Below are 72,089 nucleotides of genomic sequence, written 5' to 3'. Positions count from 1 at the left end.
TTTACGTTTTTTTTCTTACTGTTCAACAATTGTCACCCTGTATAAAATAAAAACTAACGTAACTCAATATTTTTTTCACAATAAAGGATGGCAGCCAAAAACAGTTGCAGGATAGAATTTTTTTATTAAAATTCTTGACCAAGGTTTCGGTACATATAAATATACCTTCATCAGAAGTACATTTCCTTCATCCAGTTAGCAGATGAAATGGACCGAGACAACGACTGCTTCAGCAGCAGCAGCAGCAGCAGCAGCAGCAGCACGAAGCAGATTACTCCGAGTCACACCAAACTTGCGATGTTGTCATGAAGGATGGTTGTTATTATGCTAATACGATGTGATGTCTTAAGGTGCAGTGCAATCTTTGCTGCTCGGTGCACAACATGGCGTAGACTGACGTCGTTGATTTGTTTAAATTACGTCCAAAAATTATCTGAAGGTTCCAGCTACTCACCTGTAGTAGCTGGAACCTTCAGATAATTTTTGGACGTAATTTAAACAAATCAACGACGTCAGTCTACGCCATGTTGTGCACCGAGCAGCAAAGATTGCACTGCACCTTAAGACATCACATCGTATTCGCATAATAACAACCATCCTTCATGACAACATCGCAAGTTTGGTGTGACTCGGAGTAATCTGCTTCGTGCTGCTGCTGCTGCTGCTGCTGCTGAAGCAGTCGTTGTCTCGGTCCATTTCATCTGCTAACTGGATGAAGGAAATGTACTTCTGATGAAGGTATATTTATATGTACCGAAACCTTGGTCAAGAATTTTAATAAAAAAATTCTGTCCTGCAACTGTTTTTGGCTGCCATCCTTTATTGTGAAGAATTTTAACAGTTGCTGCTGCAGCCATGTTTAAAATCTTGTAACTCAATATGTAAGATAAAAATTATTTTCACTCCATTACAAATTACAAAGTATTGAAATTTTTATCACATAGAGGCCACAATGTACTAATTATTAGGTTCAAGTTTCATTTCGACGTCTATTAAAGTTTTTGTGTTGTTATATTTCAGAATACTAGTAAAACAGAATACAGACCATGACATTCAGGTCCCCTTAAATAACATGCGGTTAAAACGTCGCCTTGTTTCATCCATTTACTGATCGATAAACTCTCCGAGAGCAGTCCTCTAAGACTTTAATGTGGGTTTGGTATTGTGTAGGGTGAACCGCACCATCTTGTTGAGTTTTTCGTCGACTTCTAGCTCTCGTAGTATTCCAAAGTATGTATCCGCTCTCTGGGTCGTTTCTTGCTGTATTGGACTGTGGTCTTAATGTTTTGTATTTATTCAACACCGACTCTAGATTCTCTGAAATCTGCTTGATATTCCCGTAACTCACTGTCCAGCTGTCAGTATTCGGATACTATCTATTGACGGAAAATTTTATTTATCTGACAGCGAAAGGCAGATGTCGCAGGCGTTCATACGCGAAGCACAGCCTCGGGGACAATCAAGATAAATCCGAGCAGATAACGTGAAATATTATCTTTCAACTCTCTGTATAACCCACAGTAAACATAAACAACACCAATCATACCTCAAAAAGGACGTCAAAACTTGCGCCTAACACATGACCTCCGCGACACGTTGGTACAAGTAAGTAACCTACAAAATTTCTAAGCTTTGTTATGAGTTATAAATGTGAAATTTATCCTATATCCACATGTTCCCCAGGGCGATATTAGTAAAGAACGATAACACTCTTCAAACACTGGAAAAAACACTTAGCGACTATCTTTATCTTCGCTTAATTTCGTGATTGCTCTCTCTATTTATCGTCTCAGATTCCCATGAGACGACCGATCAAGTGCTAAACCGATACATATGATCAGTTCTGCGTCTCCCCCACTTTAAACACTGTATGATAATTATTCATTACACGAATATTCTTCGTATTTTCGCGAATCTCACAATAAAAAAGTCACGTTTAAGTTAAACAAGCACCAAGTGCAGAAATACTAGCAACGAATGCCAAGAAACACTCCATAGCTATGTTTGACCACAGTTAAATTAGGAAGCATCTAACTATACCCTCATTCCATCCTACATTCACTTTTCCTACTATTTGTTGTTGTATACAGGATGGTCCATTGATCGAGACCGGGCCAAATATCTCACGAGACAAGCGTCAAACGAAAAAACTACAAAGAACGAAACTGGTCTAGCTTGAAGGGGGAAACCAGATGGCACTATGGTTGGCCCGCTAGATGGCGCTGCCATAGGTCAAACGGATATCAACTGCGTTTTTTTAAATAGGATCCCCCATTTTTTATTACATATTCGTGTAGTACGTAAAGAAATATGAATGTTTTAGTTGGACCACTTTTTTCGCTTTGTGATACATGGCGCTGTAATAGTCACAAACATATGGCTCACAATTTTAGACGAACAGTTGGTAACAGGTAGTTTTTTTAAATTAAAATACAGGACGTAGGTACGTTGAACATTTTATTTTGGTTGTTCCAATGTGATACACGTACCTTTGTGAACTTATCATTTCTGAGAATCATGCTGTTACAGCGTGATTACCTGTAAATACCACATTAATGCAATAAAAGCTGAAAATGATGTCCGTCAACCTCAATGCATTTGGCAATACGTGTAACGACATTCCTCCCAACAACGAGTAGTTCACCTTCCGTAATGTTCGCACATGTTGTCAGGCGTTGTCGGAGGATCACGATAGCAAATATCCTTCAACTTTCCCCACAGAAAGAGATCTGGGGACGTCAAATCCGGTGAACAAGCGGGCCATGGTATGGTGCTTCGACGACCAATCCACCTGTCATGAAATATGCTATTCAACAGCGCTACAACCGCACGCGAGCTATGTGCCGGACATCCATCACGATGGAATTACATCGCCATTCTGTCGTGCAGTGAAACACCTTTTAGTAACATCGGTAGAACATTACGTAGGAAATCAGAATACATTGCACCATTTAGATTGCCATCGATAAAATGGGGGCCAATTATCCTTCCTCCCATAATGCCGCACCATACATTAACTCGTCAAGGTCGCTGATGGTGCACTTGTCACAGCCATCGTGGAGTTTCCTTTGCCCAACAGTGCATATTATGCCGGTTTACGTTACCGCTGTTGGTGAATGACGCTTCGTCGCTAAATAGAACGCGTGCAAAAAATCTGTCATCGTCCCGCAATTTCTCTTGTGCCCAGTGGCAGAGCTGTACACGACGTTCAAAGTCGTCGCCATGCAATTCCTGGTGCATAGAAATATGATACGGGTGCAATCGATGTTGATGTAGCATTCTCAACAGCGACGTTTTTGAGATTCCCGATTCTCGCGCAATTTGTCTGCTACTGTGCGGATTAGCCGCGACAGCAGCTAAAACACCTACCTGGGCATCATTATTTGTTGCAGGTCGTGGTTGACGTTTCACATGTGGCTGAACACTTCCTGTTTCCTCAAATAACGTAACTATCCGGCGAACGGTCCGGACACTTGGATGAGGTCGTCCAGGATACCGAGCAGCATACATAGCACACGCCCATTGGGCATTTTGTTCACAATATCCATACATCAACACGATATCGACCTTTTTCGCAATTGGTAAACGGTCCATTTTAACACGGGTAATGTATCACGGAGCAAATACCGTCCACACTAGCGGAATGTTACGTGATACCATGTACTTATACGTTTGTGACTATTACAGCGCAATCTATCACAAAGCGAAAAATGTGGTCCAACTAAAACATTCATATTTCTTTACATACTACACGAATATGGGGACTCCTATTTAAAAAAACGCAGCTCATATCCGTTTGACCTATGGCAGCGCCATCTAGCGGGCCAACCATAGCGCCATCTGGTTTCCCCCTTCAAGCTAGATGAGTTTCATTCTTTGTAGTTTTTTCGTTTGATGCTTATTTCTTGAGATATTTGGCCCGGTCACTATCAATGGATCACCCTGTATATGTGTCATCAGTGTAATCGTTTGATGAAAGAACCTATAGCTTTTTATGTTTTATTCAATCTTTTTCTTGGAACGTTAACAGCGTTTTATTATTTCTCTACGTAGACCAAATACAAGAAAAACCATACTCGAAAAAAAGTTTGTAATAAACATAGTAAAACACAATTTCCTCGTTATCATCTATGACACATTCCGTCTCTCTTCGTAGGACGAATACGAACACTTAGTGAACCATGATATCAATCGCCGAGAAACTAATTTTTGTGCATCATTCTATACACTGACGCAAAAAATCGCAATCACCAAAAAATTAATAATGTACATTAATTAGATTTCGGGAATGCATTTGTCTAGCTGACTTATTTAAGTGGTTATCATTGCGAAATCACAAGTTAATGTAAGCTCAAGATAAGCCATTGCAAACGTGAAATAATGCATTAATAATCTGTGTAGGCGTCCGAATGTTGAATGCAAGCATGCAAAAGTGCGTGCACTGTGTTGTACACGTGCCTGATTTAGGTTTGTGGGATGGAGTTCTATGCCTGTGGCACTTGGCCGGACTGTACAGGGACGGTTAATGTTGGTTGTGAATGACGCTGGAGTTGTCGTCCTATGACGTCCCATACGTGCTCGATTGGAGACGCATCTGGCGATCGAGCAAGCGAAGGCAAGATGCTGACACTCTGCAGTCAAATTGGGAAACAACAGCAGTATTTGGATGAGCGTTATCCTGTTGGAAAACATTACATGGAATGCTATTCATGAATGGCAACACAACATGTCGAATCACCAGTTTGATGTACGGTAGTCACGGTGCGTGGGATAACTGCGAGAGTGCTCCTGCAGTCATATGAAATCGCATCTCATACCATAACTCTAGGTGTAGGTCCAGTGTGGCTAGCACGCCGACAGGGTGGATGCAGGCCCTCACCTGTCCTCCTTAAAGCCATGTAGTTGGCTATTTGCTGGTCTTGCACTCACGTGGAGTCGTTACATTACACGGGTCAGAAATCTCAGTTGTATAACCCACTAGCATATTTGCCAAGGAACGTTCAAATATGTTTAACGTCCATCCCAGAGAAAATGACAGTAGTGTAGGTCGACATTATACTGATAAGAAAACAACAGGTTACACTGAATATGGCATCTATTACTCCCTGAAAAACGATATTTATCGGCTCTAGGGAGCTATGCTCATGTTTTCTCATATTTTTCCCAGTCATTTAGTTGGTGTGATGTATCTGTGAATTTACACTACTAGCCATTAAATGTGCTACACCACGAAGGTGACGTGCTACAGACGCGAAATTTAACCGACAGGATGAAGATGCTGTGATATGCAAATGATTAGCTTTTCAGAGCATTCACACAAGGTTGGCGCCGGTGGCGACACCTACAATGTGCTGACATAAGGAAAGTCTCCAACCGATTTATCATACACAAACAGCAGTTGACCGGCGTTGCCTGCTGAAACGTTGTTGTGATGCCTCGTGTAAGGAGGAGAAATGCGTACCATCACGTTTCCGACTTTGATAAAGGTCGGGTTTTAGCCTATTGCGATTGCGGTTTACCGTATCATGACATTGGTGCTCGCGTTGGTCGAGATCCAATGACTGTTAGCAGAATATGGAATCGGTGGGTTCAGGAGGGTAATACGGAACGCCGTGCTGGATCCCAACGGCCTCGAACCATTAGCAGTCGAGATCACAGGCATCTTACCCGCATGGCTGTAACGGATCGTGCAGCCACGTCCCGATCCCTGAGTCAACAGATGGGGACGTTTGCAAGAGACAACAACCATCTGCAAGAACAGTTCGACGTCGTTTGCAGCAGCATGGACTATCAGCTCGGAGACCATGGCTGCGGTTACCCTTGACGCTGCATCACAGACAGGAGCGCCTGCAATGGTGTACTCAACGACGAACCTGGGTGCACGAATGGCAAAACGTCATTTTTTCGGATGAATCCAGGTTCTGTTTACAGCATCATGACGGTCGCATCCGTGTTTGGCGACATCGCGGTGAACACACATTGGAAGCGTGTATTCGTCATCGCCATATTGGCGTATCACCCGGCGTGATGGTATGGGGTGCCATTGGTTACACGTCTCGGTCACCTCTTGTTCGCACTGACGGCACTTTGAACAGTGGACGCTACATTTCAGATGTGTTACGACCCGTGGCTCTACCCTTCATTCGATACCATTGGTATTTTTAGCAGTAAGCCTTAAAACCCTATTTACTGGCATGTCTGGCGTCTGATGCCTTCTGCTGTGTTTGTGGCTACTTACCCGCAATATTTTAATGTTTGTAAGTTTAAATTGCAGCGAGTTCTTAAACATTCTTAATTTATTGCCATTGTTGGCGTATAAGGCCTTCAGCCGTGATCACAGTGGCTTGTTTTTAAAACATTATCTGTTGTATCTGTATTTTATGTTGATTTGCTAAATTGTAACGCATTGAAAACACTATTATTTTACACAGTTTCTCATTACCTCATTAATATCGTGTGTTTTTATTTATTGTTGAGTCTGGAATTACTTGTTTAAAATAAATGTGTGTAACTGTAAAAGACAACCAATAGTAAGTGACTACAGCCCCGTTCACGAACTTTTCTGATTACGAGGTGTCTGGTTCAAAAATGGCTCTGAGCACTATGCGAACTTAACTTCTGAGGTCATCAGTCGCCTAGAACTAATTAAACCTAACTAACCTAGGGACACCACACACATCCATGCCCGAGGCCGGATTCGAACCTGCGACCGGAGCGGTCGCTCGGCTCCAGACTGTAGCGCCTAGAACCGCACGGCCACTCGGCCGGCTACGAGGTGTCTGATAAAAGGTAAATCATTTATGTTATTCTTGTTACCTCACTTAAACGGTTAACAATACTTTTTTTACGCTAGTAATGTCTGTACAACACCTGTCGTTATAAATGTACGGTAGTTCTTTGTTGTTTCTTCCGGTTTGATGGGCCACACTAGTCGTCAGAAAAACTCAGCAAGATTTTTTTCTTTCATATTTTACAAATAATATTAGAAATTTACTTCTAAATCCCTTCATACAAAAAGCTATCATTCGTCATTGTATCTCTTCGTAATGATTTTGAACTTAATAAAACTGAAAAAAGGTGTTCTAAGAAAAAAATTCATATGGAGAAGGCGATAAAAAGAACTATAGGGAGCTAATGGAGTATGTTCAACAAAGAACAAGAACAAGGAATCCCTCATTATGCTTAAGAAATGGAAAAACTATTTTATAGATTTACAGCGAACGATCTATGGAGATTGCCATTCAAACTGGAGGAATGGGAAAGTGAGTAATCTCGAGAAGTAGATAAAACACGATGTACTTCACAAGTCTTGAATGAGCATTTTCACTATAAACCGTTTTATAGTGACCACAGTGATATTAGATATCTTAGAATCTTTAGTCGATTTGTGTGTGTGTGTGTGTGTGTGTGTGTGTGTGTGTGTGTGTGTAACCTACATTCGAGCTTCAAGTGAAAAATAAACAAACATTATATAAATTTTCTCTCTTCTTTAAACTGGTAAAGAATCTTTAAAGTACGTGCAGACTACAAAGGAACCCGTGGGCTCGCACCTTTGCTCGAAGCAACGATTTCAAAAATATAAGTTTAACCATGGGATTTTTGAGCTATGAATGTATACTGATGGTGCATGGAAGCAACTTTAAATGCGAAAAATGTGCTATATGTGGGACCTTAACTTACCGCAAGCAGTGAAGATCGAAATCTAAGATCAACTGTACTTCACCTGAGGACAGACACACACTTTGTTAAATTAATAGACGGAAAAAGCGTACTTATTTATTTGTCAAACGATAGCTGTTAACGTCATGACACACATGCACATCACAAAATAAATTCTCGAGAACTGTATTTGTATCAGGTAGGCGGTAGCTAGTGAGTAGTCGGCATTACGTCGAGACAGTGACACGTCGCTACAGATCGCTTAGTACTCTTCGAGCTCCACTGGCATCGAAATGAGTGTGACGGATTCGTGAGGAGAGAACACCAACAGACCGGGATCCGCTGGCCCACTGCAAGAGAAGCAGAAGTACAGTTTAGGCAAATTTTTCTTTTACAGTCTCTCAAGCTCCTGAGGTACATGGGACTAGAGGTACCTAGGATGAACATGTAGCTCAGGTTTATGAGATAGATGTATCTCTTAGAAATAATGGTTTTTAGTGTATAGTCGTAATGTTTTATTTTGCCCACTGGCGACCAGTTTCCGTGCTCAGTATCATCATCAGGCAATAACATGCTAGGCATTCGTCACGCTCGCTACCCATGTAGGTGTCTCAAATGCTTGACACTTCCGATTGTAGACTAAAACTTACTACTCCTAAAGTGCATGGTCGCTGTTCCAGCCGACAATACCTGAAGAATATGATGTCTCTTCTCTCTATGATTTGCATAAACCTAGGATTTTAATAGCAATGAAACAATTCAATCGCGTACTTGCGCATGTTATATAACACGGTAAAAGATTCTTCATTTACTTAACTGTTATTCAAATTGTCTCTGACGTAACATTGTACAATACATCATAACCTAATCGGAAGCAAATAAATGAAAAAAATAACAAAATAAAACAACATTTAATTAGAAATTGTAGAATAAAAATACAATTAGAACGTTAATAACAACTGTAAATGCAGAGCTTACGAATTTACCTCATTCACCAGCTTACATATAACTGTAATGGAAGTGAAGTGCAAGCATGTAACCAATGAGCATAAAGCATGAAGAAATCTGGAAAGGGCCATCACACGGCAATGGGTGTCACATGAATAGTGGTAGTGATGATGATGACAAATCTTACTAATGGGCAAGGGAAGGCCTTTCCTTACTAGTAGGACGCACCTCAACATTTTCCTGGAATAAATAATAACCTTAATCAAGATAAATAATAACCTTAATCAAGGTGGTGGGATCGTGTAAATAAACAGGCAACATCTTTACACAATTACTATTTCCAGTTTTCAATGCATTTTGGGGATTCACTATAAAAGCTCATCTAAAACACTAATATATGAATAACATTGCCTACTATTTCATCGAAGTACATTCCTGCAAGACGGTTAAGTGAATCCATAATACACTCCTGGAAATTGAAATAAGAACACCGTGAATTCATTGTCCCAGGAAGGGAAAACTTTATTGACACATTCCTGGGGTCAGATACATCACATGATCACACTGACAGAACCACAGGCACATAGACACAGGCAACAGAGCATGCACAATGTCGGCACTAGTACAGTGTATATCCACCTTTCGCAGCAATGCAGGCTGCTATTCTCCCATGGAGACGATCGTAGAGATGCTGGATGTAGTCCTGTGGAACGGCTTGCCATGCCATTTCCACCTGGCGCCTCAGTTGGACCAGCGTTCGTGCTGGACGTGCAGACCGCGTGAGACGACGCTTCATCCAGTCCCAAACATGCTCAGTGGGGGACAGATCCGGAGATCTTGCTGGCCACGGTAGTTGACTTACACCTTCTAGAGCACGTTGGGTGGCACGGGATACATGCGGACGTGCATTGCCCTGTTGGAACAGCAAGTTCCCTTGCCGGTCTAGGAATGGTAGAACGATGGGTTCGATGACGGTTTGGATGTACCGTGCACTATTCAGTGTCCTCTCGACGATCACCAGTGGTGTACGACCAGTGTAGGAGATCGCTCCCCACACCATGATGCCGGGTGTTGGCCCTGTGTGCCTCGGTCGTATGCAGTCCTGATTGTGGCGCTCACCTGCACGGCGCCAAACACGCATACGACCATCATTGGCACCAAGGCAGAAGCGACTCTCATCGCTGAAGACGACACGTCTCCATTCGTCCCTCCATTCACGCCTGTCGCGACACCACTGGAGGCGGGCTGCACGATGTTGGGGCGTGAGCGGAAGACGGCCTAACGGTGTGCGGGACCGTAGCCCAGCTTCATGGAGACGGTTGCGAATGGTCCTCGCCGATACCCCAGGAGCAACAGTGTCCCTAATTTGCTGGGAAGTGGCGGTGCGGTCCCCTACGGCACTGCGTAGGATCCTACGGTCTTGGCGTGCATCCGTGCGTCGCTGCGGTCCGGTGCCAGGTCGACGGGCACGTGCACCTTCCGCCGACCACTGGCGACAACATCGATGTACTGTGGAGACCTCACGCCCCACGTGTTGAGCAATTCGGCGGTACGTCCACCCGGCCTCCCGCATGCCCACTATACACCCTCGCTCAAAGTCCGTCAACTGCACATACGGTTAACGTCCACGCTGTCGCGGCATGCTACCAGTGTTAAAGACTGCGATGGAGCTCCGTATGCCACGGCAAACTGGCTGACACTGACGGCGGCGGTGCACAAATGCTGCGCAGCTAGCGCCATTCGACGGCCAACACCGCGGTTCCTGGTGTGTCCGCTGTGCCGTGCGTGTGATCATTGCTTGTACAGCCCTCTCGCAGTGTCCGGAGCAAGTATGGTGGGTCTGACACACCGGTGTCAATGTGTTCTTTTTTCCATTTCCAGGAGTGTATTTCTTCGGGTAAGGGAAAAAACTTAAAGAGTTGAAAATCCGTGGTCTGTCGCTAACAGCCGTCAGTTTTGTATAGTTATAGTTGCTAAAACACATTTTGCTATTACAGAAGCAGCCTACGACTCCGTTACAGACAAAACCTGAATTCGAAAAGCTTGGACTTAACGCTGAGTAGGTACCGAAAACATAGAACGTTTCAGAAGTGGAATTTTTGCGAGATTTACACATTGTGATCACAAAATCGTATTAAGTGCCATCATATATGCACACATTGACCAGTTGTTTTCAATTTATTGCTCACAGACGTACGGTAATTCCAAATTCACATTTCGAGCTTTTTCCTGCAATTAAAATATATTGAGGTATGTCTAAACCAAACTGCATTTTTTCTCTAGTTGTGACTGAGACACTGTAACGTATGATGTATTCTGTTAAAGTGGATGTCTTCCTTAAATTATATTGATCAAAACGTTTTGTTATTGTCTGCAATCCTTTAACTAATCAAACATGTTGATATGGGACATTGTCTGATAATAACGACCCCAGACAACGCCTCACTAGGAAAGCCGTCCCAGATGCAACTGCATTTTCAGGAAGGACCTCTTTCCCATCTTTGGTCAGCTCAGATCAGCTAAAGTAGTGCATAACCCTGAACCCCTGCTCTGGCCAATATGGCGTAAATATTACGACTCAACAAGGAGTGGGCAGATGCTGAGAAAAATATCAATAAACTGTTACATTATCGGCAGGTGACTTTTTTTTAGCGTGAAAAAGAGGCCATTGCTCATAAGCAACGAAAACTACTAACACAGTCTTGTTGGCATGAATTAGAATCCCATCTGGCCAATCGAAAGTAAAGACTCGCCCAGGATGAATTTTGGAGGAACCCAGGTGACATAAGAAATTTCCAAGTACTTCAGCAGCGAGAGGCTTCTGCGCCTTATGTGACAGACTTCAATGCAGTTCTAGAAACATTATAACTATCTGCAACAGTAGTACTTGACACTCCGCCTTCCAAAATACTTAAAACAGCTCGCTTCATAGTCATCTCGGCAACTACTATCGACACCTCACCGGCTGGTATCGTCTTCAACCTTGGAAAAGTGCCCGAAAAACAGAAACAAAATTGAAACTTCCTGGCAGATTAAAACCGTGTGCTGTACCGAGACTTGAACTCAGGACCTTTGCCTTTCGCGGGCAAGTCTACCAGTTGGTAGAGCACTTGCCCGCGAAAGGCAAAGATCCTGAGTTCGAGTCTCGGTCCGGCACACAGTTTTAATCTGCCAGGAAGTTTCATATCAGCGTACACTCCGCTGCAGAGTGAAAATCTCATTCTAAAAACAAAATTATTTATGTGGCCCTCACCACCCGACAGTGTATGGCCCATACAACCCTACTGACGGTGCATATTGAATCACGGCTGAAACAGAAATCACCTTGAGTGAGCACTTTAATATAACGTACAGTCTACATTAAACTACTTGAATGTTTGTACTAACGTAATAATTTTACTTCTTACTTTGAAAGTATAAACCGATGCTGAAAACTACACCGTTTACAAGCTTCGACGCTCAAGACTAAATACGAGTAAAATTTTCTTGTAACGCAAACGCAACAGCTACATCGTTCGAGCTCTAGCTAATGGCTTGGTGATGTCTGCCCTTTATAGCAAACACTGCATGTGTCCGCTAATTCGGGGCAAATTCGAAAAACACCAACTGGCCCTTGCTACCTGCAGGTCTACACAAACCGCCATTCCCCTAAGTATGAAGATTAGATCACTTTAAAATCTTTTGCTTCATGGTATGCACAGAAAATCGTAAGAGAGCTCGGTCGTCAGATCCTATTGTAATTGTCAAATTATATAACATTTTTTGTATTTCTTTCTGTATTAGAATGAGATTAAAGTCAGGGTGACAGGATAACAGTGATAAGAATCGCTGATAACATTGATATTCTCAGTGAAAGTGAAGAAAAATTAAAGGACTTGTTAAATGTAGTTAAAAGTCTAATGTGTACAGAATATAGAGTGACAGTAAACTGTAGACAGACGAAAGTAATCAGAAGAAACAACGTGAGACTAGCGACAAAAAATGTTCAAATCTTATGGGACTTAACTGCTAAACTCATCAGTCCCTAAGCTTACACACTATTTACCCTAAATTATCCTAAGGACAAACACACACACACACACACTCATGCCCGAGGGAGGACTCGAACCTCCGCCGGGACCAGCCGCACAGTCCATCACTGTAGCGCCTTAGACCGCTCGGCTAATACCACGCGGCGACAAGCGATAACCTCAACATTTTAATTGTTGATCACTAACTAGTTGAACTGAAAAAATTGTGCTTACTTGGAAGGAAGTTAAGGCACGGGAGTCGAAGCAAGAAAGATACAGAGCACTCCTTGTGCATAAAACTCTACTAGTATCTGAGCCGCGCTGCGGTTCGCGTTGGTGCTGTTTGTGGGCTTCTGTCTTCTGTTGGAGGCCAATCTTATCGTTTAGTTGACATGGTTGCGGTTGTTTGTCTTCCTCTCGTGTTAACTGGCGCCACATAGTTTCACAAGCGTTGCCTGTCCGCTAGTGGCAGCAGCGGAGATTATCGATATGTAGTAACTGTGGCCCTATCTTTGGGGTGATGACGGTGGTTCTTCCGGGTCGTGTCAGTGTGCAGTTCGGTTGGGGACTCAGGAGGAGCCAGGTCCGCGCAGCGCGGGAACACGCCGGGACCACTGGAGGCGCACATGGACTGCCAGATCGAAGGCCTGTGGTCACGAGGGTGCACGACCTCGTCGTAAACCGGATCCTACAAGTTTTGAGTGCATTTGGATTCAAGTAGAGAAACATCGACTATTGTGAGATCTTGCAATTCTCCAGTGACTAGGGTTCGTGTTGCTGCTTGTAGTGTTGGCTCTGAGCACTATGGGACTTAACATCTGTGGTCATGAGTCCCCTAGAACTTAGAACTACTTAAACCTAACCAACCTAAGGACGTCACACACATCCATGCCCGAGGCAGGATTCGAACCTGCGACCGTAGCAGCCGCGCGGTTCCGGACTGAGCGCCTAGAACCGCTAGACTCGTAGTGTTACCAAGGCAAAGGCCAGAGAGTGGAGAGCTTGGGGAAGGCGGATCTGATTAGCTTTCCTGGACTTCTAATTACTATTTATTGCATTCAGTTTGTTACTATTTGTTAAGTTCAACCAGCGGTATTTTTCCTGCTTCGTGACCGCTAACGCCCCAGTTACCTGCCCTGGGGGTTAGTGTATGTAACAGCAGTGTACGTTTCCTTGCCTTGCAGTTGCTGTCCGGCGAGGCGTGTAGTTTTGACAGCTTTCTTGATTGTAGGTTGGTTGGCGATTCTTCTACTCTAGCGGTAGTGATTCCTTTCTCGTTCCGGACGATCTAAGCACAATATTCTGTGGGCTGATTCCAGACCGCCGGTTCCGGCTTTGGCGTATTTTTACATCTTCGCATTTGGTTTATTGGACGTCAGGTAGCCTCAGCAAGATTATTATTAGTCATTCGTTAGACTGCCACTAGTCTGAGCTACCATCTTGTGAAGTGAATGCAACTCTTGGCTGCCTATCTCACCGCTCGCGAAACTGTTTTTTGCCTGACCTACTCAGAGGTCGATTCCTGGTGCACCGTCTGTGACTGGCCCTTGTGTTTTATTATTGTATTTGCTGTTTCATTGTGTGTTACTAATTTTTTTATATAATTGCTATTCTTGGCGTTACAGCAGGTTTAAATGATTGTGCTACCAAGTTTGCCATCATTTTGTCTCACGTTTGGTGATCAGTTGCTTGTCTTTTAAATTGACCTTTGCTGTTGTATTTGCTTTTTTACTGTATGTTTTTCAATTTTTTTATGTAATTTCCTACTCTTGGCGTTACAGCAGGTTTAAATCGTTGTGCTACCAAGTTACCATCATTTTGTCTCACCCGTTTCATGATCAGTTGCCTGTCTTTTTAAATTAACCTTGCTATTGCATTGCTGTTTACAGTATGTTAAACTTTTTTTTTGTTGTAATTATCGTTCTTGACGTTAAAGGCCTTCAGCCGTGACTATGGTTCCTTGCCTTAAAATTCTAATTGGGATCACATTGACTTGTTTCTAAAACATTATTTGCTGTGTCCGTATTTTATGCTCATTTGGTGAATTATAAGACACTGAAGGCACTATTAATCACGCAGTTTTTTTATTCCTTCATTAATAACGTGTAGTATCTTTATTTATTGCTGAGTCTGGAATTAACGTTTTAAAATAAATGTGTGTAACTGCAAAAGGGAACCAACAGTAACTGATTACAGCCCCGTCCACAGTCATAGCCGAATCCTGCGGTCCTTGACTTCCAGGTTTCAGTATCAAACATTAGCTTTAATTTGAGGAAGAAATTCCTGAGAATTCCCTTTTGGAGCCCAATATTGTACGGTAAAGAACCATGCATGGACTGTCGGAAAGCCGGAAAAAGAGGAGAATTGACTTGTTTGAGACGTGTGATGATTTCATGGTTAGGTACGTAACATTTGTGCAATTTACATTGGAGTCTTAACATCAATATTATAATAATAATAAAAAAATAAAGGAACAAATAGACTGAATGTAGAGCTATTTTACACTGAAGGTTTGATGATGAAAGCTGTGTTGTTTTGCCATCAAACAAAGAAACAGGAAGTATTAAAGGCGTAACCAAACTTTCACCTTTCCTGAAATGACCCGTGGTGCTACAGCAGTATGCTGAAAATTACGTAGCGTAATAAGAATCGGAGTAGAAAAGAACAAGACAAGGAGAAGGGGCAGAATGGTAGGACATGGGTTAAGACATCAAGCAATAACTTCTATAGTATTAGAGTGAGTTGCAGTGAGTAGGTGGAGACAGAGGTTGGATAACAAAATCGAAGAAGTAGCCGAGGATGCAGGGTGTAAGTACCATTCTGAGATCAACGGGTTGTCACAGGAAAGGTAGTGGGCTGTGTCAAACCAGTCGGAAAACTGCAATAGAAAAAAGAAAAACAAATGAAAAGAAAAAAAGTGTTGAGAGGAACTGGTACGGCCGCAACTGGGAGGTTCGACTGAGGTTCTCCGCGGACGCGCTGCAGTCTCGACTCTGAAGAGGCAGTCTGTCGTCACGTAGAAGAGAACCCAACCAAGAATACTGGAACACTGCCCTTGCCGAGGGCTCTTGTAGAGCACGCAGGTGGGAGCTCATTGTCTCCAGCGTGTCCGTTCCGTGAAGATCTGGAAGTGATCCGACCCCCAACCTAATTTTGTATCGAAACGTAGGGCTGCGATGCATCAGTATCCCCGGATCCGTCCTAGTTTTGAAGGCGTCCCGGGACGGCCCTGAGGGTTTTATACACCTGTACCGGGAAACCCGGACTTTTTTGTGTCTGGAGATGTTCGATTGATTGGACATAATAGATTTTAATGAATCTTAGTTAAAATTCACTAAATGAAAAATGGCGCTTAGATAGTTTCCTTCGTTTTGTACTAGAAAACCAATGGCAATCCCGCTTAGACAGTTTTCTTTAGCCGGCCGGTGTGGCCGTGCGGTTCTAGGCGCTTCAGTCTGGAACCGCGTGACCGCTACGGTCGCAGGTTCGAATCCTGCCTCGGGCATGGATGTGTGTGATGTCCTTAGGTTGGTTAGGTTTAAGTAGTTCTAAGTTCTAAGGGACTAATGACCACAGATGTTAAGTCCCATAGTGCTCAAAGCCATTTGAACCATTTTTGATTTTTGAGTCTTCTTTACACGTATTTTCCGTCTTTCCTCAGAACAATGAGAAGCCGTTCCGTTGACAATCGATGATCGCATTCACCGCGCTACCCCCCTCCGCCATCGTTCAACTTATCGTTAACGGACACAAATATCTATGGTTTTCAAAGTCGGCAATTTAAAATGATGCAAGGCGTGAGCAAACGTTACGTTTCACTACATGGGTTCATGTCTCACGCCAATGGAGGCGCAAAATGTGCTTTATTCTTTGTCAGTGTACAATGTCATTAGAGAACGTGAACAACCATTTAGCACTTTACTCATTCTGAGCCGTGCGTCGCTCATGTTCGTGTCATATATTATGTAACATCTTGTGTTACCGTACGGCCACCCCGTAATTTTATATTTCAATTACTGGTGCCACTGAATTACTGTCTTGCCTGCCCGTGAGTGGCAGCAGCAACATGTATCGATATTTGCCCTGCTGTATTATCTTTGGTGGACGGCTGTTACTTCCCGGTCGTGATGTGTGGTGGGGAGGGATCGGACCTGGCACGGTTGGGGTTGGAACGCGGCAGAAGTTCAGTCGGGACGTAGCAGCAGTCGGGGACGGAGCTCTAGGGAGGCGCGGACAGCCAGTACTCGCCGACCGCTCGCGACACAGGATGAACTGTCCGACGGACGGAGATGGCAGTGGGATCGGCCGTTGGTCGGTCGTTCAGTTGGTCGCCTCTTTGGGCGACGTGTACTTGGTCTTTTGACCGTTTCTGGGCCTCGTCACTGGGTCATCTTGCTGGACGTGGCTCGGTTCCTTCTTGTGCTGAGACGTCGTGGCCAATGGGCAAGAGTTACCTCTGCATGATTGGGTCCGAGCCAGTGTGCCCAGATCGCCGGATCTCCCAGTTCCCGACGTACTGCGGAAGCACATGGTTTGAGTGCCCACAACCTTGACTGGTTGTTGGTCGGTCGTCTGGTCAGACGACGTTTGTTTCACCACCGACCGTCCTTCGGGTTTGTGTGTGTGTTCGCCAGTGATTTGTTCCAGTTGATAATCAGTGATTCGTTCTTGTTCGAGTTTCTAGTGGCATTGTTTCGTGCAACACTGTGTATCCTGTGTCAGTTCGACTAAGCAATGCTTTAAATGCTGTAATGCTGTATGCGTACTGCAGTTGGTCAGTTGCGACAGAACAGTTAGTGAGTGTTTCCTTACCGTGTTGATGCTGTCCGCCACGGCGTGTAGTTCCACAGCCGTTGCGATGTTCATGTATGTCAGTAGTTATTGTGCCGTGACTTATTAACAAACCAATATTTGAAGACGAGTGTTACTGGTCTCTTCGCCTCGCTGGCATTTAGGTTGTTGTGTTTTTGGTCGGGTGACCGAAGTCATGTAGTTGGTTGGTTCGTCGGCTGTCTATCGGTTGGGTTGCCTTCCGATTTAGAGATCGTTGGTCAGGCTGTCTGTCTCGCCTAAACGGGCGTTAGTGTTACAATTCCAGGCCGACCCTTCGAAACTTCTGAGCGCCGTTCCGTGTCTGTTACGTAGTAACTTCCCTGTTTGAGTTTTAGTTATTTGGTTGATGTGTGGCCTGCAGCCGAGTTTTTATATATCCTGAGTTTATTTTCCTCTCTTGTCCTTAAGACATTAGCTTGTTATTCTTTATATGGGGCTTTCAGCCGAATTTTACATCGGATCTTTTAAGGCCTTAAACCTTTAAATTATTGTGTTGATGTGTGGCCTTAAGCCGAGTATTAATATCTCTTAAATTAATGTCCTTGTCTTGCCCTTAAGGCATGAGATTGTTATTCTTTATTTATATGAAATGTTTTAAGATAAGGCCTTCTGCCTTTTGATTGAAACTCCTCTTACTCCTTAATATGCGATCTCCAGCCTAGGTCCATTAAAATTAAATTGCTAAGGCCTTCAGCCGATTAGATTGAAGATTTAGAAAATATTCTTGGGTGAAACCTCCAGAAGAATCTTGTATTTCAATTTTGTTTAGGCCTTGTGTCTTGGATTTTGAATGTGGCCTTCAGCTAATCTAAACGTAATCAAAGGAGATCGCTTAAAGTTGTGATATTGTGTGTTGATAAATAAAGTTTGTACGTTGAGTGCAACCGACAGGAATTCATTTTGGCCCCTTTCCACAACCTTATCCGCTCTGTCCTGCTAGCCCAGGCATTTCACATTCACTTCTCAAATTCACTGTAGTTAAAAATAATTTTTTGCAGCGCTAAACAGGTGTATGATCAGCAAGTGCACATAATTTGGCTTCCTATGTTGTATGTGTGCAATATTGTAATTTGTTCCATAAATCTGACTGCCGCCACTGTATTAATATTTTCCGGATGGGTAGCAAACACACGATTTTGATATTTTAAAAGCCACTTTATAAATCACAAGGAAGGACTAGCTTCAGAATCATATGTCTCGCCCATCTCGGGTTCCGACTTTGTATCAATGCCTTGGGTTGTACACCAAATCTCTCTGCGGAGCTTCATGCAGTAAGGTCATGTGTGAACCGTCCGTCAAATGGGGACGTTAAGCTTAGCGGTGCCCTTGTTGCTGTTATAGAGGCGTTGGAGCTGTACCTCGCCCGGTTCATCGGGCCCTTGTCTCATCATCATACAACGCAAATATGACACACTCCCACTGCAGTGATCTAAACTCAAGAGACACACTCAAGAGAACTCTCACGCAACTCGAGGAAAGATGCCATTGTAGGCAGAGAGAAAGAAAGGTCCAAAGGTACATGAACCTACTCCTCTGGGTATCCCCCCATTAGATTTTTTTTTTTTTCATTTCTGTTACGTGACAGACAGCAACGGCCCAAAGCATTGATATTTTTGAGATCAGTCCGTCGGATGGGTATATTAAGCTTACATCACAGAGGAGATTCACACCGTAATGAAATTTCAGAAGCAAAGAACATGTACAATTCTGTAATCCTAATCACTGCCTGCTCTCGCATACGTAATGCGCCATATTCCGTCCGTGACAGTCACGTGTATCCCTGTTGTGTGGCAGTTATCGTAATCATTAGTGTACCTTGTCTCTAACGTAACTGGTAATATTTTTAGTTTAAGCTCTTCCCAGCATGCGAGCAGTGAGGTGTTGGACTCACCCCGGCTGTCGAATGCTGGATACGCTGGCAGCGCTGATGACAAAGGACCTCTGAGACAGGCCGAGCATTTCGTAGAGGTCCACCACGTCCGGCCGGTCGCCCACGTTCACGGCGACCACCACCTCGGTGCCGTCATCTGCAGTCCTGCCAACAGTACACAAAAAATGGTTCAAATGGTTCTGAGCACTATGGGACTTAACATCTGTGGTCATCAGTCCCCTAGAACTTAGAACTACTTAAACCTAACTAACCTAAGGACATCACACACATCCATGCCCGAGGCAGGATTCGAACCTGCGACCGTAGCAGTCGCGCGATTCCTGACTGAGCGCCTAGAACCGCTAGACCACCGCGGCCGGCAACAGTACACGATCACGCCACTATCAAGTAGATGCTATTTTCTAAGAAATAGAGTGTTGACAATAATCGCATTGTACTGAATACTTATAGCAGAAAATAAAGGATTTTTTTGTAAAGGAACGAGTCATTGTGAATTTATCCGAAAATTGAGTTAATAAATAGAGGGTTGCAGACGAATCATTGACATATTCAATATAGTCATAACACTTTTACTTCTGAAATGAAAATTTTCAAATTTTTCACACATGTAGTGGTGTCCATGAAAATGTATTTCACTTCATCACGTGTACAACATGCGCTCCATTCCAACGGACAACTTCGTCTAGGCGACTACACATATTCCTTAGAACTTTGTGGTACAAGTCTTCATTTATCTCGTTGCACAACTGCATGACTGGATAGACCTACAGACAGTGTCTCTCCTTCTCATGCATAGCATTTCATGAAAATGACTGTTTTGCGGTTTTTATCTACCACAGAATCGAATATGTTGTTTGTTTACGATACCATAAACTTGGAAATAATCTTCGTCTCAGACCCATGTGTTGAGAATTATTTCATCTTATCCTTCTGCCCATAATGAATTACTCCAGTCAGGCTCTATGTCACAGTAATTTTGTAAGGAAATAGCCTGAGATCAGTCTGTAAAATTCTTTGTACAGAACCACGAGATATCTCTAGTACTCTTGCTGCCCGCCGGGATGACTTGTTTGGACCTCGTTGAATGGTAACCCGTAGCACTGCAACGTTTCCCGGAGACCGAACAGTCGCTGCCCGGTGTCGTTCTACTTAGAACAAATTGCTTTATTCGTCTAATTTCTCGGTAACCGGAGAACTGTGTTTCTTGATGGACCCCCAACAACTGTGGAGTAGTATCATAAATCTTCTTTGCTTTTCTGTGACACTTTTCAATACAGCGTAAAGGAGAACTGCCTCCGCACTATGCTAGGCAATGACGAAACTCTAACTTCAAAAAAAGGGACTGGCGATGTTGCAGCAAGACGACCTCTACCGAATTTTACATGAAATAAAACACGTAGGAGTGAAACTGAAATCAAATATAGTAGTGGTACGTTTATTATTCAGCGTTGAAGTCTGTCAATTATTCGTGCGCCAACATATACGTAAAAATAAACTGAGTCTCGACTGTTTATTTTTATAATAAAATGTTACCATTCAACCATTAGAGTCCAAGCATCAATGAATTTACTTCCTAATGAGGATGTAGATCAACTCTGCCGGCCGCTGTGGCCGAACTGTTTTAGGCGCTTCAGTCCGGAACCGCGCTGCTGGTACAGTCGCAGGTTCGAATCCATGCCTTGGGCATGTACCTGTATGTGTGTGATGTCCTTAGGTTAGTTAGGTTTAGGTAGTTCTACGTCTAGGGGACTGATGACCTCAGACGTTAAGTCCCATAGTGCTTACAGCCATTTGAACCATTTTTAGAATAACTCTAAAAACAATATTAAAAACACTAATTGATGAAGGAATAGAAGATGATGATGATGGGAGATTTTGATAACAAAGTAGGGGAAAACATACAAAGTTATTAGTAATGGAAAGTTTTGCATATAGTAGGAGCATTTCCCGAGGTGAACATCTTCGTCCATAGCACATTCATCCAGAGGAAGACACAAGGAAACTGGAATTGAGAATAATGAGAATAACTAACGCGTGTTGTATTTCATCACACAATGAGTAGCCGGCCGCGGTGGTCTAGCGGTTCTAGGCGCGCAGTCAGGAACCGCGCGACTGCTACGGTCGCAGGTTCGAATCCTGCCTCGGGCATGGATGTGTGTGATGTCCTTAGGTAGGTTAGGTTTAAGTAGTTCTAGGTTCTAGGGGACTGATGACCGCAGATGTTAAGTCCCATAGTGCTCAGAGCCATTTGAACCATTTTGAACACAATGAGTAATTTTAGAAAAACTTTCATGTGAAACAAAGCGACAGTTAAGCTGAAGACTACTGTTTCACTCAAACGGTAATAGGAAATTTAGTAATATACAGTGAACTATACAAAATCGTTCGAGAACGTTTTCAAAAGGATGTGAGAAGCTACAATGACAACTCGATAAGAGAAACCATTGATACCAGTAGAGTCGAAAGAAACTGCAAGAAAAGAAAACGTTCTAAGGTTCTTTAAATGTTTGTTCAGTTCGAAATGTGAATCGAAACAGATAGTGCGCGCTAGAAATAAAGACAGGACGGAAATATGCTAGATGGGTCGTACACAACAATTCGAGGTATGGGCAGAGATACGACCACAGCAGATTTTAATAAAAAAAGATTTAAGCTGGAAGAAAACTGTGCAAATGAAACTTGCAAGATATTTACAGAATGTCTGAAAAATTGGACATTCCCAAAGACCGGAACATTGCTGCAGTTTTTCAGCTTCACAATAAATGAGACACAAAAGGCCTAAGAATACTTCAAAACTATCACCTTAGTCTCCATAAAGTAAAAAGCTTCCACAGTTTCACGAATCAGGCATTAATGAGGAATCTACAAATATACTGTAGTCTACTATGCGTCATTCCCGTAGATACAGCACAGACAACGTTAGAATAATTAAGCGCTCATAACATCGTTTAAACAATCATTCTCCCCGCGCTCCATACAAAAATGGAACGGGAAGAAACCGTAATGTGTGAGAACGAAAGTAAGCTGCGTCACGCCCATCATCATTGTTTGTACATCATGAACGTAGACGTACTTGTAGATACTTAATAAAACTACCATCTGTTATAACAAGACAACTGATTTTATTTAGACAAACACAAAAGAAGGCTTCAGAAGTGTATACAGCAGACTGGACTATGGACAATAGAGAAGAAATTTTAGAAGGGAACAATGGGTGTAAATTTCTATGTTGTTTGAGCCTCGTAGATTCATAACAAGTTTTAGGATAATTTTAAATATTACATGTAAAAACACTTCTTGAGAAAGATATGTGTCTCAGACTATCTTAGAATACTGAAGAATGTATACTGCCATATCATTCATAACATTTCATCAGGATTGTGAGACATTTAGATCTCAGAAAGGAGTCAAGCAAGGAGATACTATAGTTCCAAAACTATTCTCAGTAGCTACAGAGTATTTTTTTACACCCTTAAACTTGGAAACTGAAGAAGGAATATGTTTTAATTCAATATACAAAGTGTGGAACTTTAATAGTGGCAACTACTTGTTTACAGCTGGTACAAAATAGCTACGTGTTTCAAAGTTTTACTGACCTGCAAAGTAGTCACCAGAATTGTGTATAAGCCGTCGCCAGCGATGTGCAAGTCGTAGGATACTCTTAGCAGTGCCAGTTGTATTTACTATTCGAGCGGCGCGGTCTATTGACCGACGAATTTGTAGCAGTTCTGAAGCGAATGCAGTGAAGTGTTTCCTTCAGTTTAGAAATCGAGTTGAAATCACGAGGGCTTAAGTCAGGGGACTGCAGTAGGTGGTATAGCACCTGATTGATGGGGCTGCTAAGTGCTATACCACCTATTGCACTCCCATGACTTAAGCCCTCGTGAGTTCAACTCGATTTCTAAACTGAAGGAAACACTTCACGGCATTCGCTTCAGAACTGCTACAAATTCGTCGGGCAATTGACCGCGCCGCTCGAACTGTCAACACAACTGCAACTGCTAAGAGTATCCTACGACTTCCACATCACTGGCAACGTGTTATACACAAAGCTGGTGACTACTTTAAATGTCAGTTAAACTTTGAAACACGTATCTACTTTGTACGAGCTGTAAATAAATAGTTGCCACTATTAAAGTTCCAACCCTCGTAGGTGGATACGTTTTGTATTGCTGAAGGTATTTTACACCATACAAGGCAAGATCTTAATAGATCTAGTTGAAAACGAGACATGACAAACAATGCAATTTAACTAAAATAATATATAATAGCAATATGAAAAAGAAAATTGTACAAATTAAGTGACCGCTACGGTCGCAGGTTCGAATCCTGCCTCCGGCATGGATGTATGTGATACCTTTAGCTTAGTTAGGTTCTAAGAGACTGATGACCTCAGATGTTGAGTCCCATAGTGCTCAGAGCCATCTGAACCATTTTGTATAAATTAAGAAGTATTCGTAGGTGCAGGTGACGAATTTTTTTTATTTAATGCAGTTGGACACATCTGGCTGGACACATAAAAACAAAGTAAAACAAACGTAAAATCACAGTTAGAAATTAAACAGTTCGAAATCTAAGTGTCCGTTAGGGTGACCTAATGGAAAGGCGTTGAGAGGCGTTAAAAGACATGAAGTAACAACATTGATACGAATAGCTGAAGACCACAATGTTTGGAAAAGTCGTGAGGCTGCCTTCATCGAATAATTGGTGTGAAATGATTGATGATAATGACAAAATGGTTCAAATGGCTCTGAGTACTATGGGACTTAACTTCTGAGGTCTCCAGTCCCCTAGAACTAACAACTACTTAAACCTAACTAACCTAAGAACATCACACACATCGATGCCCGAGGCAGGATTCGAACTTGCGACCGTAGCAGTCCCGCGGTTTCAGACTGAAGCGCCTAGAACCGCTCGGCCACACCGGCCGGCAATGAAAATGATGTTGATAGTTACTGAACGGACGACCTTTAGATTGCGCTGGAGCCAATCGCTTTAAATGGAGATTCCGGTCACGATGGTGATGCTGTTAGTGGTGGTGGACTTGGTGGTGGTGGGGGTGGTGGTGGTGCGAATGCTGAGAGTAATGACTGTGTTGGTGATGGTGAGGAATATATGACAGTGATGATGGTTCACCTGAGTCTTGTGATGATGATGTTCACTATGGCGGTCTGTGCTAGCCATGATTGGAGACTGAACTCATAGAGCTGTCTGGGTACCTGGAGAAAGCGATGACTTGGGCGGAACTGTTGACGGCCGTCACTCCAGTCTGCACAGCTGGTTCGTCTCTGAGCGCCACCAGCTGGCGGTAAGTCTTGAGGTGGCTCCTACCAGCCTCCTCCTGAGCTTCAGCGTTGAGGGTGACGTAGTTCTCGTTCACTGGTAGCCAGGTCTCGTTAGCTGTGCTAAAGCCCGCATTCGTGCTGTTGTCCCATTGGAAGGGCGTCCTCTCAGGGTCTCTGGAATTGCCGAGTGTGACACCGTCCCAGCACCCTGCAGGGTCTGTAGCAATTTCACATGTCATGTTGTAGTTGTCCTCCATGCCGATCTCCTCTCCGTTGTAGGTGACGGCGGTTCCCGGCAGCAGTGTCACCAGCATGTTCATCCCGTCCACCAGGTCTGGGCTGAAGCGGCTGGCCACTCGGTGCTGGTCGTGGTTGCCGATCTGCAGAGGAAATCAGTAATACAACTACCGTAAATACACGTAGATGATAACTCATGGGGTAGCGATATGCAAATACACAGATGGCTGTAGTACCGCGTACGAAACGTATAAAACGGCAGTGCGTTGGCGGAGCTATCATTTATTCATAGGTGATTCATTTGAAAGCAGAAACTCGGATTGTAATTAAATCTACCATTCCCTTTCTAAGGAACCATTCCGGGATTTGGGTGGAGCGATGTTGGGAAATCACAGAAGACATAAATCAGGATGGTCGGATGCGCTATGAACCGTCCTACTCCAGACTGGGTGTTCAATGCGCTTAACACTGCGCCAATTCGCTCAGTCTGGGATGTAAAAAGAAATGAAACATATTCACATGCATTAAAATGGTCTGGGCATTACGAACTTCTTTTGCGTTGCAGTGCTAACGTTACTTATAAAATATCACAAAACATGAATCTATCAGTTTCTGCAAAGACACTTTTCAAGAGTAGAAGGAGTTGTTCTTCAGAAAGTTCTGTAATTTACTCTTAAACTGCACCGTATTATCTACAATATATCAAATATTCTCCGGCAGATTTCTAAATACATGTGTCACTCCTTTCTGCACCACTCTGAAGCGTTTGTAGAGGTTGTTTTGATGATGGTGTTCCGTTCATGAGATTCACTATTCTTCGAGAAGCGAAAATAGTTTTAACGAAAAGACGTTAATCAATATACCTACTGTCAAAGAGTTGTCAGAGTACTTAGTTTTCTTAAGAGGTATATGTGGGATATCGTTCTTATATGTGTTCTGAAAGTGTTTGTGCTAGCATTCTATGCTGAGTTACCCCAAGGAATGAGTCGGTAACTCAGTGGTAAATGGAAATCTTCAGAATACTTTAGTTCCTTAGTTTTTAATTAAACTATACCAATAAGTTGTTCAATAAAGGTTGTGATTTGTGTGTAACTTAGAAAACTTAACACAGTCAATTTCCTGTAGACAATTTTTACAACTCGTGGAGTCTTACAAGAAGCAGTTAACTGTGTGTGCTGAGTCTTGTCAAAGTTTAATGGTAATCAGTTTGATTTTAACCTTCTTCTGACTTTTTTTTAACTTTACGTTAGTTCCTTCTTATGTAGACTGCCACCAGGTATTATTCCTTTGTTACATCATCGAAAAGGCTACCATCAGATCTTCTGATTCTGTAAAATAGATACAATTTAATAGTATCAGAAACAACAGGGGTCCCAAACCAGAACCCTCCAATACCCCATTTCTGATTCCTTCAAACTCTTAATGGAGCTGCTACGTGACTGATGTACAACTAGTTAAGTTTAATTTCTGTCATCAAGATGTAAACCATATATGTGCTTGCTACCAAGAATAACTCCGAAAGTTATGATAGGAGCATACTTTCGGAGTTATTGTAGGTGCCAACAGTTAGTGACTCATCCTGCATAACATTTAAAAACTTGCATCAAGATGTAATTGCTCACACAATCAAAATATTTGCCTTACTATGATAATAATTTCTGATTTATTGATTCCATAAGAGGAAGTCAAATGAAAACGAGATAGATGGAAGAAAAGTGGTTAATGTGTTTATTATTTCAAAAGTAACAGCCATAACAGCGAATACATTTACCCATGCGTGTTATTCTTTATCCAAACAAAGTCGTTGGCCACGAATGTCTTTCTTTAGCACTCCAAGCGCATCAGAATCATATGGGGAGAGATTTGGACTATATGGAGGATATGTAAGGACTTCCCAGCGTAATTTCTGCAGCGTAGGGAAAATAACCTTGGCAACATCTGGTTACACTTAACCAGACTGATGACGTCTTTCAACATGCCTAGGCGTTTGGACTTGATGGTACACTTCAGTTAACGCACAGCCAGCCGTACGTGAACACTTTACAAAAACTGAAAATCGCCATCACGTTCAAACACACACGAATGTGATGGACTTCGTCATTCTGTTGCAGGATAATGCTCGCCGACTTGTTGACAAGGTTGTTTCGATTACCTTGCAAAACTTCCCTGGGTAGCGCTTATACAACTTCCATACAGTCCCGATCAATTCCAATACGATTTCCATATTTTTCAAGCCCTGCAGTGGTCATCGATTTGCTTTGGACGAAGAGGTGCACATCGACGACTGAAACATTTTTCGAAGAATATACTGACCATCTTGTCTCACAGTGGGAGAAATATCTTAACACATATGGCGATTACTTTTGAAATAATGAATAGTTTACTTACTTTTTTCCATATCTATCGTTTTCATATGACTGCCCCTTATAGTATATCATCTGTTAAGCTAAGTGTAGGCTGTCCAGTTTATTGTCTTCTTTGAAGTAAAAGCTGTTTACTGCTGGGCATGATTTACCGTAGAAGTTGTTCACAAAGTGTAGTGGACATGTTGTTATTCATTTTTAAAATAGTGACAATAATGTGTTTCACCAGTGTATTGTCTACTATTTTGTGGAGTGTCTTCACAACAGCATCTTCAAACCAATCTGAGAAACTTCCAATACGAAAAATCTCGTTACATACGTAACTTAATATTTTCCAAAGTTAAGGGTGAAGAATAATTCATTATTTCAATATAAACTAACTCTTTCTAAGGATGTGGATAATACTGAAAACTACTTTTAGAGATGCTGAATGTAGTTAAATGTTACCAGACTTGCAGAAAGTAGTGTCCTATTCTTTCTCTTTCAGAGAAATCCTTAACCCATCAACAGTGAACAAGCGGGAATGAGAAGCAATCCAAATTTGACAAATCAATGAACAGCCGTACTTTGTCTGGTAGCGCTTCTCTGTTTACAATGCCTTTTCATGCTTTCTGCGTGTAACATAGGCATATCACTGATATCAACGCAGGTGAGAAGCATCTGCTTTCGTATCGGTTCTATATTCGATTTACAGCACCCGGTACAGCCGGTACTTACGAGTCTTTTCTCCTTTTACTGAGTAATGACAAAATCCAGATGATCCATACAATGTTGATAACAGGAGCTTGTGTCTTGTCTCATCCTACAAATGCAGTGTCGAACTTATACGGACAGCGGCTTCCTATGGGAGAAGGAGGCCTGCTCAGCACACGGACCTACCATTGGACATTACCTGCCACTATGCACGCAGCTGCCGGCAGTCAGTGACATCGGGTATAGCTTCCCCCTCCCGACCCCCTTTGTACAGATCTACGTCATCCTCTTAGGTTTTGTGCGGCTAGTGTCTATTTTCATTTCTTCAGTGCCAACCTTAGTCGTGCCACGATTTTTGTTGTTGTGCTTTGGCTGCGCAAGGCTAGATAAAAATCGTGAACATGATGACCTTGAAACTTCCTGGCAGATTAAAACTGTGTGCTGGACCGAGATTCGAACTCGGGACTTTTGCCTTTCTCGGGCAAGTGCTCTGCCATCTGAGCTACCCAAGCACGACTCACAACCCGTCCTCATAGCTTCAATTCCGCCAGTACCTCGTCTCCCATCTTCCACACTTCACAGAAGCTCTCCTTCGAACCTTGCAGCACTGCTGGAAGAAAGGATATTGTGGAGAAACGGCTTGGCCATTGCCTCGGGGATGTTTCCAGAATGAAATTTTCACTCTGCAGCGGAGTGTGTGCTGATATCAAACTTCCTGGCAGATTAAAACTGTGTGCCGGACGGACACTCTAAATCTGGACCTTAGTCTTTCGCGGGCAAGTGCTCTACCATCTGAGCTACCAAGCACGACTCACGACCCGTGCTCACAGCAATGACCTTGTTTAATGTTTTCTTCAATTTGTGCACGAAGGACCTATCGAGTTTGAAACTGAGCATAAACCTGGAATTTTTCTATTTATATTTTCTACTGAACCTTTTCTAATATACACGCTTAAGTTGCTCTCTTTCAGAAACACGGTGGTTCTTTTATTTTACGCTGCACAATGTTGTGTATGATGTGTTTATGTACATTTAAATGCAATGATCGTGACATGTGTGTAAAATTATATTTATCTGTACATTTTATGGGAAAGACTTTCTGACCTTTTTGTTGCTGAACGTGCTGTCTACTGTTGCTATGACAATCCAAGTTAAGTAATACTGCTCATGAGTTGCCTCAGCGTACTTGGTAGCCGTGTATTATCACTGTTTTTTGTTATTAATTATTTTCGTAAAATATATGTTGATGTGCTTATCATTAGAGTATTACTTAAATAAATTTCTGTTTTTGTTCTACGGAAGGAAAGAAGGAATGTGTTCAGTGGCTAATAAAATACTTGTCTACGATCAGCAAGTGCTCATAGATTACATAAGCTAACAATGAATGTGTTCCACGGTTAACTATTAGTGTGTGGAGTGAGTGTAAATCAAGGGAACCATCAGTGGAACGAATGAGTGAGTGAAGGGGTAATGTATATCAAAGAATTGTAAATAAGTCAGGATTAAAAATAGTAACATTTTTAAACTTTTTCATTTTGTAATAAATGGGATTTGCAGTCTGGATGTATTCTCAAAAAGAAAATTTACCTACATCTACTGTAAAACAAAACATTAAATAAAATCCTTCATCATCCACACCAGATATGAGGATGAATGAGTTTGGTGATATGTGTAAATACAGGGACTGAATTTTATGTTTTCGTATTGGCGGAGCAGCCCCCTTTCCCACGTCGTTGACATTCCTACTTCCACTTGTAGTATGGCGTTCCTACTTACTGTATAACTAAAAGAAGATTTGAATGAGAGAAAAGGAGAGAATTTCATTGATGGTGTGACGTTGTAATCCATTACTGTAACTCCATGCACCCAAATTTCTATTGTGAGGTGAGAGTGATGAGAGGCATGAGTTTGTTCCCACCGTGAAACATCTTATTTTTGTTCTGTAGATTCCTTTAATGAAAATTGCAGTCATATTTTACTGCGCCGTTTGTAGGGGCTGCTAGGTACAGAAAGAATCTCAGTGACTGTAAAGATCAAGCCATTTTTTTCTATTTATTAACCTTCTCTGTTAGGATTCATAACTTTTGCGTGCAAAATAGTAAACGTCATTTGCGAGCCTTCGTCTGGTGACTCAGCAGTACGCCACAGCATATGATGCGCGCTGAGACCCTGCAGACATACGTTCAAAAGGGCAGGGGCTGACTTCTGAGACTAGTAACAAGAGTAGGAGGGGTAATGTGTCTGGTCAGCCAGGGCGCAAGTGCTCTGCAGAGCAGCACTGTTCTGCTGGACTCCATTCCAGTAGAGCTACAGTTTTTGCAACATGCTGTAGGAACACTGCAAGGTATCTGGCTAAGAAAGGTGAGGCTAATGAATAGTGGAGAGGGTCGCCCATAGCAAATAAACGGCCGTTGTACCAACAATCCCAGCTAGGTCAAAGAACGCTTTTCAGTGGGCATTTTACTCGGATCTGTGACTTCTTGAAGGCAGGTGGGACTGTAAACAGTTTGACCACATTCCTATCTCCTGCTGCTCTGAGGCAACCAACTGCATTCAGTTTTGTGAACTACACTCCAGGAAATTGAAATAAGAACACCGTGAATTCATTGTGCCAGGAAGGGGAAACTTTATTGACACATTCCTGGGGTCAGATACATCACATGATCACACTGACAGAACCACAGGCACATAGACACAGGCAACAGAGCATGCACAATGTCGGCACTAGTACAGTGTATATCCACCTTTCGCAGCAATGCAGGCTGCTATTCTCCCATGGAGACGATCGTAGAGATGCTGGATGTAGTCCTGTGGAACGGCTTGCCATGCCATTTCCACCTGGCGCCTCAGGTGGACCAGCGTTCGTGCTGGACGTGCAGACCGCGTGAGACGACGCTTCATCCAGTCCCAAACATGCTCAATGGGGGACAGATCCGGAGATCTTGCTGGCCACGGTAGTTGACTTACACCTTCTAGAGCACGTTGGGTGGCACGGGATACATGCGGACGTGCATTGTCCTGTTGGAACAGCAAGTTCCCTTGCCGGTCTAGGAATGGTAGAACGATGGGTTCGATGACGGTTTGGATGTACCGTGCACTATTCAGTGTCCCCTCGACGATCACCAGTGGTGTACGGCCAGTGTAGGAGATCGCTCCCCACACCATGATGCCGGGTGTTGGCCCTGTGTGCCTCGGTCGTATGCAGTCCTGATTGTGGCGCTCACCTGCACGGCGCCAAACACGCATACGACCATCATTGGCACCAAGGCAGAAGCGACTCTCATCGCTGAAGACGACACGTCTCCATTCGTCCCTCCATTCACGCCTGTCGCGACACCACTGGAGGCGGGCTGCACGATGTTGGGACGTGAGCGGAAGACGGCCTAACGGTGTGTGGGACCGTAGCCCAGCTTCATGGAGACGGTTGCGAATGGTCCTCGCCGATACCCCAGGAGCAACAGTGTCCCTAATTTGCTGGGAAGTGGCGGTGCGGTCCCCTACGGCACTGCGTAGGATCCTACGGTCTTGGCGTGCATCCGTGCGTCGCTGCGGTCCGGTCCCAGGTCGACGGGCACGTGCACCTTCCGCCGACCACTGGCGACAACATCGATGTACTGTGGAGACCTCACGCCCCACGTGTTGAGCAATTCGGCGGTACGTCCACCCGGCCTCCCGCATGCCCACTATACCCCCTCGCTCAAAGTCCGTCAACTGCACATACGGTTCACGTCCACGCTGTCGCGGCATGCTACCAGTGTTAAAGACTGCGATGGAGCTCCGTATGCCACGGCAAACTGGCTGACACTGACGGCGGCGGTGCACAAATGCTGCGCAGCTAGCGCCATTCGACGGCCAACACCGCGGTTCCTGGTGTGTCCGCTGTGCCATGCGTGTGATCATTGCTTGTACAGCCCTCTCGCAGTGTCCGGAGCAAGTATGGTGGGTCTGACACACCGGTGTCAATGTGTTCTTTTTTCCATTTCCAGGAGTGTATGTATTCGGCCTGCTGGAGAAAGCATGTTGTGTCAGCCTGATGTCAACGGCAGTCGTGTGGGTATTACTTCTGTTGGGTCCTGCCCACTCATTGCAGATGGTATCTGTTCTTTCGGACATATCCGAAAGAACAGAAGAACCGTGCAGCTCTCTAGAATAAAATGATAATTAAATCAAGACGCTAAGCTGCCGACAGGCGTTGATATACATCATCAGGGACAGTTGTGTGCCCCGACCGGGACTTGACCGGGACTTGAACCCGGGCTCTAGTCCCGGTCGGGGCACACGTTTTCAACTGTCGCCATTGATGTATATCAACGCCTGTCGGTAGCTTGGGGTCTTGATTTAATTATCATTTCATTGCAGATAAGGTGCCTAAACGATGCAGCCTTCTCAGAATGCTATACAACAATTCAAGCACATAACATTAGTAGTTTTGTTTCAATAAAGCAGGCTGACAATATTTAACTTTATATGCACAACAAATGTTGCAAGCGATGGGCGACATGCAAATAGTAATCTTCTTCGCTCTTTACAAACTCCAAACAAGCAATAGATATAGATCACTACTATCTGATATCGTAGCACTCTCTCCTAGGCCGTGCTAATACTCAGCGAACGCTTTCCACTAATGTTCTAGTCGAGGCTGGCAGGAGCGGCGTTTAAAAAATGTTCAAATGTGTGTGAATTCCTAAGGGACCCAACTGCTAAGTGCATCGGCCCCTAGACTTACACACTACTTTAACTAACTTATGCTAAGAACAACACACACACCCATGCTCGAGGGAGGACTCGAACCTACAGCAGCAGGGGCCGCGCAGACCGTGATACGGCTCCTCAAACAGAGCGTCCACTCCGGCGGAGCTTATATTCAATTCTTGCAGGTGTCGCTCCTGTCGTGGCGTGGCCGTAGGCAGCGCACCATTGGCCGAAGTCGTTTCACCGCCTTCTCTGCTCTTCTTAGTCTTCGTTCCGGCGCTTGTGGTTACGCCAGAACAACATCCACCAAAGGTGGGACATGTTCTTATTGGTCTGTCTTAAAAAATTCTCAAGAGTTTGAGACTAGGATCTGACTGAGCCGTGGCGGCTGGCGCTAGGGTGTTCTACTTGCATCGCTGATATCGATATTCGGCTGTCTTGCTATCTTTGACTGCTCCCCCCGGCGGGTTTTCCGGGTGAACGTGTGACGTAAGAGTCTCCGGTCGGCGTTCATAGGACCAACTTGTGTTGAAAACAAGCCGGCGATCCTAACCATGGTGCATGCGCCTCGCCGTGCTCGCCGTCCTTGTCTTTTGTCGCGTCGGATGTAAGGGGCCGGTCATTGGGAGCCTTGACGTGCAAAACTGTGGTGGGCTCGTCGTCTCACGCTGAACCTCTTCCCAGCTCGTAATTTGCAAGCTACAAGTTATTCTGTGTTTAACTAAGAAGATTGTTGAAACTTATTCTGGCTTTGGTAGCTGCCAGAGATGGTTCTGAAATTGGTTCCACGGTGGCTATTTTAAGGAGGCTGATGTTCCTCATTTCGTTCCCCATCATATGTGAGGTGTGTATCTTAAGTGGTTTCTATGCAAGTTTTAACTTGATTTAGGACATATTGGCCGCTTGGAGACTGGTTGTTGTTCACGCGCCAGACAGCTGTAGAGTTAATAGTTTAATCATTTTTGATGGCAGGATTTGGTACGTTTCATTTAATGTTGAAAGTGCCTTAAGGCAACTGAAAGTGATCTCTAAGTTTCCTGCTAATTTACTGGGGGACAGGTACTGTTAAAATATTGCTCCATAAGAATTTGGGGGCAGGCTTAATATATTTTCCACTGTGGCTGTGATTTGACCTTGTTTTCATTGAAATCTATTTGTGCTGTAGGCCATTTGCTAAGTCTGCTCGTTTCCTGGGGTTGGTGCGATTATGGATTCTTGTCAGGACAGCGCATTGTGAGGCTGGTCGGACTATATATAAACATATATCGCCTGCTTGTGAGCCTGTGCACAAGCCGTGGGGAGTGATCGCTTGTATTGCCTGCCGGCCGTAGCGTTATTGCTTCCAAATACTGCTGTGGCCTTAATGCTGTTCTCTAAAGTTAAGTGAGGCCACTTTGTTAATATTAGCGTTTCTGTAAGTTATTTTACTGCTTAATACTAGCCATTCTTATCCAACACTTAGGTTAATCGTTTGTGTATCTTTAATGAATGTGCAACTTGTTATTTTTCCTGTGTGCCAGTTTTGCGACCTTGGTTGGCCCACTTCGCGTTTTTAGTATAAGCATTGTTCACTGTGTACCTTTATGTGGGCAGTTCAGTTTTATTAAGCTTTAAGATCTTTGTTTTTTTAATGAAGTTGTGGTATTATGTGGCTGTGTAAGTTTTGCAAGTGTATAGTGTTAGTAGCCTTTTGAGATATCGTTAAACAAGAAAGATTGTTTATGATTGATTATTCACGTGCCTACTATCTTTTTTTTTATTTCGGATGCAAAATATAATCCTTATTCGTGTTTATGTAATTCAATTAAAGTAAAAATGTGTAGACTGCATCAGTAAGAGGGCAAATGTCCAAATTGAAGTTTATAGTAAAGTCTGTTTCGAGTCAAATTAAAATCGTAAGACAATCAGAAGCTTGTCCTTCACCAGTGATCCCGGGCTTCCCATTTTCTTTAAATAACTGTGATGAGATTGTAATTTTGGTTTTCTAAAGAACTGAGTGGTATCACGGTTCACTGACTTTCTGGGAATTGTGTGCGTAGACAAATCCAGGGATTCGCGGACTGAAAAAGAAATCGATGGAGGAGGATAGATAGGTAGAATGTTCTAAAAACTGCGTCGACAAGAAGCCAACTGATTGGAGAACTTTTTACATCGCTTCTTTGGCGAGAGAGCAGACAGAGCGTTATCAATAACCTCACTGGCCAGAATTTGGTACATCTTTTTTCACTGGAGAATTGTGAAGCAGACTCTGCTTAGAGCAGGGACAGGAGACATGGTGCAGACTTTCTCAGGGGTAGGACTGCGAGGAGAAGATCCTGGAGCTTGAATTAGGGGCTTCAGCGAGGAAATTCGGCAGAGAATGAAACTTCTGAATGTCAGCTTGTGCATTGTCAGACGAGTGGCGACAGTAGCCATTAGGACCGTATACAGCTTTCCTCTATGCACATCATCTTGGTGAGATTATCTGGTGGCGTCAGCAGGTTAGGTAGGAGCAAAGACAGGCTTTTTTTCACTCAATTACATTCATCTAGGCTCATCCATAACCAAGTGAGCAGAGTAGCTGCTTCTTTGCTTTCCATTCTCTGTTTGGTATGATCTTACAATCACTGTGCAACCAGCAGAGACCATGCTTCCTCCAGTTAAATTATTGGACTATTATTTTTGAAACCCTTCATTCCTTTTCCGAGAACTTTTCCAAGTTTTGCTTGCTCTGTCTCATTTCTTTTCCTTAAATCGCTGTTGCTTTTGTCATGTGCCTAATTAAGATTAATGTGAATGTTACGGTTGACATGTGCACACTGAGAATGGTTGCAATAAACTTAGGTTCACTTGGGCCAAGATTTAAATTCAGGAGTTAGTGAATCCATTTTTCCCGACTGCGTACCTTTAACGATTTTTTTCCTAGCTCAACACCCAGGACTCATTTACCAGGGCCAGCTCCCTAGCTATCGTCAAATTCGATATACACAGTTATTAATTCAGTATCTGAGTTATTTGGGGAGGAATCTGCCTCTCAGTAGCCCAACTGATGCAGATCCCACTAGCAGACGGAAGGCTCACGTTCATAAACCCCCATTGGGGATTATTACCTTGCGTATAACGGATGCCAGTGACATCACTTTTCCTAAAACTAACTATGAAATGCGTGTTGCTGAACTCTTCTCATCTTAAGATTCTTTTTTGTGTTGTGCATGGTCAAAATAAAATTTTAAAAAACTGTATCAGAGGAACTTATTATCAACGCCAAGAATAAACATACCACCCAGTTGGACCACACTCCCCGCTCGTCGACAATGTCGATCCAGTTGCTGATGACTTCAGCGAAGTCCGCAGCAGTGGAGCTGGCGTTGACATCGGTGATCAGCAGGAAGTTGAAGGAGAAGTCAGCCCCAGGATTGGTCTCGTTGCCGTAGTAGCCCAGAATCTGGTCCACTGTGCCGTAGGACTCGGTTATCATCGTCCTGGAAAACCATAAAACCACTTAACAACTCTGGAAGGAAACCCCAAATTTTTGCCAAGTCTTTGCTCACATTGACCCACGAGATATATTAACAACGTGTGCTGGACAGAGACTTCAAGTTCCGTATGGTCCGCTCTATCTACTCATATCCACTCGTCAGCATGACAATTTCAGTTTGCCAGTGCTTCTCATCCGTAATCCCTATATAGCTCTGATCGTAATAACACATTTTACTTGAATTCAGGAAATTTAAACAATATTTTTTTCTGTTCTTCTCGCTAAATTAAACTATATGAAAGAGGAGAATACTGTAAACATGTTCATCATCATCGTCGCTTATTGCACATAACCAGCCCAGTTAGGCTCATGGCAGAAGACAAAAAATGTACCAATACATAAACATAAAACGTTACGAAATAATGAACACATACATTCCACGAATCATGAATAAATAGAATGGTAACATCACATAAATTGATTTCAAGTGTTTGCCCATTTGCTTTTGTCTCTGTCATTCTAAACGCTGGCTGTTGGATCTGCTTATTGATTAAAGTTCTGTCTTTCCATCTCGTTCGCGGACGACCTCTTCTACCAGTTATCTGATGTTCTCATAGTTTTCTAAGGGATATACCCTCTGCTCGGAAAACATGATCTGCCCACTATGGTCTTCTACTTGCAGTCACTCGTCCGACATTAGCGTTCTTAAACCGCCGATACTATGTTACTGCTGAGCTAGTACCATGAAATTACGAACTACGAATTGCAGTTCAGTAGGATGCTAGTCGTATGTTGTTCTGGCTGATGACCAGTTATCTCCACCATTCTACCTGACATGGTGTCTGCAAGGTGTACCGTATTCTCTTGACAGTTCTTTCTAAAATAGCTGCAAAGGCTTATTACCATGACTTCATCGTTGCTGTTTTCTTTACATGTTAGTTCACCTTGCAAATTCCAATGGTTTTTGAAGGCTGTTTAACTGTTCTCAGTAGTGCAATGTTACTCGCCAACATCAGTAATACTATTTACCACACAGGTTTCCTTTAGACAGGACCTTAAGCGGACTAAACATAGTACAAGGTATTATAATACAGGGTGTTTATAAATGAATATCGGGATTTAACGCTTTTAATATTTATTATATTAAACTTACAGTTATAAATGATATGTCAAATGAAAAAGCAACTCAAACAGTTTTACCAAGAACCTTATAGATTTCAATGTGAGCACCATTTGTCACACGGCACAGATCAAGTGTTCAGCCGAGTTCTTCCCAAACGTTGATAAGTGTGTCTTCAGTGATTGTAGCAACAGATGCTTCAATCCGGTTTCTTAATTCTGGGAGGTCTGCCGGTAACGGAGGTACGTACACACGATTCTTGATGAAGCTCCAAAGGAAAAAATCGCATATGTCGGGTGAACGTGGAGGCTATGCAAAGCAAGCACTGTCATTGGGCCCCTTGCAGCCTATCCAGCGCTTGGGTACAGCGAAGTTCAACCAATCGCGTATTTCGCTATGTCAGTGAGGTGGCGCACCATCTTGCTGAAAAATGAAGTTCTCTGGCTCAACTGAGGGAAGAGCCATTGCTCTAGTGTGTCAAGGTAAGAAGTGCCAGTTACAGTAGGTTCACGAAAAAAGAAAGACCCATAAACTTTCCGTCGGGATACGGCACAAAAAACAGTCACTTTAGGGGAATCTCGTTGCATTTGTACCACCTGGTAAGGATTTTCTGAGCCCCAGATGCGCACATTGTGAGTGTTAACATGGCCACTAAGGTGAAAGGTCGATTCATCACTGAAGACAACATGATCCAGAAAATCTTCATCGTCATGAAACAACATTTCGTTGGCGAAATTGGCACGTAATCCATGGTCTGCCGGCTTTAGAGCCTGTAATAACTGTATACCGTAAGGACGTAACTGTACGTGTTTTCTTAAAACTTTCCAAACAGTCGACACGGGAGCTTGTAATTCACGACTAGCCTTCTGCGGGCTACGAGTGAACGTCTCTCTCACTCGCTCAACAGTCTCTTCATTAACTCTTGGTCGTCCTGTGCTCTTCCCTTTACAAAGGTTGCCGGTATCTTCAAATTGATGATCACTTGGAGGATTACAACCGAACTTCGGCCGGAACACACGTTGTACAGTAACTACAGATTCGGTCTTTGCAAACTGCAAAACACAAAACAGTTTCTGTTCACTAGTCGCCATCTTCGCTACTACCGCTGTCTAGCGGATTGCGGCGGAAACATTGCGTGCTGCGCATGTGCACTGGTGCCAAACTAAATGGTTTGAGTTGCACTTTCTTTTGACATATCATTTATAACTGTAAGTTTAATGTAATAAATATTATTAGGCGTTAAAACCCCGATATTCATTTATAAACACCCTGTATTTGCAAAGGAATAGAACCATGGAACGGAACCACCATTTCACTCCCTGCCTCTGTCTATTCTCCAGCTGCCTAACCGATAACATAATAAAATAGCTGTTTAGGCATTAGACACAATCAATATGTCAAAGGAGTGGATGTCATAGCTATTATAATAGACGTAGGGCGAGATCGTTCCATCTCTACAGTGTGATTTAATTTAGCCCTGTTTTGTGCCAGATTGGCGTAATATGCAAATGATCACATAGTTTGTGGTATGACTGCCTGATGCTCCAAGCTGTCTGAATTAGCAGACAAGGAGACCAGAGGGAATGGCCACTCCATATTATACTGTTACTGGTGTCTACCACAGGGATGCTATAGAGAGTGCTTCCGTAACAGCTTGAGAAAAGGCTGCTCCATTCAACAATCTGAGGTAGGGAACTTGGGGTCGGAGGAACCAGAATTTGGAAGCCAAGGTATTTACGTGTGTGTACTATTACGCTTCTCCAAGAACAGAAGCACGACTTTGAGCAATTGTCTAGCTACAAGATGCCATCACCGCCAGGCAAAACATACAGCGTGTAGGGGTGCAGTTGGTCCGCACGTACTGCACAGCAGTTATGGTGCGTTTGATTACTATCACAGGTCGCATGGAACCCAAGTGAAATGTTCCCCATAATATAACACTGCCCCATCGGTATGTGTTCGTGGCGCAGTGCACGTTTCCATCAGAAGTTCATCCAATGATGGCATATCTGGACACGAGTTTCGACCTGATGTAACAATAAACGTGATGTGTCCAAGCAACAGGGTCCAGTTTCAGCGATTCCGTGCACACTGTTATTTTAACTCATTGTGTCAACATGGGAACACAGTGGAGTTGTCTTCCACGGAGCCCTGGCAATGTGCATTGAACAGTGCATTCCGAAACACCTGTGCCTGCAGCAGCACCGTACTTTGTCGTCAGATCGGCGACAGACAGTCACATATCCTGCTCTACATAGCTGTCAAGCCTTCGACTTCAGCGTTCTGTAACGAGGCGTGGACGTCAGACACGTTGTCGCCTTCTCGTGATCGCATAGTCCTTTAGCTGCTCTCCATAGATTCACGTATCACGTGACAGTCGATCAGCTTCGGCCTTTGCGAAATGATCGTTCCCAAACATCAGGCCGTAGCAATTTGTCCCTCGTCAAGTTCGCTTACATCAGTGGATTTCCACATTTACGAACTGTATCGTCGCTAGAATCATTCCTCATTCCTCCGTACTCCACTTGTACTCTTCCTTACACGTCACATCCCCGCGTCACCATCAGAAGCATTGAGTCTCGCTGTGAGCAGTAGCCATAATGTCATGGCTGGCCGGTTGACACCATCTCATAGAAAATATGTGGACATCTTTTGGTGAACGTCATGGGCTGTCCACCTTTATGATGACTCGAAATTTGCTGGGAACGCTTCCAGATGCACCATTTGCTTCATTTTAAGACTCTGGTCATTCCAGTACATTTCAAGAAAGTTATTGACCACAAACAGTCCCCTCACAGATATAACTTTATTAGATAGTGCGTTGTCATGCTGTTACAAACAGTCTCTTTTCCTCTACTGCATGCATTACACAAGGCTGTAAAACGGCGTCATATTCTTATGCAAATAACGTTTTCTTAAGCACACAAAGGTGACCAGACTAACCACAAATAACACCCTCATACCGTAAACTACCTCCTCCATACTTCATGGTTGGCGAGACACAGAGAGCCATGGAACATTTTCCACACATTCCTCAATACCCAAACCCCTCAACCGTATTACAACTAGGTGTAGTTCATTTCATTACCCCAATCAGTCTTTTCCAGTCGTCAGCTGTACACTGGAGTCGGTGTGTACACTACCCCAAGCGTCGCTTAGCATTGACTATAGAAATGTGTGTGGTGTCAGTAGCTGCTCTACCACTAAACTCCATTCACCCCCTTCGCACTAACAATGTACAAGTTGAAACTGTTGGTAGCACTTTGGAAGTCACGAGTGGTTCCTCTCGCTGACTGCATCCGATTTTTTACAACCACACCCCACAATGCACGATGGTCCCTGGTCCGTCGGTATATGAGGTCTTGCGTGTTGTTGGCTTAGTAGTGGTTGTTCCTCTCCAGTTGAGAGCTATATCTCCAAAAGTCGACTTGGTTGGCTGTACAAGGGTTGAAATGTTGCTGATAGATTTGCTACCCAGATGACATCCAATGACTAGTTCACGTTCGAAGTCACTCATCTGTCCTTACTGACCCAGTCTATTACTGCTTCTCTATTGACAGCAAAACATCCCTATCTCCCTTTCACTCTGGCGGTCCACCTCTAACGATACCTAATAGTGAATCCCGCATTACATAGAGGTGTCAGGATACTTTTTATCAGACAGTATAAAGTGTTTGCCACGTGTTGAGAACCAGGGTTTAATTTTATGTGGACACTGAAACGCTGAAACATTATCTTCAGTGGAATCCAGTGATTGCTTACCTGTTGTCATACTCATCGACGACGGCACGAAACTCTTGTACGACGACGTAGGACTCAGGCTGGTGCATGTACGGCTGGTCTATGTCACCCAGGACCCCATCTGGAAAGCCCTCCGCCTCCACCAGGAATGTCACCGCGTCCATGCGGTAGCCATCCACGCCCTTGTCCAGCCAGAATCGTAGGTTGTCCTGAAAACCGGAGTCTTCATTTATTCAGGGCAGTCCTTTAAAAGTCATTTCAGAGCCTATGCTCTTATGAAGAAGTTACTTTATGTTACACTGTTGGAAAAAAGAGGAGTTCCTAAGGTGAAAGAGACATGGTTGTTAAATCCTTTGTCTATGGTGTACAAGCCTAAAAAATTAATATCATTTGGAAATTCCATTTTTTATTGAAATTTTGTAAGCTTGTCAAGCATTTGGGGTCGAAACCAAACGCAGTCTCAGTCTGCACAACTATTCCTTGGTAATGTATCGATACAATTTTTTTTCATCAACTTTCTCACTCCAGCTATCGGAGGACTGGTGAACTACAAATTTTGTATCCTAACCAACAGCCATATTGCGCCCACATCATGTTAGTAGCTGTTGAAGTAGATGAACGTCCAACAGGACTTGGCGTTGTGTGTTTGTGTGTGTGTGTGTGTGTGTGTGTGTGTGTGTGTGTGTGTGTGTGTGTCAAGAAGGGGCAAGGGGAGGGAGGCGTTTTACAGTCAGGAGATGGGTGAAATGGAAGGAACTAACTGCTAAGGTCATCGGTTCCTAAGCTTACGCACTACTTAATCTAACCTAAACTAACCTACGCTAAGGACAACACACACACCCATGCCCGAGGGAGGACTCGAACATCCGACGGGTGCAACAGCGCGGACCGTGAGAAGGCGCCTGAGACCGCGTGGCAACCCCGCGCGGCTAAAGCTGATTTTTCAGCGACAGAGAAAAGCGGGCCGATTTATAAGCCGTATGGTGAAACGGAATTAAACTGGTGAATAGTTTTCGAGTGGTGAAAACGGTTCTTGATCGTAATGTGCAGTAGCGGGCGATGAATGCAGCGTTTGGCCCACAACTTGGATCAACACGTCTATCGCAACTGTTGCTATGTATATTGTAAAACTGTTAGGAAATGACGTCTCGGACGATAGAAGAAACATTAGACCTCCCCGAAAAAAGTCAATTTTCTTCTTTTTGGTGCTCAGCCGAATTGTTGCTTCCGTTTTTATGCACAATACTTCGGCATATAAGAAAATTTGAAGCATTGGAAGTTGGTTTTGACTCAGGAGCAAATCGACGATCGATTGATACTTATCAATTCACTACTGACACTGATAAAAGGGTTCTATTGAAGCTTATTACTAGCGTATAATTTTCTGCTCTACTTACTGTTCTGAAACAGTCTTAATTCCATATGGTCGATGAAAAATCTCCAAGATCTCAAGTGTCAACACAAATTTATTTCTGATTTCCTTAGTGGTAAAAAAATGGCTCTGAGCACTGTGGGACTAAACATGTATGGTCATCAGTCCCCTAGAACTTAGAACTACTTAAACCTAACTAATCTAAGGACATCACACAACACCCAGTCATCACGAGGCAGAGAAAATCCCTGACCGCGCCGGGAATCGAATCCGGGAACCCGGTCGTGGGAAGCGAGAACGCCTTAGTGGTACCTTCATACAAAAAACACTTCGTGCCTCCACATAGAAAAGCAAATACACAAACGTAGCTGAAAGTGTTTAAACGTTTGGTACGTCGAATCTAACTACAGAACACCTTGAGTGATTAGAGACAGGACGAATATATTCACAGGACACGAACATTAGTATCTTCTGCAGAAATGAACCATGTCGGCCCGCGGGTTCAAGGTTCAACATCGATATCGCGGCACAACACCATCTAACGGTAAAATGCTCCTGCGGCTCTCGTTGTCGCTATAAAACTAAGGTAATGGATCAGTGTGGCTTGAGGAGATGTGCTGGTTGCCTCGCACACGTATCCGAGAGCCGTACCGTCAAATCACTGAGTTTGAAAGAGGGCGCATTATTGGCACGACAGAATATGATTCATCCATCCGGAAAATTGCCGCTTACGTGAGACGAACGCAGTGCAATGAGTGTGTGCGGAATGGTTCACACGACGAGATGCGTCATGTCGCACCCCCCCCCCCCCCCCCCGAGATCGATACCTCATCCTAATGGCATTGCACGACAGATCTTCGTTCTCCTCCTCCTCCTCTCTGGGGCAACAGTGGAACAGAGTTAACACATCGTACACTGTCAGGGGTGACAGCCGTCCACTTCTCCACCTACTTTTGACGAATGTATGGAAACATGTTAGACGGCAATGGTGTGTGCAACGATGTCATTGGGGCAGGTATGGCGTCATATAGTGTTTTCAGATGAAACCAGATCCTATTTTATTGAAAATGATGGCCACATTTTGGTCGCTGCAGACATGGAAAGCGACAACACAGTGACTGCATCCGCATAAGACATACAGCGCTAACGCAAGGCCTTAAGGTATGGGTGCCATTGGGTAAAACCACAAATCACAGGACACTCTGACCTAAGTCAATGACGTCCTGCGACCCATAGCCACCAAACCCCTTCTGCACAACACCCCAAGCGTCATTTTTCAGGAACGCAACGCAGGACCGCATGTTAATGCACGAGCGTGTTCCTTTTTGGTGTCACGGGATGTCAGCCTTTCGCTCTGGCCCGCCAGGTCACCAGACATGTCGCCAGTCTAAAATGTGTGGGATATGGTGAAGCGACCGGTGTAGCGCTGTGACGAGGTGAATGCAGCATGGATCTCTATAACACAGGACACATTCGCGCCTCATACGCGTCGATGCCACCACGCACGGAAGAAATTATCAGGCCCATGGTGAACCCTGTGTCTACTAACCAAAAGGTTACATGCCGAACCGAGGTGACTAAAATACTAATAATTTCTGCAGAACATACTAATGTACTTATCATGGGAATATGAACGTCCTATCTCTGGTCGTTCAAGGTGTTGTGTTTTTTTCTTAACATGGGAGTATTTCTGTCAGTTTCGATTTCTACATCTTGCAATGGATCGGAGCAACGAAATCGGAGATAGCCAGTGTAATTCCGGGTGCTGTGAGAATGTTCAAATCGAAGTGAGTGAGGAAGTCAGTAGAAAACGGCCTGCAACCTGGGTGTGAGTGCGGTGACTATAGCCCTTACTAAATCTGCTGATAGCAGACAGCTAGGAGAAATTCCAACACCCGACGACACCGTGGAGGCCGACGATATCCCCCAGTGCCCTCCACAACAGCGGGCAAAGAAATGCCGAATCTTGTGGGAAGGAAGATTAGAGAGTTACGTCCCGTCCACAGCGTGGTCGTTGGAGACAGAGCACAAACTCATAATGTTTCAAGGATAGAGAAGTAAATCGGCCATGGCCCTTCAAAGTAACCACCTCGGCATTTAGGAAAATCACGGAAAATCTAAATCTGGATAACCGGACGTGGGTTTGTACCGTCAATCTCCCGAATGGGAGTCCAATGCACTAACCAACCACTGAGCCATTTCACACGGTCCTGCTTGTCAGCGCAAAAACGTGGAAATGGCTGGAATACGAAACTGACAGTTCAGACGCCGTCATTTGACTTGCGGCTCCTATCTACGATAAAGAATAATTATTACATCAATACTCATACGTAAAGAGTATCTGTTATCCATTATGTCGTCTGGGGGCATTACTACGCTTACAAAACAGCAGTTAGTATAAAAATAATTTCAAACCCTTAAGTAGCTCGGAGGGAGGTGGCGACTTCTGATTGGCTGACACAAATACAGGTCGTGTGAGCCTAGCCAGATACACTAGAGATGGGAAAATACTTGTTGCTGGGCTGACATGAGTGGCGGACGTGCCAGGCAGGTTTGAGTATAGTGATACGTAACATCGATGAGGTGTTGTATATCCTTTAGCTTATCCGATTGTTGTCATTAGCTGGCCGCACACGGGCGGATTTAGCGAACCACGGATATTTCCGACGTATCGTGTAACACCTGCAGCCCCCGCCCCCCCCCCCCCCCATGTGTGTGTTGAGACACGACCTACCAGCCTTTGCCTGCAGCCCTCAGGACCGGAGATCAGGCTTCTTTAGATGGGCAGAGACGTGCTTGGGTAGCTCATTTGGTAGAGCACTTGCCCGCAAAAGGCATAGGTCCTGAGTTCGAGTCTCAGTCCGACACACAATTTTAAACTGCCAGTAAGTTTCATGACTGGACACTATATGTTCTTCAGCCACCATAAGTTGTGGCGGTGGGTACTTCTGATTTTACTATTTAAGTCGCCATACCCCCTTCTCTCTTCAACATGCGAATGGTGCATAGAAAAGACGACACATACTCCATATGAACTCTAACATTTCTGATTTCGCGAGACGTATGACGGAGGAAGTAATAAGTTTCCCTGCTCTTCTTCCAATTTGCACCCTCAGAATTTTAATAGTAAAGCTACTTATGATTACGACGCCTTTCTTGTAGGGTACTGCCACTGAAATTTGCGGAGCATCTCCGTAGTGCTCTCGCACCGACTAAACCACACCGCTCTTCGTTTGGCTTTCTCTACCTCATACTCGGTGAGGATTGCAGACTGATGTAGAATACTTAAGACTAGAGTGAACAAATTTTTAGTAGGCACCTTCTTTCGTAGATGAATTACATTTTCTTAAGATTTTTCTACTTTTCTTACAATTAGTTTTATGTGCTCTTTACACTTTCGATCAGTGCAGATGTTAACTCCTACGTATTTTATGATCCACAATTTTTCCCTTGTGCACTACAACACCCTTGTGGATTCGGCACCAAAGGATTGACAAGTCTTTACTGAAAAGCAAGTCTCAGCGTTGTGACGTAGTAGGCTTTCCAGTTGTAATACGACTTGAAAGTATCTCCGGTTTTGCTGCCGGATCCTAAAATAAACTCGATTCAATACTTCGGCCATCCAACCGTTCGCCATCTTCAGGAGAACGATTCTACTGCTGAATTCCGCTGAGACCTGATCTGCAACAGCAGCAACAGTGTTCTCCTGAAGATGGCGAACGGTTGGATGGCTGAAATATTGAATCGAACTGATCACCACATTTACCAGAGAAGTCACCATCGGAATATTTCCTCAAAACGAATTGTGCATTTGAGGTGTTCCAAATTCTGATAGATGAGTCGCAGGAAACAGACACGGAACCTGAAGTCTATTAACAAAAACCGGAAATACCACTCTGTAACCAATTGTAAGTAAGTGCCAGAATGAGATTTTCACTTTTGCAGCGGAGTGTGCGCTGATATGAAATTTCCTGACATGTTAAAACTGTCTGCCTGACCGAGACTTGAACTCGGGACTCATTTCCTCCAGAAGTTATAGTTCTGCAAGGTTCGCAGAAGAGTTTCTGTGAAGTTTGGATGGTAGGAGACGAGGTACTGGCAGAATTGAAGCTGTGAGGACGGGTCGTGAGTCGTGCTCGATTAGCTCAGATGGTAGAGCATTTGTCCGCGAAAGGCAAGGGTCCTGAGTTCGAGTCTCGGTCCGGCACACAGTTTTAATCTGCCAGGCAGTTTCAATTGTAAGTATCTCAATATGGTTGCAATCTTCCTTTCTCACCACAATCTTGACTGGGTGGAGTTTACAGAAGAAGATCTTAAGTTTTGGTTGGAAACTCTGCTGCCCATCAAGTCTCTTCTTTAGAAGGTGGTCATTATGTGAGATCCGTAACTGTTACAAATCGTTTCCCACTACTGTGAACCAAACATCTTATACTTGTTTTAACTGAAAAGTAGAAAAGAATCCTACTGGATAACTTTTCATGTCTCATTTTCGGCAAGTGGCGATAGTTTCCTATTGATCAATATTTCACATAGTATTCCATAGACGTTTCCTCTGTTGCAAGAGCATGTACATTTTGCACAGAAAAGATCAGTGAGGATCGAGACATTGTAGGTACCTGCATTTCGGCGAGGACCTCAGGGTTCCTGTAGTTGAGGTCGGGCTGCTTGATGTGGAACTGGTGCAGGTAGTACTGCTGGCGGGCCTCGTTCCACTCCCACGCCGTCTGCTGGTCGAATTGAGTGGGCTGAAAAGCACACGTGACACTTCATTAAGCGCTAGCCAAGTTATAATCATGATATCTAGCAGCTAGACGTCTTTTTCTATGAGGTTCATAGCAGGACGTGCTGAAAATTAATGCCTCCGAATTATTTCTATGAAAACTCTTAAGGGTCTTAAAATAAACCAGACTCCATTTAAATTCTATACCTTTATTCTTCACGTTATACGTCTGTTTCCCAACATAGTCAACCTGGCGACGAACACGTTTCTCCCGACGAGAGAGAGTTTGTTTATACCGTCACTGTAGAACTTCTAACTTCGTTGACGGTGCCACAACCGCAGCTCTGACTGCACCGCTTCATGATTATCAAAGTGAAGTCCTCGAAGATGTTCTCTAAGTTTTGGAAACGGATGAAAATCGCATGGAGCGAAGTCAGCACTGTATGGAGGATGACCAATGACAATGAACCCTCACGCTCAAAACGTAAAAGAAATTGTTGATAAATATCCCGTCTCGTCTGTCCCACGCGAGTAGTGAGTCTTCGAGGCAATCACCATGCACACAGTTTTCTGTACCGCTCTTGTGATACGCAAAACTTACCTCAGATCTGTGCGTGTTATCCGGCAATTTTCTTTGTTTAGTTCGTCAACTGGTTGTCGTAAGCGTTCGACCACTACGAGCTCTGTCACACATGTTGAGGTTAGCACTACTGTTACCTTCATTACGAGTTCGAACAAGCTAACGTCGCATTTTACAGAAGTCGATACAGTCATCACCACACACAGGTTTCATCCGTCTTTGGATTCCAATTGGGGGTACTTTTTCTTTACTTTAATGATTAATATAGTTAGGGCGTTTGATAATTAATGGTGCCTGCCCTATTCAAAAGACTGAAACAGATGGAGTGTCCCAGGCGTATCTATAACACCCTACTAGATTACTGCACAGACAGGCATTGTCCAAAAAAGAAAATAGTAAAAAATAAATCACCAAAGGCTGCCCACAGGGTTCCGCTTGTCGTCCAAAGTTCTGCGATGTTGGCTTAGCGCCATCACTAAACCAGCTTCAGAGCATAACAAACATAAGAGGCTTCATCGCCTACGCAGACGATCTGCTAATTATACTGCCGGCCGAAGTGTTTAATTAGCGGAAAATGGTAGGGTAGTTCCTGAAAGGCTAAGTAACTGGTATGAAAAAAATAGCTAACCAAAGGAGCGCACAAAGCGGTTCATATGTTGCGAAAAGGAGCATTATCAAGAACGAGAAACCATACAATCGGAATAAATGATCAACCTCCGAAAAGAAAGGAAGTATGTAAAATGGAAATGAGCGTTTGGCGTCACTGGCCGGGAAGCCCCTTGCGGGGCAGGTCCGGCCGCCTTGGTGCAGGTCTTGCTAATTCGACGCCACATTGGGCGACCTGCGCGCCGGATGGGGATGAAATAATGATGAAGATACCTTCGTATAAACATTGATGAAACGAAAAACTTCCATACTCTTGTTGAAACCGTCTGCCAGAGATTCATTAAAATCCTGAGCAAAATAGCAACTATTGGTCAAAGAAGTTTTCAGCTGCCACTAAGTACGATAAGGACGTACCACAATGCAGTCATAATTATAACTGGGGCTACAGGTGGAGCGTTTGGGCTCATAGAGCCAAGAAGGTAAGGACAGTTCAGGCTCTACGGCGAGCACAGAGAAGTGTACTCTTGTGCCTGACAGGCGCTTGTAGGGCAACACAGACTGAAGCACTGCTCGTGATATTAGACTTGCTACTCTGGAGCTGGCAATAAGATAGAGAGGTGCACAATATTGGCTTAAAAACGGCGAATGTGATAAGGCAAAGAAGGTACTGGGCACAAAACCAACTTTGGATAAAGAAGTAAAGGCTTGTATTGTTAGAGAAGGACAAGACATGGGGGACAGGGCAGAAACAGGAAGGAGAACTCACCAGTTCCTTCCTGAAATAAAATAAAGATCAAAAATGTCATAATTTTTCAGACCGAGGGAGCTATACGCTACCTGTCGACACATGGTTCATATCCCAGCTAATTACTGAAAATACATCAGCGCACTACAGATATTTGTCAATGTGGAACAATCAGCAGCGCAGACCACATCGTCTGGGAATGTGCCATTAGACGAGATGTTGCTTACAGCGACAGGAATGTGTTGGGCAGTACAACAGTCTATAATATAATACGGAACGAGAAACTGTTGCATAAGCTGAAATCGCTGACAGCTAAGATATCAGCTTACGAACTGCAAGCGTGCATGACAGAGAGACAACCAAGCATACATCACGATTAAGCATCTGCGACAGTACACCCACTGCAACAGTCTTCCGGAGGCAGTGACGAGATGAGCCTCGGGGAGGACCAGGGCGAATTTTCTTGGACTCCCAAGCCATAACCCAATTGTTCACACCTTGGCTGGCACAGCAGCGCAGTCCCTTTGAATCTTGAGTTGTACTTCAGCGCACCAGGGATTAACTATGCAGGCAAATGAGAAATCTTTCTTGATTCTGGTACCAAGTACAGTAGTGTACTGTACTGTAGAGCTGTGTAGTGTAGTGTTATATAGCACCGTATTTCAGATTTGTAAGTTACAAAATTTGTGATCCAGCAATGCAGTGTAGTGTAGCAGACTAGTACCATGTGATCTCTGGATTCCATATGAACATATGTCTGTGGGCCATGTGGCCAAATGGACAAGGCAGCCATTTTTTTATCTTTTTATACAGATATTGTATGTAGACATTTCCCCCTGAAACACCATAATGCTTAGTTATACTAAAAAATTTGAAATTATGGTACAATATTATGTGCTATATTCAAGCCAATTCACGTGTCTGTTCTTGTATTTAGACTACAGACTGAAAGAAAACAGTAAATGAATAAATATTTAAAAAAACAACTAATCGCTTTGGGAACGTGGGTATTACTTGCTTGGCAACGTTTCAAAATGCACTCAGCAATCAAGAACTCTAATGATTAAACTGAAGTTACGCGTTAAGCTGAACAGTGAGGCTTTCATTACCATAAGTGGTAAGTAGATTTAGTTCACTACAGTTGTTCTGTCAAGTCCAAAATATAGTGGTCAGCATTCAACCTTAGTCTTGATGTTCCTAACAACGTTGTACAGTAGTGGGAAGACGTGGGTTACAGCGTTCAGACAGGGAACCTAATGTTACGAGTTGTTAACGAGATTCTGATATACCGCAGACTATATGATAAGCTCGTTGTCTGACAGGCATATAGTTTGTCACATTATCGTAGAGTCGTCACACTGCAAGTGTCAGTTATTTTAGTTGGATGACCTACTAGCGTATCGGCCATGGAAAGTTCAGATTTCGTTTATAAAGAGCGTCCCAGAGAATTTAGTGTGGTGTCGACGTTTTTCTGATAAGAAAGCAACAGGTTTCATTGAATGTGTCATCCGTTAGTCCCTCCAAGAGCCTGGGAGCATTTACTGGAATGGAATGATCCGTTGTTTCTACACTGGTCTTGTGAACACTCTTGTAGCTGGCGTGAAGCACCTGTGGTATTATTTCTGTTCTCTCAATAAGTTTTCTTACAGATACGATCTGTGCCGCACGCAGTCCCAGCACCTCACAGAAAATCCCAAATAACTAACCAACAGTTGCTTACATTCATCTCTAACATGGCTCACATGGTAGGGGGCAGCTCAGAAGTAGCTAGTTCGAATCACGCTGCTTGAAATCTAGCAGTATGACACTGTCTGTCATGCTTTCCACCTTCCTTTCACATACAAAACCATCCATAACAACACAAACACTACACTTCCAGTAAAATCTCTCACCGCAATATACACAACGAAGATAGTGATTCTACCTCGTTTCTTCAGTACATTCCAGAAACACTCATTATAACAGATCACAATGACTAGGTTCGAACTGGTGACAAATAGATATACTGTTTTACACACAGGTGAAGTATTCTGAGCAGTTCAAATATTTTCAATCACATTCATTTCTTAAGTGATACAGGCAGTTAGCACTGAAATTGAAAAATGTTATCATTCTTTAACAAAATTTTCAACGATTAGCTAGAAGTCAACAAATCGCCCCATTTACATAGTGATACATGGGATGTGTGGCACAGCTTACCCAGTTGTTGGGCACTGATCCGTCTTCTTTGGCGTCCAGCCAGACGTAGTAGTCCTTGTACTTCTCGTAGTTCTCGTGTGTTGGGTCACTGGAAGCTATGAACCACTCGTGCTCGTCGCTGGAGTGGTTGGGAACAAAGTCCAGGATCACCTTTATATCTGCACATAGTATCACATCGAATGTTGACTGATTTTCACTTCGGAATTCAGCCATATAAAATAAAAACATTTTACTATACCATCGGTTTTGTAGCCTTTTTTACCTTTGGCAAAAGTTCTTATATGCTTGCGGCATATACACTATCAAATAAAAACAATCTGCCACCTATTAGAGGGCATTAGTATGGGTTGCTCTACGTCCATCTTTTCCCAGATGTTGCGGAACCGCGGCTGTTCAGTACAGAATGTCAAATAAAACACCTTTCGGCCGTCTACATTTCCAACCTGGTATTTTATTGGGCCACCGGTTTCGGCGATATATTACGCCATCTTCAGGCCCCTGACTGGAGTGTAGCAAGAGTCCCCATTTGGTCCAGCGAAATAGGGGTCAGCATTGAAAGACTGGTATCCGTAGATTTTTGAGTCAGCGATTACTTCAAACAGCTTCTGCAGACACACTCAGTCTCAAAAATCTACGGATAGCAGTCTTTGAATGCTGGCCCGTATTTCGACTGCATCTCCCTACATATCGGTCATGAGGCCTGAAGATGGCTCCGAACTGTATTGCCGAAACTGATAGCCTAATAAAATAATGATTTGGAAATTCAGATGTCTGAAAGGTGTTTGATTTCACAAACTTAATACGGATTGGGCGTACCCTTCGCCTTTATAACTCTTCGAACATTGCTGGGGACAATTTCAATGCGGTTTCTGAATGTTTGTGGTAGAATGATACCTCATTCTTCTTCTCTAACCTTCTAACTCAGCCCAAAGATGTTCCATTGGGTCAGGTCGGACTCTGGGTTGGCCATTCCATTTCAGGAGTATTACTGTCCACAAACCATTGCCTCTCAGCGTTTCTTTATGAGAGGGTGCATTTTCATGCTGATACAAACAATCGTCTCCGAACTGTTCCTCTCTGAACTCAGTACACACTGCTCTTAAATGTGGTCATATCCTTCCCCATTTAGCGTTTTTTAAAGCATATTAAGGGTACCATGAAAAACATCCCATACCATAACACCGCCTGTATTTCACTATTGGCACGTCACAAGAAGGCAGATCTTCCCCAGGCTTTCGCCAAACCAAAACTCTTCCATCGGATAGCCACAGTGTATAACGTGATTCATCAGTCAAAATCACTCATTCCCAGTCATCCACTGCCCAGTGGCGTCACTCTTTACGTCATCAGCACTCAGCATTAACTACAGAAATGTGTGGCTTATGAGAAGCTGCTCGACCACTAAAACCCATTATTTTAGCTCTCTGCGCACGACGACTGTGCTAGCTGATCTACTGGTAGCACTTGGGAACTGACGAGAGATTGCTTCCCCTGATTTCAAGGGTTGAAATGTCCCAGATATACGTAGATGGCATCCAATGAATAGTCCACCTAAGTCACTGAGCTTTCCCGACCAACTCTGCTGTTATGGCTTTGCTATCGACCACCGACCACCGGCTGGTGAGCCTTTCGTGACGTGTAGTGGTCAATTTCTCATCACGTAGGGGTGTCCGTATACCTTTGACCACACGTGTAATACAAAAAAATTGTGGATTTTCCTACCCTGTACTGCACAATCTACAACACGAATACTTCTTTCATTAAAAATAAATAAATGTGCTTGATAATTTTTCACTTTCACAACAACAAAAAATGGGTGAAGTGCATCTGACATGAGCATCCATGGATTCTCACAGATGTGATACCTATCCAACAGAAAACTTTTTCGTTTTGTTTAGTTAACTCCATCAGAAATTTTATATGCACAATCCAACTTTAAAATGAGACAGGACGTTGTTGAGTTCAACACTTATATCCACTGATACAATTCTCTTTAGAAGCTAAATTCACCTTTTCTTCTTGAGAAATTTTACCATTATTCGTTAAGAAATTTAGATGACCGTACCCTCAAAAATAAAAAAGAAATTGTGATTAGTTACCGCAGCTGATAAACGGCTTCTGCCTTCAGATCAACGGATTTCTTTTGCAATTATTTCCTATGACAATAATTCGTAAGTAATAGCCACTACCCATACTGCAGTTATTGACAACGTGTGGAGCTTCTGGATATGTGAAAGACGGCATACCATGTAATGTAGTCAGTTGAGACTTCTGACAATATAAATTGTATAAATGAAGAGTCTATCACCACTCTTCAAATCGAAGATAAAAAAACACATGTATCTCAAAGAATATATTGATTGTGACGGAACGATAACAAATATAGTGCTAGAAAATTAAAAACAACAAGAATAACATTGTAAGGAAGAAACAGAAATTTCCACTGACATGACACTATCTTGCAGTCTTCCTGCCATGTAAATCCAGGAATAGTAGATCGTCCAGTAAGTTTTCCTGTGCCGATATAATACACATGTTTGATACCTTAGATACGTACCTCTTTGATGGGCACCTTCCAAAAGGGCCTCGAAGTCCTCCATAGTGCCGAACAGAGGGTCGATTTCCCTGTAGTCTGATATGTCGTACCCATAGTCCGCCATCGGGGATTTGTAGATGGGTGACAGCCATATCGCTGCTACTCCTAGACTCTGAAGGTAGTCGAGCTTCTCAATCACACCTGTGAAAGCGAAGTGGGTCGTGCTCAGTAAAGAATAAGAATACGAGTACAAGCTGCTCATCTGATCTAAATTGTGCAGTTAACAAATGTAGAGACAGCTGTTTCAGATCATAGAGATAAATTTCCATCGCCAGAATATGACCACCATGAGGACCCTGGTTGACCGAATCAATGGAGGATCAGCGTAGTGATAGCACAAGTTGTCCGTAGCATTTAGGAATTATACAGAGTCGTTACTATGTTGTGCTAAATGGTGCAGATTCCCTAACCTGAGAAATCCAACGGACCAAAATCTTCTTTGTAATTCACTAGCAAAACCGTCTGCGACTTCAACTTTCACCTCTGTCCCTCGTCGCAGGTGGATGCAAAATCATCAGGAACTATTCAAATGAAAATGTCACCTGCAACAGACAGTGCTAAGCCAGGATAAGACTGTACTTGCTTACAATAATCACGTCTCATTTACAGTACAGAGTTGATTTGCTTTTGGAAAGCACAATTTACATTAATACGGCTAGGCCACAAATTAATTCTGGATAGGGAACACACATACATCTATAGAGCAAGTTAAATATCACATGCATTTCACGAATATTCTCCACCACTATACTGAAATCTAGTGTCGATGATGAAGTCTTTTGCATCGACCGCTCGCGATGACCCACGAACATGTCAAGTTTTTCGAGCGGTGTCGTCACTAGACTGACTAGCACAAGGATTGTTTATGCCAGCCAGTCAGGAGCCCCTACTTCACATTATACTACTTGAGCATTTAATATAATTTTACACTACGGCTATATAAAAATAGCTAATCCTCTTTGCCTATATGTCTCACAGCACCTGACGTGGAAATGACTGGCTCCTTATTTGCTCCATTCCACATCACCATATCGCACGTCGTTAACTTTACCCAATGTGGCCACCTTCGTCGATAATAGACGCACATAGAATGTAAAGCGACGGTAGGATTATAACAGTACACACTTATTCGAAAAAAAATGTAGAACTGAAATTACCACATGACTGTACTGATATGGGTTTTCGTCTGTTTCTCCCAATCACTTTAGGAGGATTTTGGGATGGTTCCTTCAAAACGGCAGATTCATGCTTCATACTCACCCAGTGAAGGCTTATGGTCAGTATGTAATGATGCTTTGACCATGACACCCAACCCACAAAAATTTTTCATATTTTCTTTAGTAGAATCACAACACTTTAGTTTACATAGTCCCGTCTGAATCACTCCGAACCATTCCACAATAGACACGTTATACTCATTCTGCAAAGTAGAAATATTAGAAATAAAATAAAAGCAAAGCATTCCTCAACCCAAATTTTTACCTGAACACCGATGTGGTTTTACAGACATGATTTTATTGCAGCTACTGCGTCCTTATCTTCCTCTGTCCATTGTACTTGCGCAGTCAATTACATGGGAACCTACAGTTTAACAGGAACTCCTGATCACGGTGTAGCTTGAAGTTTGGACATTTTTAAATCATTGCTCTACGGGAAACAGTTTATAAAAGACAGAGGATAATCACAAAACTGATTTAGGTTTCAATATATAACTTTTAGGTATCAACTCTAACAGTTACCCACATTTCCATCGAAAATTTCTCAGCAAGCGATTTCATACAGTCCTTGCTTCTGATGTGTATGTACACTATTATAACTGACAGCCAACTATGCAGCACTAACAAGAAACCTCACTCGAATTAATAGACGGATCATGAGTATTTGCAGTTACTATAGGAACTGGTCACTAGATGTCTATTTTAAAAACAGTTACTACTGTACGCCGTCCGTTTACCGAAGCTCGCCCTTCGGGAACACTTGGTATTCCTTCATTAGTGCAAATGAGAGGTTATTTATATTTTTGTAACTGCTAATACTGTACACCATGACTTTACCAAAGATCGTACAAACGGTGCTTGTACACTGCTGACCACTAAAATTGCAATATCACAAAGCGAAATTTTTGTATTTTGTTTTTGAGTCATCAGTCTTCTGAGTCGTTTGACGCACCCCGTTTCCTATAACAACCTTTTCATGTCAGAGTAGCAGTTGCGAGCTACGTCCTCAATTATTTGCTGGGTGAATCCCAGTCTCTGCCTTTCTCTACAGTTTTTACCCTCTACAGCTCCCTCTAGTACTATGGAAGGTACTCCCTGATGTGTTAACATATATCCTGTCACCTGTTCCTTCCTGTCACCTGTTTTTCATATTCTCGCCGATTCTGCGAAGAACATCTTCATCCTTTACCTTATCAATCCACCTAATTTTCAACATTCTCCCGTAGCACCACATCTCAAATGCTTAAATTCTCTTCTGTTCTGGTTTTCCCAAAACCAGTGGTTGACAGCCATACATTTTGTGTTCCAAACGTAAATTCTCAGAAGTTTCTTCCTCACACTGGGGCCTATTTTTAATACCAGTAGACCTGTCTTGGCCAGGTATGCCCTTTGACAGCAGAATTCCTTACCTTCATCTACATTGTGATCCCCAACTCTGATGTAAGGTTTCTCGCTGCTTTCATTTATACTACTTCTCATTACTTTCGTCTTTCTTCGATTGACGCTCAGTCCATATTCTGTACCCATTCGACTGTTCATTTCATCCAACATATACAACAATTATTTTCCACTTTCACTGAGGATACAAACGTCATCAGCGAACTTTATCGCCGACATCTCTGTCTTGCACCCTTTCTAATTCGAGCACTTCGTTCTTGATTTTCCAGTCGTATTGTCTCGTCTTGTTCTTGTACATTTACATATTACCCGTATTTTCTTGTAGCTTGCCCCTATTTTTCTCGGAATTTCGAACGTGTTGCACCATCTGACACTGTCGAACGCATTTCCACGGCCGACAAATCGTACTAACGTGTCTTGGTTTTTCTTTAGACTAGCTTTCAGTATCAGCACCTACGTAAGAACTGTTTCTGTGGTGCTGTTACCTTTCCCAAAGCCAAATTTATCATCATCTAACGCACCCTCAGTTTTCTTTTCCATTCTTCTGTAAATTATTGTTCTAGTAACTTGGATCCATGAGCTGTTAAGTGAATGATTTTTTCGGAAGGTTTGATGGTAAGTCGCCAGTCTCATACATTCTAGATACCTACGTGAAACGTGGTTTCGTTGGCACGTCCGCCAATGATTTTAGAAACTTCAGTGTAATGTTATCTATCCATTGTGCCTTATTTGATCTTAAGCCATCGTAAGATCTTTCAAATTCTGGTTCTAATATTGGATCCCCTATCTCTTCTCTGTCGGTCCTTATTTCTTCTTCCATCATGTCGTCAGACAAATCCTCCCCCACATCGACTCCTTCAATGTACTCTTCGACGCATCCGCTCTCTCTCTTCTGCATTTAACACTGGAATTCCAGATACACCTTTTGCTTTACCACCCTTGCTTTTAATTTCACTAAAGACTGTTTTGTTTTTTCTGTTTTCTGATTCAGTTCTTCCGACAGTCATTTCTTTTTCGATTTCTTCAAGTTTTTCATGCTGCCATTTCGCCTTAACTTTCCTCCACTTCCTGTTTATTTCGTTCCTTAGTGGCGTGTATTTCTGTATTCCTGTACATTTTTATACTTCCTTCTTTCGTCGATCAATTGAAATATTTCTTGTGTTACCCATATTTCTTCGTGCTTCTTCTTTATACTTATGTTTTGCTCTCCAACTTCTGTGATTGCCTCCTTAGTGTTTCCATTCCTCTTCTACAGAGCTGCAGTATCTATAGCCACAGAGAACTTAAAGCGTATCCCTTCATTCCTTAGTACTTCCATACTCCACTTCTTTGCGTATTGATCCTTCCTGGCTAGTATTCAAATGGCTGTAAGCACTGTGGGACTTAACATCTGTGGGGTCATCAGTCCCCTAGAACTACGTAAACGTAACTAACCTAAGAACATCACACATATCTATGCCTGAGGCAGGATTCGAACCTGGGACCGTAGCAGCAGCGTGATTCCGGAATGAAGCTCCTAGAACCGCTCGCTCACGGCAGCCGGCTCAGGCTAGTGTCTCAAACTTCATCCTACTCTACATCCTTACTACACTGTGATACGCCTTGTTGTTGATGTTGTTGTGGTCTTCAGTCTTGAGATTGGTTTGATGCAGCTCTCCATGCTACTCTATCCCGTGCAAGCTTCTTCATCTCCCAGTACTCCTTCTGAATCTGCTTGGTATATTCATCTCTTGGTCTCCCTCTACGATTTTTACCCTCCACGCTGCCCTCCAATGCTAAATTGGTGATCCCTTGATGCCTCAGAACATGTCCTACCAATCTATCCCTTTTTCTAGTCAAGTTGTGCCACAAACTTCTTGCTGTGTTGGCAGAAGAGCCAACACCGTGTTGCTAGAGGAGGCCGAAATGCACGCGTTTAAGCTCACGCAGACTGGCGTCAGGTCTGGAACAGGACAATGTCTTGAGAATTGCAAATAAAGTTCGAAGATCTTGGAATACTTAACTTTAATCCATAATTGGAGAACATCGCTCTTGATGATACATAATTACAATCTCAATATAAACTGGTAATGGCACCTTGCTAGGTCGTAGCCAATGACGTAGCTGAAGGCTATACTAACTATCGTCTCGGCAAATGAGAGCGTAGTTTTTCAGTGTAGCATCGCTAGCAAAGTCGGCTGTACAACTGGGGCGAGTGCTAGGACGTCTCTCTAGACCTGCCGTGTGGTGGCGCTCGGTCTGCAATCACTGACAGTGGCGACACGCGGGTCCGACGTATACTAACGGACCGCGGCCGATTTAAAGGCTACCCCTAGCAAGTGTGGTGTCTGGCAGTGACACCACACTTCTCTTCTCCCCAATCCTATTCAATATCTCCTCATTAGTTGTGTGATCTACCCATCTAATCTTCAGCATTCTTCTGTAGCACCACATTTCGAAAGCTTCTATTCTCTTCTTGTCTAAACTATTTATCGTCCATGTTTCACTTCCATACATGGCTACACTCCATACAAATACTTTCATAAACGACTTCCTGACACTTAAATCTATCCTCGATGTTAACAAATTTCTCTTCTTCAGAAACGCTTTCCTTGCCATTGCCAGTCTACATTTTATATCCTCTTTACTTCGACCATCATCAGTTATTTTGCTCCCCAAATAGCAAAACAAGAAAACGCCCGTTATTCCTTAACCTCCCCCGAAACAAAGTGTATTCGAGTATTGCCCCTGTCCTGCACGTTCTCCAGATCTGACACCCATTGAATCCATCCGGTCACAGGTTAATGAGAGACATGCACTCCACCACTCACCTGACACACCAATTGATGAACTCTAACACTGAGCTGAAGTATGATAGAATGACGTCATCCATGCTGCATTCGATTCGGTTCCCAGACGGTGACTGCCTTTGTTGCTTCTAGACGTGGCAGCTGTTTGCACCAAATTTCGCACCCTGTGTGCTCACAAATCACCTATTCTCATACTCTTACCACTAAATGTGTAAACACATAAAATAAATTTTTCTGATTTGTGTCCTTCCCATTCTGCACATTTGTTGATCAGTGATGTACTTCGATGGAATAACCATTTATTTTCTCAGAAAAACAATTACTCGGCACCATAGTTCCCAGCTGTGTGAGAACAACATTTCTCAGTAGATGGCCTGTCATAGCGGTCCCTACAGTATAATGGAGGCTCTGGGCAGAAAATTTCTTCATTCAAGTGCTGAGAAAACTCAAAGAGGTCTCCGCACCAATGGTCCTACACATTCCGTTCCGCTCTGCCAGTAAGTACCTGCTGTTCTAGCCTCCAGTTGGGTGCTGAGTCAACACAACGGGGTCTCTCTACTAATGGTTCCACATTATCGATTCCACTCTGTCGGTATCTGCTGCTCTAGACTTCATTCGGGTACTGAGAAAACACAAGGGAGTGTTGCTTCCAACAGTTCCACACAATCGATTCCCGTACCTGCTCCCACACAATCCATTCCACTCTGTCGGTACGTGATGCCTTGGACTTGGATGGCAGCATCTCCTTCCCAGGCGCTTAACCTAGGCAGAAACTGATACACGGTCGTAATTATTAACCCTTAGAATAATCCTGAAGGTCGACGATCTTACCTACAGGCCACTATTCGGTTTGCACCATACGGGTATCTTTTCATTCAAAACAGCTTTGCCACAATTTCATTGTGTATCGATAAAATTGTAGACGTATTCCTTAATAATGATTATGTAGCCCATGACACAGCTGAAATTTTAGTAAAATTTCAACCTATTGATTTTCTATTTCATAGCATCGGATCACTAAAGCTACATCTAGCAATGAAATCTTCTTTGATCTCTCTCCTAACTCAACCACCACTAAATAGTTGAAACTAAACCAGCACTGTACATTGCCGTCTGTCTGCTCCTGTCGTGCAAATTCGCTCAGCATCACATTAAGGTTGCCATTTCCAACAGATTCTACACTCCTGGAAATGGAAAACAGAACACATTGACACCGGTGTGTCAGACCCACCATACTTCCTCCGGACACTGCGAGAGGGCTGTACAAGCAATGATCACACGCACGTCACAGCGGACACACCAGGAACCGCGGTGTTGGCCGTCGAATGGCGCTAACTGTGCAGCATTTGTGCACCGCCGCCGTCAGTGTCAGCCAGTTTGCCGTGGCATACGGAGCTCCATCGCAGTCTTTATCACTGGTAGCATGCCGCGACAGCGTGGACGTGAACCGTATGTGCAGTTGACGGACTTTGAGGGAGGGCGTATAGTGGGCATGCGGGAGGCCGGGTGGACGTACCGCCGAATTGCTCAACACGTGGGGCGTGAGGTCTCCACAGTACATCGATGTTGTCGCCAGTGGTCGGCGGAAGGTGCACGTGCCCGTCGACCTGGGACCGGACCGCAGCGACGCACGGATGCGCGCCAAGACCGTAGGATCCTACGCAGTGCCGTAGGGGACCGCACCGCCACTTCCCAGCAAATTAGGGACACTGTTGCTCCTGGGGTATCGGCGAGGACCATTCGCAACCGTCTCCATGAAGCTGGGCTACGGTCCCGCACACCGTTAGGTCGTCTTCCGCTCACGCCCCAACATCGTGCAGCCCGCCTCCAGTGGTGTCGCGACAGGCGTGAATGGAGGGACGAATGGAGACGTGTCGTCTTCAGCGATGAGAGTCGCTTCTGCCTTGGTGCCAATGATGGTCGTATGCGTGTTTGGCACCGTGCAGGTGAGCACCACAATCAGGACTGCATACGACCGAGGCACACAGGGCCAACACCCGGCATCATGGTGTGGGGAGCGATCTCCTACACTGGCCGTACACCACTGGTGATCGTCGAGGGGACACTGAATAGTGCACGGTACATCCAAACCGTCATCGAACCCATCGTTCTACCATTCCTAGACCGGCAAGGGAACTTGCTGTTCCAACAGGGCAATGCACGTCCGCATGTATCCCGTGCCACCCAACGTGCTCTAGAAGGTGTAAGTCAACTACCCTGGCCAGCAAGATCTCCGGATCTGTCCCCCATTGAGCATGTTTGGGACTGGATGAAGCGTCGCCTCACGCGGTCTGCACGTCCAGCACGAACGCTGGTCCAACTGAGGCGCCAGGTGGAAATGGCATGGCAAGCCGTTCCACAGGACTACATCCAGCATCTCTACGATCGTCTCCATGGGAGAATAGCAGCCTGCATTGCTGCGAAAGGTGGATATACATTGTACTAGTGCCGACATTGTGCATGCTCTGTTGCCTGTGTCTATGTGCCTGTGGTTCTGTCAGTGTGATCATGTGATGTATCTGGCCCCAGGAATGTGTCAATAAAGTTTCCCCTTCCTGCGACAATGAATTCACGGTGTTCTTATTTCAATTTCCAGGAGTGTATATGCTCCTGCCTTGCCCCAGCACTTCCTTAATACTGTAAGACAATACGTGTTCTTTCCTGCCTCACACACTATGTCACCTGTACTATGTAACTGGTTTTAAGTATACAAATAACCCACCACCCATGAAGTGAAAAACGGTTCGCTCTAGACTTCCCTTTACAAAAGATGTAAGACTTTGGTCTTTTCGCCCACCACTTCGTAGATACGATCTCAGTATCTTGAAAAGCGACATCATTGGACGTTGGACTCCAAAATGACATATATGTGGTAAGTTTGTGGAGAGATCTGACATCCAGCGACAGTCTGGTTATATATTAGCGCTTAGTGATGCACATACACAATGCAATCTTGTCACAAACGAATAAGATTTAATTGCAATTTTTGAATGACATTCTCACTGGGTAATTTTCCTTATACAGACGATCACATTAATGTCAACACCACTTATGATAGACGACAACGTTCGGTGACCACTCACAGATAGCAGGTGGCATCACAAGCAGTGGACGGTATGTGAAGGTTGTCGAGGAACGCCGGAAACAGTGCCATCGTTGTCGCAATGCAGGAATGTAGTGATTCATCTGCAGTCCAAAAGGGCAAGTTCATTGGCTTTCGGACCAAGGGGGAAACATTTCCGTAATGGCTAAGTTTGTGAACTGTTCGCGTGCTCTGTGGTTAAAATATACCATGGATGACAAAATGACGCTATCTAAATCGACGCCAAGGCAACTGTGATGGACCATGGGCTATAGATAACAGGGGTCAACGAAGGCTGCAGAGATGTATGCGGACTAGTAGACTTGGAACTGTTTACCAACTGACCACCCAGATGGACCGAGGGTTGCCAGCAGTGTCTCCGCAACGAGCGTTCAGCTAACGTTGCTGAGCATGGCCTTCCCCAGCAGGCGCCTGGTTCGTGCATTCATGCTGACTACTGTTCATAGGCAACGAAGGCTGTAATTTGCTTCTCAATACCGTAACTGAAAGGCGACAAGTGGCCTTTTCAGATGAATCACTTTTTATGCTCCATTGGACAGGTGCGCACTGTCCCACACAGCTTGAGAAATCTGAAAGCAAATGACTTGCAACAATCGTCGGAAGGGCCCAGGCCTGAAGGCATTCCCTGAGTCATCTCATCATTCTTCAAGGCATACTGGATGAACATAAGTATGCATCTGTCCTTGGAGACCGTGTCTACCCCCAAACACGGTTTGGTGTCCTTCGGCAAAATGGCATCTACCAGCAGGACAGTGTAATGTATCACGCAGCTCGCAGTGTACGTACGAGATGCAAAGAGCACCAGGATTAGTTTACCATACGCCCCTGGCCACCAAACTTCCCGGATTTAGAAACAATCGAGTGCCTGTGGGGCCACCTCAACCGGGCTGTTATCGCCACGGATGCTTAACCGAGAAACCTAGCGCAGTTTGCCACGTCACTGGAGTCAGCATGGCTACACATGCCTGTTGGTACCTCCCAGAACCTCACTGATTGTCTTCCTGTACGTGTCACAGCGGTCCGCGCTACAAGCGATGGTTATTCAGGATGTTGACAGGTGGTCACGTTGATATGTATGGACAGTGTGTCGTGCTGTTAAGCTGTAGTGTTAACCATTTACGTACCCAGGCAACTACTACATTTCACATTTTTTACATGCTACCCTCTGACAGAACCAGAGGTTGTAGAGAGTTTCAGGTAGAGCATTAGGGAAGGATTGACCAGAATGGGGGAAAGAAATACAGTAGAAGAAGAATGGGTAGCTCTGCGAGCTGAAATAGTAAAGGCAGCAAAGGATCAAGTAGGTAAAAACACGGGGGCTAGTAGAAATCCTTGGGTAACAGAAGAAATATTGAATTTAATTGATGAAAGGAGAAAATATAATAATGCAGTAAATGAAGCTGGCAAAAAGGAACACAAACGTCTCAAAAATGAGATCGACAGTAAGTGCAAAATGTCTAAGCAGGGATGGCTAGAGGACAAATGTAAGGACGTAGAGGCGTGTATCACTACGGGTGAGATAGATACTGCCTACAGAAAAATTAAAAGACATATTTGGAGAAAAGAGAACCACTTGTATGAATATCAAGTGCTCAGATGGAAAGCAAGTTCTAAGCAAAGAAGCGAAAGCAGAAAGGTAGAACGAGTATATAGAGGGTCTATACAACTGAGATGTACTTGAGGACAATATTATGGAAATGGAAGAGGATGCAGATCAAATGGGAGATACGATACTGCGTGAAGAGAGTGACAGAGCACTGAAAGACCTAAGTCGAAACAAGGCCCGGGAGTAGACAACATTCCATTACAACTACTAATAGCCTTGGGAGAGCCAGCCCTGATAAAACTCTACCATCTGGTGAGCAAGTTGTATGAAATCGTGAAATGCCCTCAGACTTCAGGAAGAATATAATAATTCCAATCCCAAAGAAAGCAGGTGGTGACAGATGTGAAAGTTACCGAACTATCAGTTTAATAAGTCACGGCTGCAAAATACTAACATGACTTCTTTACAGACGAATGGAAAAACTGGTAGAAGCCGACCTCGGGGAAGCTCAGTTCGTAGAAGTGCTGGAACACGTGAGGCAATACTGACCTTACGACTTATCTTACAAGAAGATTAAGGAAAGGCAAACCTATGTTTCTAGCATTTGTAGACTTAGAGAAAGCTTTTGACAATGTTGACTGGAATACTCTCTTTCAAATTCTAAAGATGGCAGGGGTAAAATACAGAAAGCGAAAGGCTATTTACAATTTGTACAGAAACCAGATGGCAGTTATAAGAGTCGAGGGACATGAGAGGGAAGCAGTGGTTGGGAAGGGAGTAAGACAGGGTTGTAGCCTATCCCCGGTGTTATTCAATCTGTATATTGAGCAAGAGGTAACGGAAACAAAAGAAAAATTGGGAATAGGAATTAAAATCCATGGAGAAGAAATAAAAACTTTGTGGTTCGCCGATGACATTGTAATTCTGTCAGAGACAGCAAAGGACTTGGAAGAGCAGTTGAAGGGAATGAGCAGTGTCTTGAAAGGGGGATACAAGATGAGCATCAACAAAAGCAAAACGAGGATAATGGAGTGTAGTCGAATTAAATCGGGTGATGCTGATGAAATTAGATTAGAAAATGAGACACTTAAAGTAGTAAATGAGTTTTGCTATTTGAAGAGCAAAATAACTGATGATGGTCGAAGGAGAAAGGATATAATATGTAGACTGACAATGGCAAGGAAAGCGTTTCTGAAGAAGAGAAGTTTGTTAACATCGAGTATAGATTTAAGTGTCAGAAAGTCGTTTCTGAAAGCATTTGTATGCACTGTGGCCATTTATGGAAGTGAAATGTGGACAATAAATAGTTTGGGCAAGAAGAGATTAGAAGCTTTCGAAATGTGGTGCTACAGAAGAATGCTGAAGATGGGTAGACCATGTAACTAATGAGGAGGTATTGAATAGAGTTAGAGAGAGAGAAATTTGTGGCACAACTTGACTAGAAGAAGGGATCGGTTAGTAGAATATGTTCTGAGGCATGAAGGTATCAGCAATTTAGTATTGGATGGCAGCATGGAGGGTAAAAATCGTAGAGGTAGACCAAGCACTAAGCAGATTCAGAAGGATGTAGGCTGCAGTAGGTACTGGGAGATGAAGAAGCTTGCTCAGGATAGAGTAGCATGGAGAGCTGCATCAAACGTGTCTCTGGACTGAGGACCACAACAACAACCACCCTCAAGTTGTTGTAGTTTTAAAGCCCAGCAGTGGTAATATAGTACGTTTATCTAAACCCATCGGATTTTTTAACATCTCATCAGATCTCACATTCCCAGTGACATCATGAGACATTGTTCTTAGTGTCCACAGCAATAGTAGATACTGGAGCACAAAGTCTCTGTTGACAATTTTTCCGAAGTGGGAACCCAAATCCCGCAAGTAGATCTGTTGACAGCGTTCAAATTTAACTGGTCGGTAAGGGTGGGACGTCAATATTCATGCAACACTGCCCGCATTATTGTGTGCTAATATATCTTACGCTTCAGGACTTTGAAGTTGAGGTTATATCTTTATTTTATGGAGCGCTCAAGTGTGTACCAAAGCTTAAACCATTACGTGCAGTTTTATCGTATCTTGCCAACTGCCACTAACCGAATAATATGGAGTGCTGGGAAAAGATTAGCTAGTAATCAGTCTGAATTAAGTGCCTGATGGATCCAAATGTCAAGTGTTAGCTACTGTTGCCGACATAACTGTTACTGACTGACACAGTGAAGGTAGAAAGCAGAAGATAATACTGCTGTCTGTCAGACACAGAAATAAACATCATTTGTAGAAAGTTCAAATAGCTAAAATCACCGTTTACATCTGTATTTGTAGGACGAGTGATGACGTTTTCGAGAGATGATTTGCTTAATTTCCTCATAGTTCACAGCGAATCTCTATGATACAAAAAATTATTTCTACTATTATTATGCTTGTCGTTCTCCCCACTAGTACTGCTTTAATGTGGGTTCTGGATCTTCGTAGTTTTTGCAGTCGTCCATGTGTTTTGGCTTGTGAGTACTTATTGACATTAATAATTTGCTTTTATTTGCATAACTGTCTTACACAAAAAAGTTGTAGATTCTTAAAATTAAATCTATGAAAACTTTGTTGCTCTCTGGACGTTTTTGAGAGGTGTATCTTGAATCGATAGTAATGATCTAATATGTTTATATCACACTCTCAGTATCCCTCCAATGACACAGATATACTCACTTGTAACAAAACATTTAGCACATTACCCATGATTATACCTGTCCCCTTCCTGTTTGTCTCATATCTCTGTTTTATTTTCTGCCTTGTCTCTTTCCCTTAATCTTTACTTACATTTCTCCATTGTTCGCCAAATTTTTGTTTTTGTCTCACTTTACATTTTTCTCAATAATTTCTCTCTTGCCCTTCCTAGTCTCCTCTCACCACCCCTGTCTCTACCTGTTTGTTGCATCACATTTCCTCACTCTCCTGCCATCTTCTATTATCCCTCCTTCCATTCTATACATTGTACCTATCATTCACCTACGTCTCTCTCATTGTCACACACACACACACACACACACACACACACACACACACACACACACACACACACACACACGCCAATGCATACCATGCGAACAAAAGCACAAAGGTTATATATAGCCTGTTTATTTAGGTTGCCCCTTTAATTTCCGTCTGTCTGTTATGTTGGCAGCTTCCTCTTTAGACCTTAATCTTCTTACTAAAAAGTGCTGTATATCACCTCCATCAGAGCCACCACCTGCCTTTGCTCTAGTCTATTTCTTCACTGGCCAATTTTCCCTATATTATCCTACCTGTTGTCTTTATTGTTTCTTCTCGTCCTTCCTGGCAACTTCCTCACCCAATTTCCGTCACTCTCTTCTACTATCATTCCTCATATTTCCCTCTGTCACTTCTTTCTCTTTTTCATGCCAAACCCCCGCCCATCTCTCCCTCTCTTTCTACGCATGTGTCTGGCTCTTTCTCACCATCCTCGTGTCCTTTAACCCTCTTTTCTGCCTTCCCTCCTCTGTTTTTACTTCAGTATTTCCCGTCTTTCTTCCGTTTCTTATCTCTACTCGTATGACCTCATTTCTCTCCCTCCACCTCCATATACAGTATTTGTCTACCTCTGGTCACAGAGTTTGATTCACGTCTAACGCAGTCGCAGTACAAGAATGTCCTTCCGTGTCTTACCGTTGAGGTCGCCCACGCCATCACCATCGCTGTCCTTGAAGGACCGTGGGTAGATCTGGTAGATGACGCCGGACTGCCACCACGCCAGCTGTCCCGCTGTGGCGCCCACCATAGCGGCCACTGCCGCAAGCAGCAGAAGTGCCTGAACCTTAAGCATGTCACTGACTCTTAAAACTGCTCACCTCTAATAATTGCCCGCTAGCAGCAGTATTTATACTTCCCAGTCGCAGCTTGCGACGTCACTGCTGTATCTTGGAAATATGAACCAGCTTGCGGTCTACTGCACGATATCGCGAAATCTGAACATGTGACCTTATCTGTATAATGTCCCTTGTAACATCTTGAAGAATCAATATGGTACAGGTTACGCCAATTGCCGCTGCGACATCTTTGTTGAAAGACAAGTGTGAACTATTGAGCAAACTGTACATTCGCAGCGCTAAGTTTCGGCACGAAGAATGAGGTACTGGAAAGCTGGATAACGTGTGTATAGCGTTCTGGATTCTCTCCGCAGAAATTCGACAAGCTGAATGAACGTAGTTTGCACTACAGGAGGACCTTAACACCACTTCAAAAGCCATGTTGGGCAAAGTTAGGTATTACATAATCTGCCTTACAAAAAAGCACTACTGGCCATTAAAATTGCTATGCCATGACGATGGCGTGCTACAGACATGAAATTTAACCGACAGGAAGAAGATGCTGTGATACGCAAATGATTAGCTTTTCAGAGCATTCACACAAGGTTGGCGCCGGTGACGGCACCTACAACGTGCTGACATGAGGAACGTTTCCAACCGATTTCTCATACACAGACAGCAGTTGACCGGCGTTGCCTGGTGAAACGTTGTTGTGATGCCTCGTGTAAGGAGGAGAAATGCGTACCATCACGTTTCCGACTTTGATAAAGGTCGGATTGTAGCCTATCGCGATTGCGGTTTATCGTATCGCTGCTCGCGTTGGTTGAGATTCAATGTCTGTTAGCAGAATATGGAATCGGTGGGATCAGGAGGGTAATACGGAACGCCGTACTGGATCCCAACGGCCTCGTATCACTAGCAGTCGAGATGACAGGCATCTTTTCCGCATGGCTGTAATGGATCGTGCAGTCGATCCCTGAGTCAACAGATGGGGATGTTTGCAAGACAACAGCCATCTGCACGAACAGTTCGACGACGTTTGCAGCAGCATGAACTATCAGCTCGGAGGCCATGGCTGCGGTTACCCTTGACGCTGCATCACAGACACGAGCGCCTGCGCTGGTGTACTCAACGACGAACCTGGGTGCAGGAATCGCAAATCGTCATTTTTTCGGATGAATCCAGGTTCTGTTTACAGCATCATGATGGTCGCATCCGTGTTTGGCGACATCGCGGTGAACGTACATTGGAAGCGTGTATTCTGCATCGCCATACTGGCGTATCACTCGGCCTGATGGAATGGGGTGCCGTTGGTTACACGTCTCGGTCACTTCTTGTTTGCATGGACGGTACTTTGAACAGTGGACGTTACATTTCAGATGTGTTACGACCCGTGGCTCTAACCTTCATTCAATCCCTGCGAAACCCTACATTTCAGGAAGATAATGCACGACCGTATGTTGCAGGAGGTCCTGTACGGGCCTTTCTGGATACAGTAATTGTTCGACTGCTGCCCTGGCCAGCACATTCTCCAGATCCTCACCAATTGAAAACGTCTGGTGAATGGTGGCCGAGTAACTGGCTCGTCACAATACGCCAGTCACTACTCTTGATGAACTGTAGTATCGTGTTGAAGCTGCTTGGGCAGCTGTACCTGTACACGCCATTCAAGCTCTGTTTGACTCAATGCCCAGGCGTATCAAGGCCGTTATTACGGCCAGAGGTGGTTGTCCTGGGTACTGATTTCTTAGGATCTATGCACCCAAATTGCGTGAAAATGTAATCACATGTCATTTCTAGTATAATATATTTGTCCAATGAATACCCGTTTATCATCTGTATTTCTTCTTGGTGTAGCAATTTTAATGGCCAGTAGTGTAAAAAATGGGAAACACCGCAAAGGGGAGGAGGAAATGAAATGACACGTCACGACTTGAGAAGGTATGTGACGAAATTTCAGTGACGACAAAATCGAGACAAATTTACTAAGAATTTGGCATAATGAGCTCATTATCAATATGACGTTGCACCCCCTCTTATTTTGAAGCGTGTACTGACTCGGTTTGGAAAGGTGGTATGAAGCTGTGGTATCGTCTCTTGAAGCAAGCTGGTCAACAAAATCTGTAATGGGTCTGTGATATCCTGGATACTGACGCTGGGTCGAAGTCGACGTCGAAGGTGGTCCACACATTTATGAGGAATTGGTCTGTGGACTTCGCTGGCTATAGGAGTACCTTGGCATCAAGCAACCATTTCATAGAGACACGTCTTTTATGCGGACGGGTATCGTACTGATGAAAAATGGCACCACGATACTGCCGCGTGAGAGGTAACACAGGAGCATGCAGAAAGATTTCCGAGACGTACCGTTGTGCCGCCAGAATTCCCTAAATCACTAGCAGCCTTAACCTGAATTCATACCCCATGACGTCAGCAGTAACACCGCTGTGCCTCTCCAAAACACTCGAAGAATGGGACTTATCCCAAGATCGCCGCCACACACACCGATGATGGTAATCTGGGTTGTGCAGAACGGCGATTCATTATGTAATACAGTGCGATGCCATTCATTAGCAGTCCATATTTCTCAGTCAAGGCATCACTACAAATGCGGACGCTTGTGTTGTGGACAACGAATATGAAGGAAATTTACTGGTATAGCTGCTGTTAGTCTCCGACGAATGGCGTGGAATGACACAGAACGGGCTGGGAGTGCATTATCGGATTCTACGTGCACATGTGAAGCGCTTACGATGTTCTCAGTCAACAACACAGCGACCCTCCCTTGTGGTGGCCGACCGGAACCTAGGCGACGAGTATGCTAATTCTCTCCTTCTCTTGAAGTTTGATATCCGGCTTCAGTCACATCAATATGCCCCACAAATGTGCATATTGCACGATTCGACCAACCGGCCGAATGAAGATCCACAGTAATGTCCCTTTCAGACGCCGTCTCACACGAGTATGCCGCACCTCGGTGTCCTTCACAGCATTCACCCAGCATCCAGGGCTGCTCACGACCTTTGTAGGCTATACTGTACCACGCCTGGTAACTACACTAAACACAAACATACTACGCCTGTGCAGAGCCGCCCACAACTCACCACACCAGCAGAGATCCGTAAAATTATCCGGCAGACTCGGAATAACGCGCCAGGCAACGACTCCATAAGCAACACCGATTTGAAAGGTGCTCGAGAGAGTGCTGTTGAAGAGGCTCCATGACACGCTTACAGCGCATGCTGTTATACGATCCGAATAATTCGGTTTCAAGGACAAGTTATCTGCCGAACTTGAACATCTACGGATTACCGAACGGATACAAGAAGGATACAACAAGCAGCACTTCACGATTGGTGTATTCCTTGCCATCCAAAAAGCTTACGATAAGGTGTGGCGGCCACAGCTTATCGTCAAACTACATCGCACTACCCCTATTGCGGATTGTTACATTGGAGTCACAGGCAACTTCCTGCAGGACAGGAAACTATATGTCCGAGTCGACGATAAAAACTGCGAAATGAAACTTATCTCCCCAGAATTCCGCAGGACTCTGTCATTTGGCCTCTGCTTTTCAACTTATGTATAAATGACATCCCAACAGTCCCCCTTGTTACGGCGAGATTTTATGCGGAGGATACGGCCTTTCTGACAACATGACGACACTTGGACCAGCTAATCGCTGGGATGCTACGGCAACTTGCTGTAATGGAACGCTGGGCGCTGCAAAATAAGATAACGATCAACCCGACGAAGACGGCAGCCGTTCTGTTCATACGAAGGAAACCAGTTCTGAACGACAGACTCCAAATAGCTGATCAATTTATCCCATGGTCGCCGGGAATGAAGTACCTCGGTGTCTATCATGACAAAAAACTGCTCTTTACGCAGCATATTGACGACAAGAAGTCGGCAGCCCAGAAGATGGCCAGGTTCGAATCCTGCCTCGGGCATGGATGTGTGTGATGTCCTTAGGTTAGGTTTAAGTAGTTCTGTTCTATGGGACTGATGACCTCAGAAGTTAAGTCCCATAGTGCTCAGAGCCATTTGAACCATCTGAACTAAACTCCTACTGTATAAGGCAACGGTGGAACCCTCAATGTTATTTGGCTCCACCTCGTGGGGAACTACGTGCGCCTCCAACTACAGCAAACTCCAAACGCTGCAGAACATTCGCTACCGATGGATCACAGGAGCTCCATGGTGGACACGAAACGTCGACATCCGCACCGCACTCCACGAGACCACTGTACAAGAGAAGGTCCATGACAAGGCTCTACGAGTTTTTGACAAGATCGATGCCCTTAGGGACGAAGTTCGACAATTAGAATCGGTAGGAACGCTAAATCCTGCAAGATGGCACAAGTATCGAGTACCGAAGTCAATAACATTTCACCCCCCATAGGCGATCTGTCATAACACGAGTAAGCTGTCACACATAACAGCCTAGAAACATCTACACTCCACAACAGAT

The 72,089-nt window shown here is 43.8% G+C and overlaps 1 protein-coding gene across 1 annotated transcript; it reads right to left on the bottom strand.

Moving 5' to 3' along the window:
* Window positions 1-19,337: 19,337 nt before the first annotated feature.
* Window positions 19,338-67,587, bottom strand: LOC126465766 (maltase 2-like). The gene is made up of 8 exons (XM_050096336.1): window positions 67,476-67,587; window positions 53,709-53,888; window positions 51,152-51,309; window positions 46,918-47,046; window positions 40,951-41,138; window positions 35,871-36,072; window positions 24,561-25,006; window positions 19,338-19,485 (listed from the first exon to the last, which is right to left on the bottom strand). Exons 1-8 carry the CDS (start codon window positions 67,585-67,587, stop codon window positions 19,338-19,340), a joined length of 1,563 nt encoding a protein of 520 aa, XP_049952293.1.
* Between the last annotated feature and the right edge of the window lie 4,502 nt (window positions 67,588-72,089).

This window comes from Schistocerca serialis, chromosome 1, assembly GCF_023864345.2.
Source record: "Schistocerca serialis cubense isolate TAMUIC-IGC-003099 chromosome 1, iqSchSeri2.2, whole genome shotgun sequence".
NCBI lineage: Eukaryota > Metazoa > Arthropoda > Insecta > Orthoptera > Acrididae > Schistocerca > Schistocerca serialis.
This window is presented reverse-complemented; position numbering and strand designations above follow the sequence as displayed.

Bases quoted from the DNA above. Each gene is read 5' to 3' on its own strand.
- LOC126465766 (XM_050096336.1), bottom strand. From the start codon at position 67,587: ATGGTGGGCGCCACAGCGGGACAGCTGGCGTGGTGGCAGTCCGGCGTC. The intron at 53,889-67,475 runs GTAAGACACGGA...TCGCTTTCACAG, and splicing joins TGGCGTGGGCGACCTCAACG to GTGTGATTGAGAAGCTCGAC. The intron at 25,007-35,870 runs GTATGTTTATTC...TTTCCTCTGCAG, and splicing joins GAGTGTGGTCCAACTGGGTG to ATCGGCAACCACGACCAGCA.